Genomic DNA, 72,089 nt, shown 5'->3' with positions numbered 1-72,089 from the left:
TTGTGTACTTCAGTAAGTCACAAACAATGATTGTGTTCTTCAGTAACTCACAAACAATGATTGTGTACTTCATAGTAAGCATTTCTTCCAAACGTTTCATGCTGTTATTTTTAATCTCAATGAATTTGGATGAGAAAATTTTTTAGCCAACATTAAGTCACGCATTGTATTATATTATCACGAACTACTGTTGGCTTCTGACCTTCAGTGTACTCATGGTTAACTTTTAAAAGTCCTTCATCGGAATCAAGATTTCTTAAGAATCTTACTTGTTTCTCAGAGCTGCCATACACCTGAAAAGCGTAAAAGAAGACATAATGATAATATCGGTCAACAATGTTTTACATGCAAAAATAATTTGAAGCACGACAACTACAGAGAAACCGTTAGAAAGGAACCCACGAAGACTTTCGATGCTTTCCATGCGCACGCAGTAGGATACAGCAGTTTATATAAACCACTGGACTGCTCGACAACTTGTATTTTGATGAGTTCGTCTAACTTGTTTATAAGAATGAAACATGTTCCCAACATCAATTTATTAATCGTGAAAATAATGACATTACAGATGAACTAGGTTGATGCTACTCAATGAAATGATTAGTGCTGAGTTCCGATACTATGAATCATAATAGACCTTGCGGGATAAAATCTATTAGAAACATTAAAGAAAGAAACAGAAAGAAGTCTTTGAGTCGATTCTGCTTCAGCTTATGCCCCTTTTATCTGAAAGTCATGCAGAAATTAAAACAAATGATCTTGGCTACAAATTCATGCCACCATATCATCGTACCGCGCTTCCGTCTATGAATGATGTCGCGATGTTGATTTGTTCCCTCGCTGTGACGTGTTGGAACAACGCCGATGTGTCACCAGTGCCGCAAACAGTCGAGGAACGAACGTATGGAAGGCAGGGACGCGATATCCTTAGGTCTCCTTTGGGAATCTAAATGAAAATCATTAGAAACGAATTAATTGAAATGGAATTATTTTTTACCATTTTTGCTAAATGTCTTATCTCAACCACAAAATAAATGAAGATGTACATTCTCTAAGCAATCAGTTCAGAAGCCTCTTGAACAACATCACCAAGCTACAGATAAGTTTGTTTGGCCATGTCATAAAGAAGGAAAAATTAGAACATTCTTTCTTTTTATGGAAAGATCAAAGAAAAACAAATCGTGAAAAGCAGGGCTTCATTTGCCTCAATAACCTCAAAGATCATATTCATGTTTTAACCAGAACAATTTTTAATAGTCAAATATCGAGATTGATGGAAAGAATTATGCGTGAACGTCTAAGCCTGCAACAGGCATGAAACACGAAGAAGAAGGCAAAGTATAGCTTACAAATTAAAGTGACATATTACACAATCAAAGTTGACATTTAGTAAAAAATGATCCTGCAAAATCTACACTATATTTTACAATAATATTCCTTCTGTTATATATCCTTGCACTGGCCTTAATAGGAAAACACTTGAAGACATTGTCACACGAGGTTTTGCAATCAGTGCGCCCTTGAAAGGTTGGGGTAGCGGTGCTCTGAGGGGTGTAGGAAATGTCATGAGCTATATACTGCCCCCATGCGGGTACCATGCTCGTTTGTTCAGAATCATCTGAAACAACAAGTAAGTTGTAACAATTTCAATCACTAATCGAACTTTAAAATTTTTTTTTTGACGTTGTGTTAATGGTAATAGCAACTAAATTTACTTCCATGATGCATTATTACGGCAACAAGTGTGATTATGGCAACAAGTGTGAAGCTTAGGGACTGAAACCATTTTTTGAGAATTACGATTAATATGAATGAGTCGGACTCCAGGCATTGAGCTATTTTCATTATTTTATTGCTTTCATAAGTTTGTTTTAGTATATTTTAACCTGTGACTTTGTTATTCGTTGTTGCTACTAGCACGTTGGAAATGTTTCGTGGATTTGGCAAAGGAGTGGAGGAAAAACCTCCTCCAGTTGAGCCAGATCCCTCTCTTTCATCCCAACCTAGGGGAGTGTTGAACCTATTCTCGTAAACAGCAGGTCGCCATCTTGAAAGTGGCATGTAAGCAGCGCCCCACAGCGGATGATCATCGTTGTTGCAAACTCCGCTTTGAGGCCTATTGAGAACATTGCTGAGTTATTAACAGGCATAACTGAGCAACAACACAACGTTTAACATTATAAAAGTCAAAATCAAGGAACGAACGTTTTCGGCTATGCACAGAGCCATTATCAAGCTTTTAAAAGAAAAATATTGCACAAAAAATACTAGAGAAGCATGGAGTATAATATGAAAAATATGGTTCAATCTAAACATTTAAGAAACTGCGTTGATGAGCAAAGCAAGCAGTTTCTCAAATGCTCAAATAAAAATGTAGGTTGGAGATTTCAGTTAATACAATACTAACGCGGTGCTGAGGCGTAAACTTCAAAAAAAGTGACTAGGTTTCGGTTTACGTTAGCATGACGTCATCAAACACCTGTACATTAGCGCAAGGCACGTGGAAGAACAGATTGGAGGTTTCGCGTTCGTCTCGCACCCAAAGAACCTTTTAAGCTCTTTTACTGTGGTGCTTGATAGACTGTCGGTGGAATTTACTTTTCGTTTCGATCTAAAGAAAATAATAAGAAAGTGAGCTACAATTTTATTTCCAGAGATTTGTAAGATTGTGATAATTTCTATAATTTGCGATGCATTTGAAATACCAAAACAATAACATTTGTTAATAGTAATCCTTTCTTGAGTAGGTCAAACATCGCAATGTGCAAACGGTTGTATTTAAAATCTTTCTTAGAAGTCAAATAACTTTTTTAACTCTGGATTACTTGACGCAATAAAAGTTAGAATATTCCTAAAATGAATTTTATAACATCTGGAAATCTGCAAAGTGATTTCAAAGTAAAAACTTGATCAACATTTACCCAGACAAATATAATTAATTACTCATTTACCGTTACATTTACCGTTTCGTAAAGTTGTTGTGATGTTTGTCACTCCCGACATCGTTGAAGTCGCTTAAAGTGACGTCAGTTGAAGGGAAAGAAATATTTGTTTTCATATTCTCTTCGACCTAGAAAAATGAGGACAATGGGTCAGAGATGGGGGATGGATGGAGACGACAATGGGTCAGAGATGGGGGATGGATGGAGACGACAATAGGTCAGAGATGGGGGATGGATGGAGACGACAATGGGTCAGAGATGGGGGATGGATGGAGACGACAATGGGTCAGAGATGGGGGATGGATGGAGACGACAATGGGTCAGAGATGGGGGATGGATGGAGACGACAATGGGTCAGAGATGGGGGATGGATGGAGACGACAATGGGTCAGAGATGGGGGATGGATGGAGACGACAATGGGTCAGAGATGGGGGATGGATGGAGACGACAATGGGTCAGAGATGGGGGATGGATGGAGACGACAATAGGTCAGAGATGGGGGATGTATGGAGACGACAATGGGTCAGAGATGGGGGATGGATGGAGACGACAATGGGTCAGAGATGGGGGATGGATGGAGACGACAATGGGTCAGAGATGGGGGATGGATGGAGACGACAATGGGTCAGAGATGGGGGATGGATGGAGACGACAATGGGTCAGAGATGGGGGATGGATGGAGACGACAATGGGTCAGAGATGGGGGATGGATGGAGACGACAATGGGTCAGAGATGGGGGATAGATGGAGACGACAATGGGTCAGAGATGGGGGATGGATGGAGACGACAATAGGTCAGAGATGGGGGATGGATGGAGACGACAATAGGTCAGAGATGGGGGATGTATGGAGACGACAATGGGTCAGAGATGGGGGATGGATGGAGACGACAATGGGTCAGAGATGGGGGATGGATGGAGACGACAATGGGTCAGAGATGGGGGATGGATGGAGACGACAATGGGTCAGAGATGGGGGATGGATGGAGACGACAATGGGTCAGGGATGGGGGATGTATGGAGACGACAATGGGTCAGAGATGGGGGATGGATGGAGACGACAATGGGTCAGAGATTGGAGATGGATGGAGACGACAATGGGTCAGAGATTGGAGATGGATGGAGACGACAATGGGTCAGAGATGGGGGATGGATAGAGACGACAATAGGTCAGAGATGATGGATGGATGGAGACGACAATGGGTCAGAGATGGGGGATGGATGGAGACGACAATGGGTCAGAAATGGGGGATGGATGGAGACGACAATGGGTCAGAGATGAGGGTTACAATGGCTATGTGTCAATTTACGATTAGCCTACAATTCGATTATGACGATCTGCATGTCAATTGATTGTTACAACAGAAGTTATGAAACACACCGTATATAGATATTGCAAACGATAGAAACAGTAAAATAAACATAGAAGTTATAAACATATACAGTAGAATAATACAAAGCAGCATTAAAGCTTTAGAATGGTGGCCAAGCCACATATACCACTCAGAAAATAAGTAAAAAAACGTTAATTTGGCAGCACATTGATCAATACATTGCCTGGTATGCTTTGGGTGAAAACCAGATCTCAGGGAAAGTTAGTTACATTGGCTGGAAGAAGGTTCATTGCTCGAAACTATGCAGTAGGCTGCTTGTCGTCAGGCTCTCGTCAGGAGCTTGTGGTGTCATATCAACCCAATTGAACATATTTCACCATAGGTAGAATAACTTATTGTGATGACAAGCTTTTGAACGAAGCCATGCGACAAGCACTGCAGGTTCGAGCAATGAATCACCATTTTCTCGCCATCTTGAATTTGCTGTCGCGAACCAACTTCTCTAAATGAATAGCGATGAAGCATTTTGACATGAAACCATGTAGAGCTTATTAGACTGAATGGGATGTCGCCAGAATCTCTTACTGGCTCGGGGAAAGCCAGGCAAGCAAAATACTCACAAAAATAAGTCCATGCAGTGTAGGCTATAAACTTAATTAAGACAAAATGATTAAAATTATCTAATATCTATAATGTATTGAGGATTGAACACATTGAGGTTTAACTAAGATTAACAGCATTCCAACCGTAATTAGGAGAAAACCTGATGTTTATGTTAAAGTATTGCAATCGTGCCATATTTTAAACTGACTGTCCTGCTTTGGTCTCAAACACGTTATAAACGTCCGCGTTTTGTCGCTTCTATCTGTTTCTAGACCTTTGCTATGTTTGGCATATATTGTTTTTCTTTGTGATGGTCAGAAATAAAAACAAATTGAACCAAACTGAACCGATTATCTGAAGCATTTGGAAGAAACATACATACTATGCCTACACCTGGCAACACTGCACTCTTCAAAAGAAGCAGGTAGTGGAAGCAACATTCTGATTGTGTTGAGCTTACCTTCACATTCCATTCTTTCAATCGAGATTTCAATTCATCTTCAGCTTCTTCTGCAGCTTCCATGTAACTAACGCTTCCTGCAAATTGATGTTAGCTCAATTTCTTATTAGGCTAAGAATGCTTTCAAAAACATGGGATGCTTGTGAGCTCTGGCAACTCATGGAACAGTAAAATAATTATCCGTTTAAAAAACTCAGTTAATAAATAGATGCAGGACTGGAATGGATGTTGGTGTGAAAATGATAATTTCGTTTTGGTATCTTTGACATTGCTGGTTGCTCTTTTCCAAACACTAATTATCGAACGATAGAATATCGTGGAAGAGTAAACGTTTTTGTCAGCCAACTATCGACAGTCGGATTGAATCGATTTTGATGTTTTATTGTAGGCTGGGACAACTGCTTAAAAATTTAGCGGTCTAACGCTTAAATTGAATCGAGACCAACGGTTCAATCAGAATTTGCAATGCCCCGTTGTTTATGATCATGAGCTCTTGGTACAGAACTTTCATAATTTAATTTTGTTCATTTTGTGATGTTTGTTGTCTAAATTATTCTTAGTGTGCATTTTATCCTTATTGTGTGCCCGACAAATTTAATTATTCGGTCCCCGAGACCCCGGTCTCTGAGAGAAATCCCCATAAACATTGGTCGTGAAAAACACGTGAAAAACACGTGAAATTCTGAGGAAACTCGTGTAATACACGTGTATTTCTCGTGTTTTTACGAGCCAATGTTTATGGGGATGTATTTCTTGCAATTTCTATCCGCTTTACATATGCATGATTCGATTAGATTTACATGGTCGCATCCTTCTATCTTCAGTTATTAAATGACTAAAATAAAAACATTTTGCTTGCTATATGTTTTCATTACCAATTACAATTTGAAGTAGGCTACTGCAGTGCGATGATTTAAAGATCATCATTGATTCAATTTTTTTAGCTTGGGTTTTCATATTGAGTTGGTCTATGTAGCCTACCAGCGGAATTGATCTTATCCCACATGTCTTGAAGATCATTATGCGATTCAGCAAACCGAACAGGGTTATGAGCATAGAAAGCCTAAACGGTTTTGTGTTTAATCTGCCAACTTTTGTTCTTCTCACATCATGTGTCTATAAATACAATTATGAAATATTATCTCTCTATAACAGGGGTCACTAAACTACGGCCCGCGGGCCGCAACTGATTTTATCAGGCCCGCCATGTGCTGCGCAAATTACAGCTGCACTTATGTGCTTCCCTTGGCATTAGCAACCGTCTTTGGCTTTGCCTTTTTGTGTAATAGGCCTAGAGACTTCTTTGTTAAAATTGTTCGTTCTTATAGTTCGTTGTTGTATGTTGAATTTGTACATTTTTCCGCCAGGCAGCCTACATGGTGGTCTTCTGTTTTTACCATTAGGCCACCACAAATGGGGACAGCCTAGGCAAAATTTGGAAAGATGTAATGTTTTTTCAAGAGCACGATGCCCTGTAGTGTATCACAGCGGGGGATAACTTTTTCCAGCAACCATTCGATTTTCATCACAACTTTGCTATTCCACCTCTGACTTTGTTATTTATTGTGCTCAATTCAAATCAATGGAGGTTCTAAATAGTGGTATATCTTTTCGCAATTTGCATCTGGCCAGCAGCTGTTAATCTCGCAGCAATCCGGCCCTCAGAGAAAAAAGTTTGGTGACCCCTGCTCTATAGGAATGAAATGAATATTAAAAAAACGAATACAGTTTAATAAAAACTAAGTAGGCTAGACCTAGTGTATTAGAAGCTAGTTTTTCATTAATTTAAGTATTAAAATATCATCAATCGTTGAGTTTGTAGGCTACTTTTTCTATTTCTATCTTGTGATGGGAGGTTGAGATCAGTGTGAGGAATCTTAGAGATCAACAAAATGATAAAACCACAGAAAAGGATCACGTACATCCATATCTTCATTTTGGAGCCACTGAAAAACAGTGAGAAAACATTAAGTGGCTGGAAAGCGGTGCCGATGATAATAATAATTATTGAATTCATTTTGATAAGCTTTTTGTTCAACATTGAGTGAAAAGGAACAGAACATAATGTATTGTTTTTTAGCATCTAGCTAGGCCAGTGGTTCCCAACCCTTTTATTCAAATCTAATTCCCCCCTAGAAGTTTAGTTTGTTAAAAACTCATTTATATGAGTATTTTAATCTAAGTCTTAGAAGAGGAAATAAACTAGCCTCTAATATGTCTCTTCATAATAAATAATTAAAATCGCAATATAAAATAATTTACATCGCAAGTTTGAGCACTATAATATCTTAATGGCAGGAAAAACATTTCCTCTCTTATCATATCACTGTTATTTTCTATTCATTATTTTCAATGCTCTCAACTTTTGATCGGGAGATATGAAGTCGCAAAGGTTTAGTTAGTAGCCTATGTGAACATATTATGTTAATTGAAATATGATTTGAAGAGAACTCTAAAGCTATACTCTAGGCCAATTTTTTATAGGCTTAAAAAGCTTTACAATCCTAAACGAAATTGCCCCTGAAAATTGCAACATGTCCCCATTGCGGGGAATTTCCCCTCAGTTGGGAACCACTGAGCTCGAACTTTGAAATTAGAACAACGATGCTCGGAACATACAAAGGCTACTTCTCACCTTGCACACATAGTGTGGTGCAGACAGCACATGCAATATGTTGATATAAATGTATCTTCCTACATGAATTGAAAGAAAAACAATTGAGATTTGAAACAAATAATAATTTCTTCATTTCATCTGCACAAACATTAAAAACTTTGATTTCAGCACTTTGATGATTCTTCAAACCTTCTCCAATTCCACTTCCACTTATTTCATAATAACGGTTAGAACTAATGTAACTGTTCTAGATTTTGAAGTAACTTTTTAATTAAAATTATTAACTCTTGTTACGATACAAATGAAAGTGTACCTTTTTCTCAAAAATACATTTTAATAAATCCTGTCATTTGTGACGTTCACAATCACAACATTATGACGCATAATTAGTTAAAACAATTGAAAATACTCTTTTACATTTTACATTAAATACTGTATACCCTAATTACTGTTGGTTTGTTGGTTTTGAATGTTTATCCTCGGACTGTCAATGCCTTTGATAGGTTATTCCTGGTAGTTTCGCATGGGCTACATATAGGCTTTTGACGCAGGGCCTGTTACCGAGATTGGTTACCGAGTTGCTCAAGCGCACACCGCAAAACCTAAACCAGCGAGGCTTGATCGAGGCAGGCACGTAATCAGCACTGAGCTAATGTGTTGAATGTTTAAAAACTTTAACAAGCTGTATCATCCTTGTTGGGATCATCAGAAGGTTCAAATAGAAATTGTTATCAATTTTACAATCAATAAATAATGGCAATCAAAAATACAGTTTTTGACTTTGATCACTCGACTTGTGAACTAAAAGTGGAAAAGTGGTTTAAATCAGGGATCGGCAACCTTCACCCAGCCTAGGGCTAAAACTACTCTCAACAAGATCTTGACTCGCCGAACTACTAACTTTCCACAAATTGACCATGAATTCGAAGCTTTTTGTGTTGATATTTGCCGTGTCTTTAGCTGTTATGTTGCAATTGTGTCCAAAATCTCATGGTGATACCCAACAATTTGCCAGGGCAGGTGAGGCTGAGACTTACAGGTTTCAGTTTATATGATAAAATATTAAAAAGGACAAAAATTTAAAAAATCTGGAGTCGGGCAGTTATAAATCGAGGACTCACGGTTGCATATTTTTCCGTCAACTCCACACGGTGATGAACTGTTTTACTTAGATCAACCGCGCACGGGTACAAAATAATTTACACGGCGAGAAGAACACAATAAACATAGGCTAGCCAGGTCAGAGACCTTAAAGAACCGGCGGCGGCGGGGAGCGGCGTGATTATGGGGTGCCGAGGTACCTGAAAGAGAAGTCCACCAGCTTAGGTCGCTGGGGCCAGGCTGGGAGTCTAGGTACCTGTGGAAGAAAAGTGTGGATCGAAAATTTTATACAACCTGCTTGTAAAATTTAGAATGGCGGAGAAGCCAAGAAGATGGGCTTAGCTTTCCACAAATGCAAAAATATCGGCCCACGGCGGACCGGACGGCGAAATTTTTTCCCACGAACTTTTTGTTACTTTGCTGATGTGCACTGGCCAGACGTTGAGGCAGGTTCGCCCAGGTGGGTCGGGGGGACTAGCGATCGAAGCGTAGATATGACTAGGCTACGTTACCAGGAAAAATATAGAATAGTGGGATGAAACTTCGGAGCTTGCATCGAGTTGATCGGGAAATCATGTTTATCGATGAGTTAAAAGCAACGCGAGGTTCATCCAAGCGGGAAAGAGCAGCAAATCGGGAGAAGGTAGTGAGTGATATTTTAAAATATTGAAATACTCAGGAAAAGTGCAACCTAAGCAGGTCTGGTCTACATGAGCAAGGCCCTTGAACCTCAGCGCAAATACAAGATGTAAGAATTTCATATAAAATATAAATACCACAAGTCATTATGTGGTAGGCAAATAGTGAGACTTTATAAATACCACAAGTCATTATGTGGTAGGCAAATAGTGAGACTTTCTCAGTCCGAAGATAAATATTGATGCTTTATGTCCAGTTTTAGGTATGAAGTACAATTTTTTTTTAACACTTGTGGTATGAAAACAACAGCAAAAAGTTGAAGAGGGGAAATGGTAAGTTCTACAAAAGCATCATTTCAAGTTGCCTGTTCTGTGCAGGGATTTACAGAAGTACGGGTTGATTAACTGAGCTGCATCAAACGACAAGTTTTAGGATCAGCCTTTTTGTTCGTACCAGGCCCAGTGGGTCAGATTATCTTCTGAAAAATCAGCAGCCTGCATTGATGATTCAAAAGACAGTAGGCCTAATTAAAATTCAACAATTTTGTGAGTGTTTAACTTTCTGTCGTGATCGCACCATGTAAAGTACCGTGTACAATTTTGAGCGAAATCATGCCATGAGAGAAACAATAAATCAATGTATTTAACAGTTATATTCCAAGGTCAACTGCAAAGTTTAGGCCTATCTTTTTTTCTAAATTTATAAAAAAATTATTGAGGTGTTGATGGCGTATGAGCGATCTTTCCAGGCTAGATTGGAGGGCAGGAAATCTTCAGCCACTCAGCATTCTCGTTGTCCAGGACCCTCAGACCATGCGCAACGTGTGGAGGCCGGTGGGTTAGGCAGTGGTGGATGACATGGTCTTCGGTCTGTTCTGTGGCACCACACTCGCATTCTGATGAGGGATTCAGGCCCCACTTGTGCATGTCTGAACGAAAGCGGCCGACGCCAGTTCGCAGGCGGTTAAGCCTGACCCACGCAAGCCTTGCGAGAGACATCCCTGGTGGGCGGGGATCGGCGTCGGGTAGGCTATGAAGTCACGAAGCGTGGAGGTGTGATTTTGCCACTCCGTGTTCCACATGTGGTTTGTCCAGTGTGCCGCACTTAAACCAAGTTCTTCTGCATTCTTAAAGTAGTTGTTGTACGGCAGGCACAAAGGGGCGTCTTGATTTCAGCCGCTGCTTTATAGATGGTGGTCGCTTAAATGTTGCATGGAGGAGATGGTCGGGATCCAAAGCGCGGCGAGCGAGAGAAATCGTGGCTCCTTTACGGCGTAGCTCAGCGGGTTGGATACCTGCTAGGATGGTATTGCGACCGTGGTATTGAGGTGTTGCGTGGATGGTATTGAGGTGTTGCGACCGTGCCATATTTTATTAAACTGATTGTCCTGCTTTGGTATCATGCACGTTATATCGTCCGCGTTTTGTCGCTTCTACCTTTTCTCGACCTCTGCTATGCTTGTCATAGGCTATATTGTTTTTTTGTTGTGATGGTGATGATGATGGCGTATGAGCGATCTTTCCAGGCTAGATTGGAGGGCAGGAAATCTTCAGCCACTCGGCAGTCTCGTCGTCCAGGATTCTCAGACCATGCGCACCGTGTGGAGGCCGGTGGGTTAGGCAGTGGTGGGTGACATGGTCTGCGGTCTGTTCCGTGGCACCACACTCGCATTCTGATGAAGGAGCCAGGCCCCATTTGTGCATGTCCGAACGAAAGCGGCCGACGCCAGTTCGCAGGCGGTTAAGCCTGACCCACGCAAGCCTTGCGAGGGACATCCCTGGTGGACGGGGATCGGCGTTGGGTATGAAGTCACGAAGCGTGGAGGTGTGATTTTGCCACTCCGTGTTCCACATGTGGTTTGTCCAGTGTGCCGCACTTAAACTAAGTTCTTCTGCGTTCTTAAGGAGTTGTTGTGCGGCAGGCACAAAGGGGCGTCTTGATTTCAAGCGCTGCTTTATAGGTGGTAGGTCTCTTGAGTGTTGCATGGAGGAGATGGTCGGGGTCCAAAGCGCGGCGAGCGAGAGAAATCGTGGCTCCTTTACGGCGTAGCTCAGCGGGTTGGATGCCTGCTAGGATGGGTATGCAGTCCGTTGGAGTGGGACGCAGGCATCCAGTCACAGTACGCAGTGCGTCGTTAATGGCGGTATCAATCTGGTGGGTGTGAGAACTACGACACCAGACCGGCGCGCAGTACTCAGCGGTGGAATGAACAAGGGCTAGGGTAGCTGTACGAAGAGTTTTAGCACCAGCTCCCCAGCCGGAACCCGCCAATCGCCTCAAAAGTGCGACGCGTGTAGATAGTTTTTTGCGCAGTGACTTCAAGTGCCGGCGGTACGTGAGTGACCTGTCCAGGGTTATGCCGAGGTATGTAGGTTCGGCACAGTAGGGCAGGCGTTCCCCATCAATCTTGATGTTTATCTCACGCTGTGCCTCCCGGTTGTTAAGGTGGAAGGCCGCCGACACTGTCTTTGGCTTGCTGAGCTGTAGCTTCCATTTCTGGAGGTATGCTGATAGTGTTTGCATGTCTTGGCTGAGGTTCCTCTCCACTGACTGCCAGTTTCCTGCTGAGTGCAGGAGTGCCAGGTCGTCTGCGTAAGCATACTTCCTGGAGGTGGTGGGGGGCAAGTCGTAGGTGTATATGTTGAACAGGAGAGGAGCCAAGACTGAGCCCTGTGGGACGCCGTTTTTAAGTCGGCGTAGTCTGCTTCGACGACCGCTACCGGTTGTGAGGGTAAAACTGCGGTTTTGCACAAGTTCCATCATCATATGGACCATGTGTCTGTCAGGGAGCAGACGGAGTAACTTGCAGGTAAGGCCGCTATGCCATACGGTGTCATAGGCAGCCGTGAGATCAACAAACACGGCGCCAGCCTTCTTCTTGTGATGGTCAGAAATAAAAACAAACTGAACTGAACAGAGTTCCGACTCCAAACAGCAATTTATTTTATATTTATTTAGGGAAATTCCCTACTTCGAATTATTTTACTCTAGCTCAGTTGCTTTTTTCTCAAACTGTGGTCTGTGAATACTCGGGACATCAGCATTTAGCAAAACGTACGGTTGGGAGAACGCATAATGTGCGCCAGCTTGTTGAGCAGGGTTTTATTTAAAACTGAGTGAGGTTGTGATTTTTTTTATAAATTTGTCATTTCACAGTTGGTTCATTAGAGCTGCTTGTGGCATGCTTTTATTTTAGTTAACTATGGTGCTACAGTAGGCAGTCAATACCAGTTTGCCAATAGTGTGAGAAATAATACTCTTTGTGAGAGCAGCTGACATGATGACTGTAGCTTATATAACATTTTCCTGCTTCAAGCTATCAATTGTACTTTATGATTGCATTTAACCGTATTGTATTGTGATGAAAAATAAAACATTTGGTGCATGGAGCATGGTTATTCTAACTTGACGATGCAACAGGTCGCCGGATATACAACCATTCAGATACAGATTAAGCTACAGCTGCAGTTAATCTTTGGATATGGTTGAGAGAGTTTTGTTAATATATTTTTATGACTGTTTGCAGAATGTACCTGTTAACACAGCAGATCACTTAACTTTTATAGTACGAGAACACAATTATGTTGCAAAAGACAAACAAGCGTAGTAGTATGACCCAGTTTCTATCTAATCTACCAAGTGACAAAGACAACTCTATGCAGAGCAAGTGAGTTGAATTTAATTACATATATACATACTATACTTATGACTTTTGCATGATTTGCTGTGTTTATAATAAAACATAAACGTCCTATGCGCAGTTACAGAGCCTCGAGAAATTAGAAGATAAGGTTTTCACTATACTACTAGCCTACTACTAGTTCTAGTAGGCTACCAAAGACTCAGTATAGTGAAAAAACCTTATCTTCTAATTTCTCGAGGCTCTGTAACTGAGCATACGTTACTTTTTGCCACCTTCTTTTAGATATGCCCATTCAATTTATAACTTGTTTGGTGTTTTCTATGTCCAGTTTAAGTCAAGTGTCAAACCATGATTTTGTTGTTGGAAAACGAGCTTTTGTCCGCTCCGTATCGTAGCCTATATCCTAAAAAAATTGACATAATATTTCTTTGTTAAAATGAAAACCAATTCGTCTTGTTTAAGCTATAAAAAGGTAGTAGCCTACTGCTTTGATAGCTTTTATGCAACTTTGTAGTAAATGATTTTTTTTAACCTCAAGAAGGCCTACCTACATGCATTTATATGTTGGAAATATAAAAGATATACTGTATATATACAATGGTATTATTGGCACTGAAAATAATACAAATGTATTTTCTTGAAAATATCTCACCGTACTTTATGCTCATGAACAGAAAATGCAGAGAAACAAAATCAAAAAATAAATACAAGTTGGAGTTACAAAATGAAGAAGGTACATCAACTAAATCCTGTCTGAAACTGGTGGGTTTATTTCAATGCTTTGATTTTGCAAAAGAAAGGGTGTTTGTCAAGTCTACAAGTAACAACATAAACAGCAAACACAGATATGTTCATTTCATTGCAAGGTAGTTTCTGAGGAAACGTTAAGGTTTAACATTGTCATGGTAAAACTGATCTTTTTTCCTCATAAATTAAATGAAAACTCAGTAGCCTACTAACAGATGTCATAAAGTTTTGTTAATTATTTGCAAACACTCTTAAAAGCCCAACTAATATCTTCTGACGTTGATCGTTGCAACATTTTTTCTCTAATCTAAGTATAAGTGGTTATGTCATTATTTTTTCTCTTAATGCTTTGTTATTAAATTTGCTTTATTTTAACCATAAAATGAACAACCATAAAAGTTTTTTCTAATCAACAATTCATATTCAAGCATAATTTTACAGAAATCATGCAGCCACAATAAAGCAACATTAACAGTTCGTTTCATTGATGCAAAGTCTTAGTCTGCATAGGATAACATTTGCAATACTAACTATTGCACCCAATGGTAACTATTGCACCTTTGTCTGCACCATTGACCATGGTGACTGTTGTCTAGTTCCGTTATGCCGATGGTTGGGATTGGATGTTGATTGTTCTTGGAACCATCAGCGCAATTTTGGATGGGGCTTCATTCCCAGTTGGAACCATCTTCCTAGGAGACCTAACCACACAGTTTGTGGAATACAATCGCTATTCGCAATGCCACTTTGACCACTCTACTTGCTTTGCGATGAACTTCACATCACTGAATGAATCGTAAGTAAACATTTTCACTCGGACTGAAGTGCCACTACAGAGCGTACAAACTTTATAACCATGCGAATTAGAAATGAAACATTTTTTTGTTGATTTTGAAGTGTTATCAAAAATTGATGTAAAGGATAATAGTGATGGACTGCAAAATGCAGATTTACAATTTATATCATATCTCAATTATGCAATGTGATTTACAAAGTTTAATGATTGGGAGTGATATTAACTATTTGAAAACTATAAACAAAAAGCACACTATAAGATTGAGTAGGCTGTGTACTTTTACAATATGTATTGTATACACATATGGCATCCCTGCTTTTGTATTTGCTGTGGTGTAAAAAAAAAACTAACCTGTCAAAGGCATCTTTTGCAAAATATGATTATTGTGCCAATTAAACTTTATGCATGACACAATAGCATTATGTCATCACAGTGATCTTTGAAGTTGAAATGGATTAGTGCAGTTCGTGACATCATAATGACCACTGTTGACCTATATCGCCAGACAGCTATATGTTACTTCCTGCTATTCCGGACAGATTTTACATTTTTTGGCTTCACTTTAAGCTTATCACTATTCCAGTGATCTACTCCAACCGTTGGTTGGTACAAGTTGACAACATTAATCAAAGCTAGAAAATTTGTAATAAGTTTTTACGTTGATTCAACGTCGTCAGACGAATGGTCAATGTAAAAAAACTAATTTTCCTAGCGAAGAAACTTAGGATTGAATATTTCTGGTAGCAGCTTGCAACGTCAAATGGTTTCAATTTTAAGAATATTTGAGTCTATTCACAAAGCAATCCCTTCTCTCTTTGTTATTGAATAATGTATTCGCGTTGTATGAAATGAATAGTCAAAAACGTTTGAAAACCCCAGTTGCATGGTTGATCATTTACTTTTGTTGGTCATTCCACTCTGATCATTCATCTCATATTCAATTCTACTCGCTGACTGATGAAAAGCGTTTAGAAAAAGGTGTTCCTCCGCAGCGCGTATAGCAAGAATCGACAGCGATGGACATTGTCTGTTGCCAATTTCATTATCCTTTTTTACGTTGATTTAACGTTTATCAACATGAAATACACGTAAAACATATTTTTCGTTAAATCAATGTGAAAAATTGTTGTAGGTTGGTTTGTGGATTGAACCGGATGGTTTGTCGCAATTGAGTCTTGTGCAAAAAGCTGAGTGGTCGTTTTATTATTGATATAACGCAAATCCATGTTGAAGCAACGTTTGAAAATGACCACCAGCACTGCGTTCAATTTTTCCCGTCCTTTCCGTCACTTCAGTTAACCTTTCCCGGTCACAAATAAGTTATTTTTTAGATTAATTCAACTCCTGCAGGCGTAAATTGATCTCAAAGCATCAGCTGCGTTGACGCTGGTTGTTAAACGATGACGTCTGCCAGCTGCCCCACCCATGGATCTGTCATTGACTCGCCGTGGTGCTTGAACATTCGAACGACCATGAGCTTGCTTGGGTCCTTGATGAAATATAATCTCTCGGCGTCGACCTTTGAGGCTTCGATTTTGATTTGTTGCGCTTCTACCAGGCGATGGAACTCGACCGTGCTGCCACAATTAGATTCATTCGAACCGTCTGTGACGTTGCTCGTCGAAGTGCTTGCTCTGATCAGCTTTGCACAATTCTTTCTCGCTGGAATTCAGGTTTTCTCTTGGACGCTTCAAGCAGACAGGTAAACCCACAATGCCTTGTTGATGTGTAGATATCCCAGCCAGTAAATCAAATGTCTTTAGACGTTGAAGCAATGTAAAAAAAATACTGGTTTGCTGACTGAGATATTCGTATCTCTGAATTTTGAAACTTCATTCACAGACTGACTGAAAGATGTAGAATACAAATATATATATATACCGAACAATAAGTCATGCTGAAAACTGACTGGTAAAGTGGCGGTCGAATACCCTTGTGGCAAGAATACGGTGCGATACTGAAGAGGCCAGCCTCATGGGCGAAACACGTGTCTATCGCTGTCAATTCTTGCTACAAATCGGCTGCTGAGAAAACATTATAAGTCATGCTATTGTAAAGTTCTGCCCGGTCAATAGAACCTAAAAATAATAATATCAGTTCACAGAACTTCACGTTTGACGGAGCATGCAAATGTGGGAGTGCCGTTATCTTAAGATGCCAAGTGGCGAGTTATTAATGCTATGACTGTGGTGTACAAACCATTCATTGTTATGGTTTGTTCAAATGGTTCAAACTAAGTTATGGACTTCAAAAACTTTTCAAAAATAAGCAAACAAGTAACTTGTCGCTTATTTGTGCTTAAAGTTGTGAAAACATCATATTATGTTAGACTTTCCAGATTTTTACATCGATTCAACGTCTGCAGACGTTAAATTAATGTGGAAATGACGGATTATGCTATCTGCCTTTGTACTGCAAGCAACCAAATTACCTCCAAGAATCGCGATAAAATTTGATGGACATCCATTCATTTATATCTGTCGCATGTGATTCTCTGCGTCATCTCACTTAGGTTTGTGCTTCCAGGCAGATCGTCAAGTTGAAATCATCTTTCTTTAAGTCGATTCTTCGACAGGATATTGCGTATCATGACGTCACATCCGGTGGGGAATTGTGTGCCAGGTTAGAAAGGTAAGTCACGTGATTAGATTGATGGTATGGCAGCCATCGGGGGTCCACCGGGGTCCGGGGGGGGGGGGGGGGGAAGTTTGCAAAGAAAACCGAAGATGAAGCATGAGACACAGAAACAATGACCATCAGCCAGTTGCAAGCGATAATCGGTAAAAATCCGAAAAATATCCCCACTCTCCAAAAGTAAAGATTGTTTTCTGATGGATTTTCACCGATATTCCTTGCCAGCTGTCGCCTTCCAGATGTTGACTTGGTTTGATTAGGATGGTGACAGTTGAAAAATATCTCGGTGATCTACAACACTTAGGGCTGGATTCACCTACACTGGATCATTCAGCTAATTATTTCCTTCCTATTATTTGTTCATGTACAGCGGTTGTTTTCCGCTTGTTAGAATTACTAATCCATAGATGGAGTTTGTGCAAACTCATTTTGACGAGATGCTTATTTGATCATGTAGGTTGTGCTTTACATTTGTGTTCGAAGTACGGAAAAGCTGATGGTTGTTTGATACAAAATTGTGGAAGTGAGTAGGCTACAATTGCGCAGTGGGTCTTTTGATAACGAGGGTTTCGCGGTAATCACCTCCGTTTGTTGACGCGCGGCTGCAGTTGAGTGGCCTTTCATGAAGTGTGCTCTGATTTATTGAAATTCGATGCCCAACGCAACTTGAAAATTGGGAAAGGTCTATGTTTAGATATTTTAACACCAACAAATTTATCAAATGCGAAACGCAGGATTGTCAAATGTACATTTCTCAATCCTGCTTAGAAAACGAAATAACTATATTTACATACTCTTATGTTGATTAATACTACACAGATTTGCTTCATTTATACAACGACAACCACAAATGATGGTTTCTGTAAAAACGCACTTTCCATGGCAGCTTTTGAGTTTATTGTGTTAACAAAAACACCTTCAGTGATGTATTTTTGGATAACCTGTCTTTGTTGCAACACAAACATGTACCGACTGTACCGTGTTAACAAGAAACTTCACGTGTTTCCCCTTCAATGGTATCCAAGTTAGATGTAGGAATATCCAAGAAAATAAAACATCATCAAACAGGGTTGCCAGATCCAAAATAATTCTATAGACAAACGTCAAACAAAAAACAACCAAACTTAATTGACCTTCACTTAATCTTGACATAATTACAAAAATAAAATTAAAATTAGGCCCAAAACCTCTCAATAAAATAAGTTATTGATTTGTGCCGCAAATCTCAGGCTACTACACTGTATCATTGCTGACAAGCTACAACTGATTTAGCGATGGTGCCTGCTCTTCTGGTCTTTCACAAACAAATGCTGAGCAGGACTAAGCTGCGAAACTGACTCTGTCACTGCTGCAGGCCGACCCAAGAACTTGGTATTCTGCTCAATTCTGGCTGATATGGTGAGACAGAAAGTGTTGCCAAAGACTTTTTGCACAGTATTGTACGAGAGAGAGAGAGAAGCTTTTATTTCGTCTGTTTCAAGAATATACAATTACGTACAATTAATTATACGATACAATTATACACAATACGAATAAAATAGCACCATAGCAATCTAGATACCACAACGAAAAGTGACATACGTATGCATGTTGGGAAACATAATTAATTAAGCCAAATTGTTTTTTCAAAATAGCTAAAATAGTGCCAAAATGCCAAACCACAATCAGGTAGCTGAACGTCTTTGAAAATTGCCAGATTTCTGGAATTTGGCGATAAAATTGCCAATATGGCAATCAAACAATCAATCCTCTTACAATCACAATTATCAAACATCCAATCCTCTGGTGTCAAAATACCATCACACAGTGGAAACAACTTGAATGCCTTGCAATCGCTTGCAATGCAAATTGAACTGTTTTCTTCTAAAGTTTATTTCAAGTTTATCAACGTCAGTTTTTGCTGTTTTTTAAAAAAGAAACGTCAGTGAATTTCATTATGACTAATGAAACCATCCTTTGTTCTAACGAAGTGTTTACACACAGTAACAAAACTGCTTATGATTCCATCTGTCATTTTTACATGTACATCGGTTTATTCAACGTCTTTAAGCTTTAAATCGGACTTTGCTTGGCGGTATATAGAACTTCGTGCGATACGACGGGCAGCTAGACGAACGCTGTGAATAATGCCGCTGTGTCAAATGTACTGCGGCTATTTGTATGCTTGTAACACAACATGAGCATTATACCAGAGCTGTAATGTTCATGAGATTAGATTGTCGTGACCAATGGCTCACCAATGCAGAAATACTTGGCTGAAATATTGCGCTTGAATTGATACAATTTTAAACCATGTTCGTGAGGTTTGACCTTCACATAGAGAATCTCCAATAAAAAAGACCCGACCAACATCGTTTGATGTTGAATCAATGTAAACATGACGAGTTTTGCTGTTTGAGGACAGTTTAATCAACCTCAGCGTTTGTGTAACAACGTCGGTTTTACATTGAATCTACGTTAGTGGTTGCCTCATCAACCACCACATCATGCTTAGGTTTACCGGCACGCCAATGGAGGGTGCTTCAAGCAACGTTGTTCCCATTGTTCTGATATCGCGAGCAGAATGTTGCTCATTGCAACTCGAAGCTGCAGGTTTTCGTCTGACTCTTCTGACGTCAGAATAAAATAATCATAAAAGTGGTGAAGTATTTATAGTAGAAGAAACACGAAATGTAAATTTGGCTGATAGAATAATTCAAAATTAACGAAAAAGTTTTAAGGCATAAACGAGTTCTTTTTGGCGGCATAAGATTGGATGGGGGTGCTGCGAAGTGGAACGAGGAACGGCTATTAGCAATGAACACCATACTACCCGCAATTTTCAATTTCTGTACCACCAATCAGCTCTTGTTGATGTAATTAACACCGCGCAACGTTGCATAAATGTTGACTGTGATTCGGCACGCCTTAAACTCACTGTTTTGTTTGTGCAAACAATACTTGCATTCTTTCAAAAGCACGATACAACCTTTCAAGTTGTTGCCTGGGTTTTTTTTTTCGCTGAGACTTTTCGGTCATTTGTCCGAAATGACTTGAAAAAATTCGGTCATTTTTTATTTATTTCGGTCATTTTTTCTAATGAAAATATTTCCTTTGAAGTAGCTGATACAAACGAAAATTTGCACTTCCTGACTAGCTACAACATTAAGTTTCGCTGAGAAACGTTGTCGTGTTTTATCTGAGAAAAGTTAGAACAGACAAACGTTACTTTCAGTCTTCGAAATTAACATATTTTTATTTTTGCAAAAACATTGTCAAGGCCAAACGGCAAAAGTTGAAATTGCCTCGGCAATTGCATGTGAACGTTTATTACGAAAAAAATTGTACCAAAACATGTAAAGCGAAAAGCAAAATATATACTAGAGTAGTCTATCACGACCGCACTGTTTGATTTATTGTGATGTAATAATACCAAAAACTAGCGATAAAGCGAGCAACGCGATACGCACGCTGGTAATAAACGTTATATAACTGACGGGGGAAAGTAAGTTAATTTTGGGTTGATTCAATGTTCGAGGCAACACAAATCGATTTAATTTTCCCGGCGGGTTATATTGCGTAACAACAGTACCCAATAAGAAATTTACGTTTGTTTTACATTAATTCGACATCTAGTGGCGTTGAATTATCATAAAATAACGTTAATTGCTCAACCAGGTACCAGTAACAAATTAATAGCTTCCTGCGAAAAGATTGCCTCGATTTACGTTTACACTAACATAATTTCGGCACAATTGAGATACTGCGAGCAACACAAAGTCGCGAGGCGCGATAAGGAGTAGATGCTTAGACTAATTTGACGTCTACCATCGTTGAATCAATGCAAATAGGATGATATTTTTATGAAAGATTCAATTCTCTCAGCTGGGCACGTGTCTAAGCGCCGGCGAAGTAGGAAGTAACCCAAATAAAACATCCAGCAATAGTAAGAGTCTGGTGTAGTCCAAGAAAATTATTTTTTTTTTGTAATCTTTTGGTCCTTACAAGCGCTCCTGTGGCCTCAGCATTTTTATTGCCAACGCTAATGCGCCATTCACGCATCTGCGTCGGCAATCACCTCTGCAAGTGCCGATTGCCCACGCTAATTTCGAAGGCTGACTTCTGTATTTGTGTTATCACATATAATAAGACATTGGATCAACGTTTAAACACTAAGTCTACGTCTTGTATTTCCGATTGACAAGAAATCGTACAGTGGCGCAAGAAGCTTCTTTGCAATCACTGAAATCGATTTGAGCGCGTACGTATTTTTTCGGACATTTTGACCGAATTGCCAATATTTTTTTCGGACATTTTGCTAAAAAATCGGTCAATGACCGATAAATGACCGAAAAAAAAAACCCAGGTTGTTGCTGATGTTGCTTTTTAAAGTAACTCTCTTTAGCATTATTACCCGTCTGGCTTGGTCCTGTATTTATTTCCGCAATGACTCGGAAAATATCCCACAAACCTCGTTATTCCGTTTGCGCCTCATCAGCAGCATACAGCGACATATGCAACGTCATCAATGACATACCTCGTTTGGTCATCACTGTACGTTAGGTTCAGCTGTCAGAATTCTGAAACACTTAAAAGAAATTACATACAACTTTTTTAATCAAAAGATGCTAAATTGGTCTTTGATTTCAATCAGAAGGAATAAATGCTTGAGATGAATTTTAAATAGAAATATTTTTCTTAACTTGTTGGTCCGGTGGAGAGGCGAAGAAATATTTATTGATTTCAAGGCTCTGCTCCGAACCTCAGTTGCAAAAAGCAAACGCGAGTAATCAACGTCTTAATTTGAACAAAACCTTTAGTTGGCATTTCGCAATCATTACTGTGTTGTTGTTTTTTCTCAGAATCGCAAAGTTCTTACTGATCGTGTGAATAATTATTGCCTGACTCAAATATTGGTTTTCAAATCGGTTTAAAGTTTCATGATTTGTTATGGAATTTATTGCTGAACAAAGCCTGTTTATTTCTCAGCATTGCTGGCACTGCAAGGCACTGGGTTTGTGGTCAGCTCGTCCGTTTGTCCTTCGAGCCAGCGAAATGGAATGTCAGCTTTTTGTGTCTAATCGTATGTTGTTCCAAGTAGACAAAAGTTTTATTATCCGACATGAAATAGACGCAAAATGACCGATTTGTTTGTGGCGATGCCTGAAAGTCTGGTTTTGCCACAAAGGCTTTCTGAGCTTTGCCCTAAAAAAGTTTTTATTGCATTCAAAGATCTATTTCGCCTTTCCATCACTCAATCCCAGCTAAACATATCAGTCGTTTTTACATTGATTCAACGTCTGCAAAATTGTTCGGTTGGACCCAGCGGGCAAAATCCGTCCATTTTACATCAATTTGGCAAAAGTAAACGTCCAGTCAATGTAAAATAGATAACAGGAGGAGATTAGTCACGTTCGTTGCTTCCAACCAAATCTGTATCTTGGCTCAATTTGTCCAGTTACATTGGAATCACTCCAATTTTCCTTTAGAAATTTGAAATGTTGTTGTTGTAGCCATTACCTTCACTGTAACCACAGCTTTGACCTTTGCTTAGGGCTGCCACACCACCGCATTATTGATGATTAAGATCCAAAGATTACAGAGGAATTTTATAACATCTGAAGCGTAAATTCCCGAGTTGAAGCGGTTGACAATATTTGCCGCAATTGACCAGAGAACAAGTTTGTTGGCTTCAGTTTAGGTCTTAGGTCGCGTAAATCGTTCTCTGCCAGTTTTAAAATTAGCACTTAGTGGCGGAGGAGGTAAATATTTCAATTTTAAATGAAAACGCTAAATTTGCAATCTTCGTATCTGTCTCAGAGTTTTTACTTTAGGCTGACTGGACTGAGAACGGACGTGTGTTGAATCGAATTTGTTTTTGAAAAGTCTTCTTTCACATCTGCTATTCAATCGGCCTGCCATTGATGGGGTTCAAATACAAACACGCTGTTATTATAAAACACAAAAGAAGTGGAACCAACTGAATGGGTTGGAACGCACAGTCAATGTAGACTTGAAGGCCCGAGTGAACGAACTCAACCAAAGCCGCTATAAATAACGTTTCAAGATTTTTAGTTCAATTTACTTTCATTGAAATAGTAAACACATGGATTCGTCTTCAACAAAAGGAAAACTTAACAAAACAAAAACATTTGAAACATTTTTAACCAGCAGCCGACAGTTCATTTTCACAGCCACCAAGCCTACTTGTTGACAGCGCACTCCCAGACATCAAAATGCGTTATTTGTACATTGGTTCAACGTCTGATGACGGATTTTGCTATCTGGTAGCGCACTGCTAATGTCGGTTGGCCGATATGTTGATGGCAACCAATTCACAATGAAACATCACTGACAATGGGCGCCCAACATGTCATAAAGTTGGTCGTGCGTTGGTGAATTTTTTTTAACCCATTCATAAAAATTAAGCGCGAAGCACGATTTCATGAATAAAAACGCTTTCACACGGAGCAAAATCAGTCTTTTTTACTTAAATTCAGGGTCTGGTTGACGTTGATTCAATGTTCTGGTTCGTAGTCAGGAGATCCCCTATCCTTAATGGAACTCAATAAATGTTCTGGTAGACGTTGATTCAATGTAGAAATGGCGGCTTTGTTAGTTGGTTGGTCAACTCCGGTCGTTACGCGCGGCGCGGTGGTTGAAGAATCTGTGCGCCTGAGGTTATTGCCTTAATTGTGTTGAGTTGTTATTTATTGACATAACTCCTGCCATGATTTGGCTCAGCCGGTTTTAATTAAACTGCTACATTGCAATAACCAACTTGGCAACATGACTTTGAATAACCTTGTCAAGAGTTGCTTACACTCACAGAGGAGGAGATCGAAACATCTGTGTTATTGTTTACAAAATAGTTGATTCTTAGAAATCTTGTGTTTAGTCTATCGAAACTATGGCTGTGAACTTAGAGTCGGGCGAAAAATATACGACTCCCACTTCTCGATTTATAACTGGCCGACTCCGGCTTTAGTGTTGCCAGATTTGTAAGGTTGACAGACTTTGTTAATTTATTTTTATTTAATTTCACTTTAGTTGTAGTTGTAATCGAAATTGAAATGGCGACTTTCACAAAAACTAACAACAAACTCTTCTATTTTCTGGAAAAGATTTAGGGCGCAATACGGAGATTAAAAAACAATATTTAAAAAAAAGATTGTAAACAAAATTCTTTAATTTTATCGTTTTTTATCCAGCCGGAGTCGGCCTTTTTTAACGACCCCGACTCAGGGCATGTTACAATCCTTATTACTCCACAGCCCTGATCGAAGCATCAACTTCAACATCTGCTGGTATCAACTTATCTTGGTGTGTTTCTCCGCAGTGACGTCATGATTATTCGGGAAGGAATTGGTGAAAAGTTTTCAATCTGGATCCAATATACGAGTCGGTCCATCAGTTGCCTGGTGGTCGCCTTCGTCTTCTCATGGAAGATCGCCTTGATAAGCCTGGCAACAACTCCCCTGGTGGGACTCGCTCATGCACTCATGTACTCAGTAAGTATAAACTACAATTCTGTACAACGTAGCGCTAGACCAGATTGCAAAATCCGTCTGCAGACATTGAATCAATGTAAAAAAGATGGGTATTGTCGTCTGGAAGAGAAGAAGTTACGATCGTTTTAAATAAAGTTGAACTTCAGAGCGATTGTGACCAATGACGCGTTGTTTGGTTTTGGACGGAAGGAGAGAAATTTCTGTACATCTGGAAAGTTTTGGATGAACATTAAACAAGACCCGAAATAACAAAGCCAATGGTTGTGCAATTGATTGAGTTTCGTGTTTAGCAGCATGAATTCAACGCCATTCGTCATAGCACATGGACTAGCGAACTGTGTTCCGATAGTTAGTGCCATTCGCTATTGCCACAGAGAACTCGCAGCATCAGTCCAAAATAGGTCGTTAAAATCTACATTGTGAAGAAAGCCAATGGTGTGCTACATCTTGCTGGTATGGAGATGGCCGCCGTGCCCTTCTATGTCGTCATCACTGCGTTGTCATTGTTTGCAACACGTTTGCAATAAACATTCGTTGGTCGATTGTTCATGTCTATTGACTCGCTTCACTTTGTGGGGCCACGAGTGCTCTTGTGGCAATTTAAGCTCCGACAATGAAACGCCTCGTTCGTCGTAATACGTCATTTATGACGTTGTTAACTTGTAAACGTCACTTTAGCATCTTGTTTCGTTTATTGATTTGATGTGTTGCTTGTGCTTCTTTATAAGTGTTTGTGAGCGGATAGAATCCTTGTCGGGCATAAAACGTCTAAACTTGATGAAATGATTTCCGAGAATTAAATTTGATTTATTTTGCCATTTAACTATCTGTATTCATGCTTTCCATATATTGACCGAGAATTGATCGAAATATAACCGAAACCGAGCATACATGAGCGGGAGTCAGTTTATGTTTATAATCTTTAAGAATTGACATAATTTCGACGTTGGGCGAGAGAGCAGTTCGTGAAGTTATGAGAACATAAATATCAACCCAGTCGGAAAATCAGTCGTTTTTCGCATTTTTACAACGTCTACAGACGCTGAATCATTGTTAAACAACAAATTTGCTGACTGGAAATTTTATCCGCACAGTTAAGTTACAATACATCCTGTTTCCTTTTTTTTTGCAAACGTTGGCTTTGCCATGTCTGGTCAGTAATCTGAGTCTTACAGCGTACGCCGTACAGTAACATTTGCTGGCGGTCATCTTTATTAAACATTTTGAAATTTTCAGTGATACTGTCGTATGTATATTGTATATGACCCTCTCCTTACAAACCACTTCTTTGCTAGTGGCGGCATCATGCAGCCTACGTATATGAACGCCGATGTACTTGCCAGTTTAATGGCCACGTGATAACTGCAGGTCATGTCGCTCTTGCATGGCGAATTTCTAATTACAACAGTAGCTCAAGCTGAGTGCCCTCATTTAACTTCTAGGGTCACTGATATTATTGCTTGATAAAACCTGGTGTGACGTCATAATCAGGTAGCGCCAAGAGAATACTAACATGCGTTCCCTAGTTGTGTTTTTTTTTGCAAGTGTACATTTATGAACTTATATATTTTTTAACGTGGATCAAGACAGACAAACAGTTGAAGGTAGATTTCTGCTTGCTACTGTATATTCATAGATTAATTGTCATGCTAGGTCTATGTGGTGACCACAGCAGATGCTTTGTTTGGGTCTAAATGATTTTAGGTCAAATTAATCAAAAACAACTTTATCCTGTTTCTGAAGTAGGGTCACTTTCTTACTTTGCGTCAAATGTTTAACTTCGCTCTTCAATTGAATCAAGGTATCCGCCACTTACGCCAAGAAAGAACAGATGGCGTACGCGAAAGCTGGCTCGATCGCTGAAGAAGCGATATCGTCCATTCGGACTGTGACGGCTTTCGGATGCCAACGCAAAGAAGTAGACAGGTCGGTGGATTGGAAATAAAACTACTCTCTTACCAATGTATTAACAGCTACTCATTGAAATAATAAGTTTGTTCCAGTTTTAGCGGCTATGAGTTTGCAAATGGAGGTTTTGATAGAACCATTCATGAAACAAAGTCGTCGATAATTTTTTGATTTTTTTCAACTTTTGTTGTAACATTTCTCTTCCCGAGGTGCGCACTTCTATCTTCCTACGAATACTTAGTTAATTGTGATAGCGTTGACTAGCAGTTGTTTTGTCAACAAGACACGCATTGTGACAAAATAACATCATTCTATACCATGGCGTTGTTTTGTTGTTGTAACGAGTGGCACATTCTGAAAAAGAATTGGAAGTCGGTTCCAGTCATCGATAGCGTGTTTCGGGAACTGATTGTTTAGAAATGAATTAGCGGTGCTATAAACACGTGTTTATTGTTGTCAATTGTTGCTACACTCGACCGCCAAGAAATAGTTTGTTTAGTTCATTATTTAGTGTCTATCGATCGCCGGCGCGGTACAATATTGTTATCTCACAACCTGCTAAGACTTTAAGCATTCTTTCATCTTTAAGTTAACTCCCAAACATCTTTGTGGAAGAGGAGAGTACAAATTGAGTTACCCTGATTGTTGCCTGTCGTTGGCAAGGTTTTGTTCCACAACATTAGTTTGCGTTCTGAAAACGCTGCTTGGCCATGTCACGGCAATTGCACGATAGGTTTGCTAATTTTTTTTTCTGATTGGTTTCCTAGCTTTATTAACTTTTGTTTAAAACCAAAAAATCTTGAAAATTTTCAAAACCAAATTTAATCTCGCTTTACAAAGCCAAAGAAGTTAAAACATAACGAGAATTCGTATGAAATTTGGCAAATATTCATAAGCTGATCAATGTTTGCTAGAGGAAGTATTTCGATTCTATTTGAATATGATCAGTTGTTGGCTTGATGTTGTATGGCAGTGGTTCTCAAACTTTTTTTTGTTGCGACGCCTCTGGAAAAGTTTTCTGGACTTGCGACGCACCAGCAAATAAAAGTAAATGAATAAACTTATGATTAAAGTTTTGTTTATTGATACGACAACAAAAGCAATGCATATTATTTAATGTGACGTGTGGGCTTGTTTGTTTTCACAAAGTTCATTGAATCTTGGGAGAATTTTTGAACTTGCCATTCGCATTTCTCTTTCAGTGTTTATTCGTGATCGATATTTGGTTTTTATCACCACCAAGGCAGAAAATTTTGCTTCACATAAATACAACGTAGCGAATGGGATAATAATTCGTAGTGCTTTGTTTCACCAAACCTGGATAGTGGATAATCGTCATTCATTGAATCCAAAAATTTGCCGGATTTCCTACTACGAAAGGATTGCGAATCCATTCGTAGTTTGAAAAATTTTCCTGGAAGTATTTTGCAAATTTCGACTCGAGCTTGGACAAATGTAAATAAATATGCTTCGCAAATTTGAAGGAAAAAACGCACTTGCAACCTCAACTCTTCACTGTTTTCAAAATGAAATTACACTAAGAAAAATGATTCAGAGGTTTTAATTTTTTTTTTGAAGGATAGACATCCAATACTACGTTAGGGTATCAGCAGTGGCAAATATTTAGTTGATTGCGGTGTAATCAGCTAATTGCATGGGACACATCTGTCCTAGCGGTCCTCAAAGGGTTAACCTAATTTTTATAATCTTAAACTGAGTTTAGCCAAGAAACGGAATTATTCTGCGACGCCCTTGGAAAAGTGAAACGACGCACCAGGGCGTCGCGACGCACAGTTTGAGAACTACTGTTGTATGGTATCAATTTGATCATAGAATGATTATGACAACATAGTCATAGAAGGAATTCGATGCCTGGGCGCGATTATTGCACATATTTATTGCAAGTTTGATCTTTGTATATGGTTATTGTGTGTCACAAGTGACTTTAACATCTGAATGAAAGCAATCAAAGTTGTTTGCTTTGCTCAAAGATCACACGTTTCGCTTGAAGTAGTTCATTCTTCCTCAGATATTCAAGTCATCTGAATGCTATAAAACCGACGGAGCTGCGTCGGGGTTTCATGATTGGGTTTGGGGTCGGGATGATGTACATTACGGCCTGGGGGATGATGGGGCTGACCTTCTGGTACGGCGCCGAACTGCGTCTTGTTGGAGAGATCAACAGTGGCGATGTCCTTGTATCGGCCGGGTGTGTTCTGTTCGCTGCCAGCAACTTTGGAAAGGTATGTATGTAAATGTGTCTGTCTGTGTGTGTGTGCGTATCCATATTGGTAAGTAGCTGTTTGTGTGTATATAGTATATGTGTATAACATATAAGTGTGTTTGTGTCGGAAGGAGTAATAACTAACACCAAAGGGTAGCGACAGGAAATTTTTACAGAGTAACGTTGAATGCACAGTGACTGTATTAGAATCAACAAAGGTGTTGATTTTCAGGCTTTCGGCTTGCTCGAGGTGATATGGAAGGCGAAAACAGTTGGAGACAAGCTTCTCCAGGTCATTGACCGGGTACCACCGATTGATATTTATTCTGAAAAGGGAATGGAACCAAATGATCGAAATGTGGAGATTGTTTTCAATAACGTCTATTTCTCTTATCCTGCTCGTCCTGACGCGAAAGTGAGTTTTGTTTCTTTCTTTTAGACTGAATTAACAGAGATTTTCATGCTTGTTGATCTGCCATTGTTTCTTTCAATAATTTTTGTTGCTGTTGCTTTCTACACTAGAACAACCGAAGATTACTTAGAAACACAGCTGGCAACATTCTCTCTTGATTGTTTGAATTAAGTTTTGAGTGGTTTGGTTAGAACAAAGAGTCGATCTGGGTTGCGAACACGAGCTCCCATCATTCCTTCTCGTGAACAGCATCCCGTGTAATTTGTCCTTTGTCGCTTCCACTTGTCTGTTGAGTTGCATCTATAATTCTATAATCGCAGTGTACTGCATGTTGTCACAAAGGGCGCAAAATAAGCAACAATTATTGATCGTTGACTTTCACTTTATGGTGTTGCATTCTACTTCATTGCGCGATATTGTACCGCAGGTGTTGAAAGGTGTCTCTTTTGTTGCTAACCATGGCCACATAGTGGCGCTAGTGGGCGAAAGCGGCGTGGGGAAAAGTACAGTGACTCAGCTGGTGCAGAGGCTTTTCGATTGTGACGTGAGTATTGCGCAATTGTGACTAAATGTGCATGGTAATCTGCGATTTTGAAATCTTTTGTTTTCAACAGCCCGTGTTTCTTGCTTTAATTTGGCTTCGATGACGTATTTGACTTCCAGGAAGGCAGCATCACTGTGGGAGGAGTGGACGTAAGATTGCTGCATCTTCGGAAGTTGCGCGAAATGATTGGAGTTGTTGCACAAGAGCCTGTTCTTTTCGCTACAACGATTTCAGAAAACATCCGCTGGGGGCGTGATGGAGTAACTGACGAAGAAATAGTCGAAGCAGCAAAGCAAGCGAACGCTTATGACTTCATAATGCAATTTCCTAATGTAAGTTACTACATTATTTTAAGTTCAATTAATGTGATATTAACAGTTTGTCTTCACTGTTGTAGAAGCGTTTGCTAATTCATAAGTTGTGTTTGAAATTCAATGAGCACCGGTGGAAGGTTCTTATTAGAGCAACGGCTTCCACTGTGATATGTTGTCCCGTTTTCTGTTGGTCATGATTTTGCTAGGCCAGACTTCCCAAAGCTGGCTGCCCCTTGTGTGGGGGAGTTGTTTTGGTAGGGCAGTACGATTTGCTCCATCCAGTGTTGATCTGTGTTGCTAGAAATTCGAGACAATGGTTGGAGAGCGTGGAGAGAAGTTGAGCGGAGGACAGAAGCAAAGAATCGCCATCGCGAGAGCAATCGCTAGGAATCCAAAGATCTTGCTCCTGGATGAAGCAACATCCGCATTGGACACAGAGAGCGAATCGATTGTACAAGCAGCGTTGGAGAAGGCTTGCATTGGTGCGTCATGTGGTCAAATCATTCGATAATTTCTTAAACAATGAAACTATTCGGTTGTAAGTAACCGCTCGTTCCCATGGCAACCTCGCACCATTAAATAAAATTCAAGTAGATGTGAAATATTGTTTGGAATGCTTCATAGATAGTGCTGTGTGGCGATCTTCCTTCTCTTATCCGCAGGAGAAGGATTGGGTGGTGATTGTTGGTTTTTCATAAATAAATTGACGCAAGTTTAACATAAATTTTTAATGTGAATATCAAAACTTTGACGTAATTTCAATGATTCATCAATGAATATTGTTCCATTACAGGTCGCACCACTGTTGTCATCGCTCATCGGTTATCCACGATCCGGAATGCCGACAAGATAATAGCATTCCAAGATGGAAGAGTCATAGAAGAAGGATCTCATGATGATCTCCTCCGGATTGAAGATGGAGTCTACTCCACCCTCATCAATATGAGGAAGACCTCCACCAACGAGGACGTTGCGTCTGACCGCACGATGGCACACAGGAGTGCACACTTCTTTATTGAAGGTGAGTGACATTATGGTACAGCGTCAGTACCCATGGTCGATACCTTTCGGTCCAAACCACTTTGTTATAATATCAAAAATTGTACATTGGAAACATTTGGTTTAATTCCAATAGTTTTTCACTTGCATCATTACAATTTCAATTACATTTGGAATCGTTTGCTATTGCGTTGTTCAAGAAAGGAAATGCAATAGTTTCAATTTGTTTTACTTTGTGCTTGATGAAGGTTTGTGTTGGATTTCTCTTTCCCGAATGTTTTCTTTCCTAATACAAGAGATCTTATGCTAAATCAGGAGATCAATGCTGTTCTTATCGCGTTTGTTCTGCAGACTGCGAAGACACTACCTCACTCAAGGATGAAACCACAAAAGAAGAAGATTTACCTCCTTTTTCATTGATGAGGATGATGAAGATGAGCTCTCCCGAATGGAAATACATCGCTTGTAAGTTCTTTGATCATTGCCTGGTCCCGTTTGTCGTTGACAGCTAAGACATCACTTTGTCTTATGATGTCATAATACAGAAAGCGTTTTGTCGTTTCCAAGCCTCTCACAGTGGTTCTGCAACTTCTGCCCCGAACCAAAATATCTTGTGGTGACATTAGACTGATCGCTCACATACCGCCACCATTTGGTGTCACTCCGCAAGAAACTATTATCCCGTGCTGCGCTATTCAAGCGCCTGGCAGGCTCCAGCTGGAAAGCAAGGGCTGACACTTTTCGTATAGCAGCCCTTGCCCTTGTCTACTCTTCAGCAGAGTACTGTGCACCTGTTTGGTGCCACATTGCTCACTGCTACAATATTGACACAGCCATAAACAGCGCTTTGCGTACAGTGACCGGATCCCTATTGCCTACGTCCCACACCATTGGACAATCTCCCCATTTTCGCTGGCATCCAACCCGCTGAGCTTCGTCGCGAAGAAGCCATTCTGTCTCTCGGTCGACGGGCACTGGAGCCTAACCTCCTTTTTCACTCAAGATTTTGATCCCCCAAACGAGCACCCTCGTTGACTGAAATGGAGACACCCATTCGTGCCAGCCGCTCAACTTCTGATCAACGAAGCTGATGAACAAGACATTTCTGCTGCTACTTGGGAGGACCATAAATGGAATTCTGAATGGAAGTCAAGTACCACCAGACTCCATTCGTTCATTTCCAATGCCGACACACGCCCAATCGGCCTGACACTACAAAGACAGGCATGAGTGCGCCTCAATCGTTTTCGTACTGGCGTCGGGCTTCTCTGCTCAACCATGCACCAACGGGGAATGACTTTCTCCTCCTGTGAATGTAGTGCCGAGGAACATCTTCAAGTCACCTAACGGAGTTGAAGGTCTGCGCGGTCATGGATGATGAAACCAAAGACTGGCTGCTCTCTAGTAGCCTTCCAGTGTAGTCCGGGAACATCATGAATCTGGGGTCATAATTAAGAATAGACCCTTGGCCCCAGAGGCTCACACGACGAAGCAGAGTGACTGAAGATTTAGATTAAGTGGAGAAGGCATGGAAGACAATCTTTTATGTCCACCTTCAAGTATTTTATTATGTATTTTGCCAACAACCCAACCACGTGCTCAAATGCGGTGTCGAACCGGCGCCCTTTCGTGTGCCTTACCAAGGCTGTCACCAGATTATAAAGTTGACCGAAAAGTGAAGTTTCTGGACACTTTTAAGCCAAAAACTTACTTTCTACTTGTGTGATCTTTGTCACATTGCTTTACTTGGTTTGTTCGTTACAGTCGGATGTGTTTTTGCGATTGTTGCCGGTGCGGCGGATCCCATTAGCGCCATACTCTTCTCACAACTATTCCATATTTTCAACATGACTGATCGAGATGAGCTGGTAGTTGCAGCAACCCGGCTTGGTGTTGGTTTGTTTGGTCTTGGGGTGGCTGCTTTTGTCTCCTGTGTGTTAGAGGTAACGCTTTTGAAAAATAAAACTTTTAGAGTAAAATTAATTTATTAACTTTACTTTTTTGTGACAAACTACTTAAAAAGTTTTTCTGAACTGTTATTTCATATCGTATACTTTTATACGCTGCTATCACTGTGTTGGAGAGGACTCTCCACAGCACTCCAAGTGCAGAGCATGAGGGACACACACACCGCGGTGCAATGAAGGTTGAAGGGATTCTGAACGTTATGGCAGAAGACTGTGAAATACTTCATTTAATTGTGATTCTATTTGATTTTTCGAAAATTAGCTTCAGTTTTAAACAGCTCATTGCGTTTAATAATAAAGCGTTAATTCGTGTTTTATTTCGATTATTTCAGTCGACATTGTTTGCGAAGTCTGGAGTCGAATTGACAATTCGGATGCGACGAAACGCGCTCAGTGCATTGTTACGTCAGAACATTTCCTATTTCGATGATCCTAGACACAGCACTGGAGCTCTTTGTGCTCGGTTGTCGACTGACGCTCTGCGGGTTCAGGGGTGTACAGGGGTGAGGTTGGGGACAATCATGAAGAACCTTGCCACCTTAGGTTGGTTCTGTTCATTGTTCCTCTAACTTGATTTTGAAATAACTTTTTGTTCCATTGGAATCTTTATCAGTTCCCCAGTCTAGCGGTGATCGTAAGGATCCCAGTTCGACTCTCGTAAGAAGCACGATGACTGTTTTGTGGCCAGACGTCACGACATGGTTAGAAAGGGTACAACAATTAGCTTCCTTGTTTTTCCTCCTCTCTTGATTCACTCATCTCTAGCCGACGTAGATTGGACACAACCATGTCACGGATGTAGTCGACGGATGGGCTTTGTGTCATAGTTGTTTTCTGCCGTTTTATCACATTTCAATTAAGGAGAGTAATTAAATTCTCCATCTTTTGCAGGAACTGCTTTGGTTGTCGCTTTCACTGGAGGTTGGCAGCTTGCTCTTCTCGTGATCTCTTTCATCCCATTTATGGTCCTCGGAGTCATGATCATGGTCAAGTTCCTCACAGAGAGGATTGAGTACGAGAGCGCCGGTAAGTGGAAAGTTCCTTGTCACCTGTTCCGAGTTCTTGATGGCAAAACGAGGTGTCCCTACCTGAAGCTGAAGTGTCACGTCTCTTTCGTGCTAGTAGAGGTTTTGAACCACTGACCCAAGCTTGGTTATCGAAGTTCACAGTCTAGACTTCAACCTCTGACTAACCTGTTGTCAGCCTTGTGACAAGTGTCAGCCATGTGACAAGTGTCAACCTTGTGACAAGTGTCAGCCATGTGACAAGTGTCAGCCTTGTGGCAAGTGTCAGCCTTGTGACAAGTGCCAGCCTTGTGACAAGTGTCAACCTTGTGACAAGTGTCAGCCTTGTGACAAGTGTCAACCTTGTGACAAGTCAGCCTTGTTACAAGTGTCAACCTTGTGACAAGTGTCAGCCATGTGACAAGTGTCAGCCTTGTGACCAATGTCAGCCATGTGACAAGTGTCAGCCATGTGACAAGTGTCAACCTTGTAACAAGTGTCAGCCATGTGACAAGTGTCAACCTTGTGACAAGTGTCAGCCATGTGACAAGTGTCAACCTTGTGACAAGTATTAGCCTTGTGACAAGTGTCAGCCTTGTGACAAGTCAGCCTTGTTACAAGTGTCAGCCTTGTGACAAGTGTCAGCCATGTGACAAGTGTCAGCCATGTGACAAGTGTCAACCTTGTGGCAAGTGTCAGCCTTGTGACAAGTGCCAGCCTTGTGACAAGTGTCAACCTTGTGACAAGTGTCAGCCATGTGACAAGTGTCAGCCTTGTGACAAGTCAGCCTTGTTACAAGTGTCAGCCTTGTGACAAGTGTCAGCCATGTGACAAGTGTCAACCTTGTGACAAGTCAGCCTTGTTACAAGTGTCAACCTTGTGACAAGTGTCAGCCGTGTGACAAGTGTCAGCCTTGTGACAAGTGTCAGCCATGTGACAAGTGTCAACCTTGTGACAAGTGTTAGCCTTGTGACAAGTGTCAGCCTTGTGACAAGTCAGCCTTGTTACAAGTGTCAGCCTTGTGACAAGTGTCAGCCATGTGACAAGTGTCAGCCATGTGACAAATGTCAACCTTGTGACAAGTGTCAGCCTTGTGACATGTCAAATCTTTTCGTGTTGCAACGTTTTCCGCCCACTTGGTAGCGCTATTCGTTAAGGGAACGTTCAAATATTACGTAACGCCTTCGAGGGGGAGGGGGGGGGGTTTATGCAAAGCGTTACGTTAGCGTCACATCGGGGGGGAGGGGGTTCAAGCAAAACGTTACGTAACGCTTTCGAGTACGGAATGGTAGTTTTTTGTGCTGAATTCGTAGTGAAAAAGCGTTACATGGGGGAGGGGGGGATTGAAAAAAGCGTTACGTTGGCGTTACATGGGGGAGGGGGGGGTCAAAAATTCGGAAAAAAAGCGTTACGTAATATTTGAACGTTCCCTAAGCGCTCTACCCAGCGACACATTTCTCACATAACATTTTATGGAAGCATATTGCATTGTGGAGCAGTATTTGATGCAACCGATTAAGAGATGTTAATTTGTTTCTTCTTTAAAGGTCAAATATCTTCAGAAGCGATCAAAAACATCCGCACAGTGGCATCACTCACAGCAGAAAAGAAAATGCAAGAATTGCATCGAAAGATGTTAAAAGAAAATAGCAGGTACTCAAATACTCCTCTGAGAACGTTGAATCAATGTAAGAATCAGCTGATTTGCTAACCCATCGATCTCACTGTATTTTGGGGTTTGCGCAGAAGAATCATTCTCCTTTAATAAACAGTTGGTATTTGAAGCAGTGTCTTCTGGCCTCGGAACGATCTTAAATGGATCTAAAGTTCCATCATTAAATTTTGTTGAATTTTGTTTAAACTTTGTTTAAATTTTGTTGAACGTTGAATCAACGTAAGAAAGTACAAAAGAAAAAGTAAGAACTTTGATTATATTCCTGGCTTTGTCATCTTAGCTTTTATTGAGTATTGCTCTAAATAGTCCAAAAGTTTTGCTTTTGAATCGTCGTTTCCTTCTAGAAACATCTTTCGCAAGGCACTGCTGATGGGGCTAGCGTTCGGGTACGAACAATGCGTTGTTTTCTTCTCTTATGCTGCCACCTTTCGACTCGGCATGCACCTTGTCTTGACAGGAGAATCAAACATAGTGCTGATATTCAGGTTTGTAAGATGAATAAAGGACAATTGCACACGACGAACGAGTTGTGCTGCTGTTTTCCACATTTGCTGATGAATTTCAGTTTGAACATGAACCATTCTTTCGTCCACGAAATAGTCCAGTTTGTGTGAATAAGGAGATAGAGTGAACAAACAAAACTGATTGTTCCTGCGAACCTTCTACAATGTTTTCGTGATGACAAATCAATACTTACCTTCATTCTTCGTTCAGGGTAATCACCGCGGTGTATTTTGGCGCGATCGCCATTGGACGGAACAGCTCTCTGGCGCCTGATTACGCCACCGCGACACGATCGGCTCGTCGGTTGTTCGCCCTGTTTGACCGCACACCGACCATTGACGCGTACAGCTCCAAGGGGGTGTCACCGGTAAGTGTCGTGCTTGGACGAGTGGTATACGTCTACACATGTATTCGACACATTAATGCACATGCGTGTTGCACACACACAGTATGTTGAATATAATCTGACGTTATTTGTTTGGAATCTTGCTGCCAACATCGCCTCTTACGAATTTTCCAACATTCCAGGATTCCTGCAAAGGCGAGATATCTTTCCATTCAGTTTTGTTTTCGTATCCCATCCGAAACAACCTTCCAGTCTTGAAAAACTTTAGTTTCAAGGTCAAACGAGGTCAAACTTTGGCTCTGGTTGGCCCATCTGGGGGCGGAAAGTCCACATCTGTTCAACTGATGGAACGGTTTTATGATCCTCAATGTGGACAAGTCGTAAGTCAATCTGTTATGAGGTAGATGCATTGCTGCTGAGTCAAGGACGTCATAGAGCGCACTGTTGTTACATACTTGTACACAATTCTGGAATCAGTGCTTTTTTCATCTACTAACGTTTTGCACAGTATGCTAGTGCGCTTCTTAGAACGTATGGGATTAAATAAACAAAAGTAGTAGGTAAATAATATAACAACAAATGTAAAATTTTTGATTGTTTTCGATTTTTCAACAGGACTTCATTGAACGGTATCCAGGCTATTTTTCACTGCGAGTATATTAGTCTGGCACTAGCGACTTCATAAACTCAGGCAATATTTGAGCCTTGGAATATCGGATTGTTAGAAATATTGTTTCTATCATAAAACTGTTTCACCCTTTCGAATGAAATGAGTAAAGTTGTTTTAACTTTCAGACTTTAGACGGAATCGACATTTCGAAGCTCAACATCGGCTGGCTACGTCAGCAGATGGGGTTGGTGTCACAAGAGCCTGTTCTATTTGATCAAAGCATCGCGGAAAATATTCGGTGGGTTCCCTGCAACGTTGTTTCAATGTTGTTTAATGTAAAGGAGAAGCTGTGATGTAGTTTCAAAACGGTGAAAGCGTTTTCATTAACATTTTAACATTTAACTCGTTCAAGATAATTTATTACACACGAAAATATAATATAATTAAAATAAACTGAACTTTAACGTTTTCGACACGTCTGTGTGTCCTCATCAGGAATTACACATCTGCAATTTACATAAAATGAAAATTATAAGATAAATTTGACCATGCGCTATAACTGTAACGACACTCGAAACTGAAAAGCACAAACTGAACAAGTGATACAAGAATGATTACGAGTAAATTATATGGCGGGAAACAGATCACAAGAGGTGTAAAGTACAGACATGTGACAAACAATTAGAACACACACAAGAGGAACGATGAGCCACAGGCGAATAACTGCCAGTTGGGGACGGGTTTATTTTAATTATGTTGTATTTGTTTGTGTGTAATACATTATGCTGAACCCGTTAAAGTTACTTTGTTTTGTCTGTCTATGGTTCAACAAAGCGAACTCCTTACCAAAGCCCCATCATTTTAACGTTTCGTCAATCAACTTACTTTAGTAAAATCTTACTCTGCACTTGTGTTTTTCTCGACCGTTTTTGGCCGTCTACCTCCGAAACTCTTCTTACTGGGTTACAGCTAAGAGGGACTTGAAAAATTTTTTTGGCGAAAATTCATCTTCTAATAGGTTGAAAATATGCACCATGATAGGATAATTTTAACAAATTTAAATTTATGCGTCTGGACTAAACTATTTGCCAGCGCTAAAAGTATGATTTTTGGTGTTTATGTATGCGTCTCCATATTTTGAAAGGGTTAGGGCAAAACTTTTGGGTTAAGTTCCCCCTTATTACATCATTCTTTTGTAATCTTGATTCAGCTTCGGAGATCCCACCAAAGAAGTGAGTGATCATGAAGTTGAAGCGGCTGCGAGGCTGGCCAACATACACCACTTTATAGAAGGGTTGCCAGAGGTGTGTAGCCACTGTGTGCTGAATTGACACAAAATGTGTGTAATCGAATGATTGGATGTCAGCAACATAACTGAAATTTAGCTTGTATGGACTTTAGTTTTGCTAATCACTCTGTTTTGTTGCTCAGATCTAGAAAATGCATGTAATTCATAGAATAGATCGGATTAACGCATATTTGCTGATGATGACATTAAATAAAGTAAGAAAATATTGCAAAGCCAGATATCAAAATGGTGACAATGACTCATGATTCCCTTTCCACTGCTTATTTCTTACCAAGGAGTGTTGTAGTTGGAGGAATCATTAATGTTCGATAGATCCACATTTTAATATGGTTAGATACTTGCATCTTACAATGACTGTGAGCTGGATGTAAAATTGTGTCTTCACAATATTTGTTTTTTTGAATCTTAATTTTAATCTTACATTGTCCGTTTGCATCCCTGGTAGGGGTACCACACTAACGTGGGGATTGGAGGAGGTCAATTGTCAGGAGGACAGAAGCAGAGAGTCGCCATTGCGCGAGCTCTTATAAGAAATCCAAAAATTCTCCTCCTTGACGAAGCAACATCCGCTCTTGATCTGGAAAATGAAAAGGTGAATTCACTTTCTCACCCAATCAGCTCTCGGTTGTCTGCGGTCTTTCTATTGTCAAATTTTTCGTTTGACATTATTTCATTTCATTGAGAAAAGCTTTAGAATTTTCCGTTTTTTTAGAAGAGAACCGCAGCACTCTTTGTATTTATCCTCCTTGAACTTCTGTTTTGCTCCAGATTGTACAAGACGCTCTGGATGCTGCCAGAGAAGGAAGAACAAGCATCATCATCGCCCACCGGCTTTCCACAGTGAGGAACGCCGATCAGATAGCTGTGATCGACAATGGAGTGGTGGTTGAGGTTGGAACGCATGATGACCTCATCGCTTTGAAAGGAGCATATTTCAGGTTTGCCAATTATTATTTCTTGTGCTTTTCACCTCAATTACATCAATTTGCATTATCTGCAGTGACTGCGATATCTCAGTAAATATTTACTCGTCTCTGCAAACGATGAAATATAATAAACAATCGACGGTGGTTCAACTCTGGGAGTGTGCGCTGAACATTAGTTTCTCTCATTGCCTCCAACTTGAACTGCGAGCACTTTAACTGGGTCTACAGAACCACCAACTCTGCCTGCTCGTTCCTATCTACCTGAATATCCAACAACAATAACAACATAAATAACAATAACCAATAACAATAACCCCATTTGAAATCCATGAAGACTCAGCTGGTTTTACTGCTATTTTATCAGTTGATATTCCCACCACCACTATCGTCTGTAGAGACGTCATCGTGGTGCACACGTCATAGTCTTTATCATTGTGATTCATTGTTACAGATTGGTGAGCACACAAGCATTCGTCAGCTCAAACAAAACACAAAGTTAACCTGCTTCCTTATCGGGTAGATCAAGGTGGATCAGTCGATGTCATTATGCTTTATTTGTGTTGTGTATGAAAGTATTTTCTATACTTATTACTGATACGTGTGTGTGTCTGCGTGTCGTATTCTCAGTTTGATGCTGTAAGTTACTACTCAGCTGAGTCCTCTGTTTGGCAGATTACTCCATTCCTGATGACACGTGGCCATCTCACCTTTGCGCTGGTGACTTTTTGTTAAAACATTCACTCGCACGTCCACAACTCTACATACGACGTGTATTCAAGTATTCACACTAAATATTCTAATGAAGTAAAAATACTAAATATCCACGACCTCGTACGTGGACGAACGTGTATGTACACACTTGGTTAGGTATTCATATATTTTTCACTGCTTGTTTTGTTGTTTTATACGCAGTATTAATGTGTTTAAACTTTTCTCTGTTTTTGTAAGTTGATTTTATAATGCTGTTGCAATATTTATTTCTTCAAATATGTTTTTGTTTAACTCGTTTTTTAAACAACCAGAGGTGGGCATCCGATACTTTAAAAGTAGCGCACTTTCGCTACCTCTACATTATGCCAAATAACGACGCAACCGCTACTCGCTATCAGTTGATGAAAAGTAACGCTCTACCGCTACTCATAACAAAAGTAGCGCGCGTTGCCGCTACTTCTTTGCTCTACTTTTGTCTTAACCTGACACTGACAAGCTATATTCAAATAGGCCTTGTGAAGTCAGAATGGCCTTGACAACGAATGATAAACCGAATCACCTTCCAGCACCACATTCGTTTGCACTGCCATTCCAACGTCGTTCTGTGGAAAACAAGTTCTAGGTAAAATTTTATTCTCATGCTCTAGTGTTTCCGTCAAAAATCTCTTAATACTATTAAAGTAACGGGTAGAGGAAGCAAGACTACAGCAGATACGTCGCCTCTCCGCTACACTGGGAAAAAAGTAGTGTCGCTACTGTAGTTGCTGCTGTAAGAAAAACGTATTGCACTACTGCCCACCTCTGGGAACAACCGATAGTGACGTTGTCCATTGCTGCAGAGTGAGGCGTTCTCTGTCATGACGTCACAATCATAGCTTCTGCATATTTTCATCATGAAGCGTGACGTCACGTGAGTTTGTTACATCGAACAAAACAGACCTTGGAATGCAACTTGTTTAGGAAGTGCTTTCATTTTTGCGTTGAATATCGAAATCACGTCTTGTCACCGCATGCATTTGTCTATTACTCTATAGTCTATAGCAGGGGTGGGGAACCTTTTTAGTATTGCGGGCCACATAAAATGAGAAATAACACACGCGGGCCACTAAAAATTTCGAAATTTTGTCCGCACTTTCTGGAACATTCTGCCTTCATCACCAATCTTTCTTTTCTTTCCAGAAGCCATTATACAACGTAAAATTTTGAAATTTGAGCAGAAGGCTACTCTGCAAAACACTTTTCACGAATGGCATAACTGATCGATTAACAATAACTGGTCACATTGTTGTTACAAATGGCCTTCTATGATGGATTAACTAGTCATAGAAGGCCATTCGCAATATACCGAGAATGCAGACTGCAGAGCCTACTCTTTTTTGAGGTTGAGTTGTTGTTTCAATATATTTTGGGTAAAGAAATTTTGACGCGGGCCACATGGAACAGTTACGCGGGCCGCATTCGGCCCGCGGGCCGCAGGTTCCCCACCCCTGGTCTATAGCTTTCCCCTTATTGCTTCTATATTGTTTTCTGTTGCCTTCTTTTGTCCATCATTGCTATGTATTTAATATGAACTGCGATTTCATTGTGATATTTGGACTCGTACTCGTTTGGATTGGATGATGGAATGACAACAACTAATCTGGTGTGAATTTTTAATGTTTATATTTTCTATTCGCTTTGAAACAATTTTTTTTTTTATTTCTACGTGATTAGCTTCAGTTTCAACCGCCATCTTTGCTAGTGTGAGCTTTCCCATCGCAAATTCGATTCCAGGCAGTCATGATACTTCCATGGTGAGCAAGTACACCAGACCATTACGACGTTACAGAATGCACATACCGTACTTAAAGAACTTTTACATTGTTAGGACCGCGCGATATGTTTGCATCTCCATAAACACCACAAGGATCAAAGGTGATGAACTGTTCTATTTTGATCAACAGCGCCCGAGTACAAAATAATTAATTAAAGCACAAGCACAAGACTTTAATTAAAGAACCGGCCTGCCACGCCCCGCGGCGATAGGGAACGGCGTGATTATGGGGTGGCGATGCACCCGGAAGGAAAGTCCACCAGCTTAGATCGCAGGAGCCAGGCTGGAAAGTCTAGGTACCTGTGGAAGGAAAGTGTGGTCGAAAACTTTATACAACTCGCTCGTAAAATTTAGAATGGCGAAACGAACCAGAGAGACAGGTTTAGCTTTCTGTAAATGCAAACAGGTCGGCCCACGACGAGCCGGGCGGCCCATCGTGTGAGGCGACTGGTACCGACAGTAGATTTATAGCCGGACAGCGCCCCGTGTCTTCATCACGTGACCGTAACTCTGGTACGTTTGACTCCTATACCCGGTCTGCCCGTAGACAAAGCGAATTAACTTTGGGGTCTTCCACGAGGAAGAGAAGCTTAGCTACAAGGAAAATTTAAATTCTCGTAGGAGACGAAAATTATCGAAATCTGGAGAGAAGGCTCATTAATAGGTGTAAAAAGAAAGGTAGCCTAGGTGGTAATTATTGTCTGCTTTACCTACTTCTTCTCTCGTGTTGTCGCTATATGTCAGGGCATCCGTTGGTTAGCTACTGCCTGGTGTCGTCATCGATGGAAATTAGGCCTTCCATACCATGGGGTGGTCTGTAGTTTACCTACTGGAGAAGTGTTAACGTTGAACCAACGAGCACGGATGTGCACTGGCTAGACTTTAGGGTAGATTCGCCCAAATGGTTGAGAGGGCTAGCACTCGAAGTGATAATGATTCTTCATTGAGCTGCAACTTGCTAATGAAACGACAATTGTTTATAGATAAATTGATAGTGGAACAATGGATTTAACATACTATGACTTCACACAATTACTGGCAGGTTGTGAAGTTTTCTGTCTTGCGCGCTCGGACACTTAGGGAGCGTTCAAATATTACGTAACGCTGTTTTTTCGAATTTTTGACCCCCTTCCCCCATGTGACGCCAACGTAACGTTTTTGTCAACCCCCCTTCCCCCACGTGACGCTTTTCCATTACAAAGCCCGTTTTGCCAGTTTATATCAAAATTATGACGTGGAAACACGTGCTGATAAAATATCTTGGTTTGTATGCACCTAAAGCTTACGTTTGAGACATGAAATTTTAGCTATATTTATTTTTTGGAATTAAAACGTTATGTAGCCTACATACTGAAAGCGTTTAGTAGCTCACCCGGTTCAACTCAATTGAACCACCCTGTCCACAGCTAACACATTCTCTATGTCTCTACTTAGTAATTAAAACGGATATAGTTCAGGCTTTAAGTCATTGGTTTTAAACCAGGGTTCCGCCAGTAAGTCTAGGGCAGGGGTTCCCAACCTGTGGTACGCGTTCCACTAGTGGTACGCGAAGGTTTTTCAGGTGGTACGTGGCTAGCTTCCGTTTTTTACCACAAAAACGTGGATTCACAACTTTTTGTTTATCTGGTTTTGTTTACTTTTTTTTTTCCTGAAGCCTGTTCTTATTTTTCCGTAACTATTCCTGTTGTTTCGTATCATTTACGATCTTCAAAATGCAGGTCATGTCAATTGTCAAGTGATTGCTTTTGATAGATATCATCTACTGTTTTAAAAATAAGCTACAAATAGCGTCGAATAATGCTAGTTGTAAGCTAAAATAGATAGAAATAAAATGTTCAATAACAGTTCCAAGGAATGTTTTCCAATAAACTTTTGGCTCAGTATGGCCTCTTCATATTCAACGCTAGCTTTCCATGCTGTTCCACAGCTACTGATTTTCCCTTCCACGTGGGAATGCGAGCAGGGATTTTCAGTCAAGATGAACATCACGTAAAAAACTCGAAACGGACTAGGTGCGCCCGGAAATGGCTTTCGATGCGCTGTTAGCAAATTTACACCGCGCATCGATCAATTGGAGAACAGTAAACAAAAAATTTTCTTAAATTTAGTTCTGGTGCTTTAGTGTTATTTTAGTACGCCAATATTATTTTTCTGAATAAAATATGATTCGATCAAATTAGTTGTTCTGCAAGAAGTGGTACAGCGTCCAAGTGGTACGAGATCGTAAAAAGGTTGGGAACCCCTGGTCTAGGGGTTCCGCAAGTTTACATTCAAATCCGAGAGTCTATTATATCATTATATGCATATTGTTTAAATATAATAAAGTATTGATTAGGTTTGCCACTATTAATAAATTTTCTACACTTTAACACGTTCGCTGCGATCCCGAACTTTAGTTGTTTTCTTGTGGTGCGATAACCTTTAACTTTCTGCTTTCCCGCCAAATTTTGTCGACATGTTTTCTTCGCTTCAAGGAGTTCTTTCAGACAGTTCGTTTGTACACCGGTGGGTCAAAAAAGGTGGGTCAAATTAAAAAAGACCAGATTTTTGAAATTTGGCCTAAAAAAAGGCTATCTGGCAACCCTAATGTTGTTCACTCACATCAAAGCAAGCTTTGTGATGTAAGAATGCTGCCTTGCAATTTCGCAATGCGAGGTTTTGAGCACTTAGAACCTGTATGGAATTACGGGAATTACAGTACCGTATAGTAATAGCCGTAGGAGATGGGGGGGCAGGGGGGCGGTCGCTCCCCCGTTGAAAAAAAAAATGTCGCAAATTTGGGCAAAAATGTAAAGTTATTTGGGCAAATCAATCTTACCATGATGTTTCGAAGTCTCACCAGTCTATAGACTTTATATAATTATTATAATTTATGAGATGCATTGATATTTTTCAATGAATGTAAAATGCATTATCATCGATTTTGGAAACAATTGCAATCTGGGCATTTAAATGATAAGTTTCGATTCTAAAACTGCAAAAAGTAACTGTAACAGAGCACAGTTGGCAATCAAATGTAAGTTTATCACTGATTTTCACTAAAATACAGGCTGCATTAGATACCTATATAAGATTTAAAGGCTTGCTGGGTACTGGTAACTTTTTGAGAGTTTTTTCCTTAATATCCTACTACTGTGATGTAGTTGTTTGTAAAAATCATTTGTGCAAAAATATCTAGTTAATTGAATCAATTAATTCATGGCTGTGGTTATATTTACACAATAATAGTGTAAATATACGCGTAATAGCGTTGCCAGATAAGGAATTCTGCCCTAATTTGAGAGAAGTTAACCTAACTCTGGCAACACCTTTCACAAGCAAGCATGGCAACAAGTGTGTAAAAATAGCCACTTTGTTAATTCTTACCATGAGTTTTCAACATTTTACCAGTTTAGTAAATTTATAGTGTTGCATTTTGTATGAAATACATTAACACTTTTCTTTGAATGTAAATGTCGCATCGACAATTTTGAAAACTTTTGTATGTGGTATAGAAATTTGGGCAGAATGTAACTTTCGATTCACTATCTAAAGAAAGCAAATGTAAAATAATGCATTTGGCGAGCTGAGGTAAGCTTATTACAGATATTCATTAGGATATATACAGTATCATATTATACACACTAGCTTACATTTCTTCATTGGTAGAATTTTGAAACCCTACTGGATTCTTGTACTAATGTAGTTGTATGAGCAAAATTATCTAGTTATTGGATAAATTAATCTTATCAGGAGTTATGTTCACAAAATGCCTTGTTGGTATTCTATTCCGTTTTTTGTTTTTTTTTAATATTGCTACGTAAGTTATGAAGGTGAAAAAGCACTGCTGTGCTTGCAACACCATTATTATTATTATTAAAACTTAACTAAAATACTACAAAGATAGCTTATCATTTTTAAATATGGCCAAACAAGTTAAGCATTTGTTATAAACTCTAAAAATCAACAGTTGTGAGGCCACATATTCAGTATCAGTATACACCACTTTTGTGGGCATTTGATCTCGGCAACTAACTACCGCATAAGCCTGCACAAAGTGAAAAAGTATATTAAATGAAAATAATTTGTAAATTTTCCAGCATTTAGTTTCATGTAATTTGTGGGCTATGGTTTATATAACTGTTTTCTATTATGTAAAAAGTTTTTTGTTTAAACTGCTGTTTGTCTTTGCTAGTCCTGGGCTTGATATGCTCAGCTATTTAGCCTACTATCTATGATCAGTATTAGAGCAACAACAATCAAATATAAAAACACATGTTATGTTGTTCATGTTTTGTCATCCAATTCATGCAGTTGATGCATCAGGCAATGTAAATAGTGCTGTTGGTAATGAGGTCTGTAATATTTTGTGGCAAGGATTAAGTTTGAAGTTACCACCTGGGAGTAGCTTTTCTTCAGTGCTTGTAATTTGAGTAGCTGCTTCATTATGAAGTAAGAATATCATTCTAATGATGTTCTGTAAGAACATTGAGTATGATTTCATTGTAATATATCAATATTTGTGATATTAAAAGTAGTTTTGTTCAAAGGTGCAAGTTTTTTAGGCTATAGTGTTTGAAGTAGCATGGATTAAATAATGTTACTGGTTTGATAAGTAAATAGGTTGTCATTCTAGATTTTTTTCAATGCAAATTTACAAATACTGAGTCTTTGGACTATCTTTATATTGAAAAGATTGAGCTACTTTTTGTCTGGCCTTTTAGTGAATTTAGGCTGGAGATTTTCAAATAATCTGACGACAAGGATATTCATCAATTGTTACCCGGTTATTGCTGTAAGTCAGTTTAAATTGTTGTAGAATCCAGCTAGGCTTAATATATATTTTTGTGCCACATAAGAGTGCTTCAATTTGATCGTTTATTTAATTGGGACACAGACAGGTCTATGAATGCACGTTAAAGTTAAGTTAGCTTTAGTTTTGTTTTGCTGTTGTAGCCTATGTTAGCGTTAGTTTTGCTGTTGTAGCCTATGTTATGTTGCCTGTGTTTTTGTACACGGCCAAGTTGATGCCTGTAGAGTTATTAAATGCACTACCTCAGAGATTGTGAGTAATTTTGTGCTTTTGAAACATATACGCAAAGATAAAATTTGGGCAAACTTTGAAAAATTTGGGCAAATTTTGTTCGCCCCCCCAAAATGTTTTACTCTCCTACGGCTATGCGTATAGTTGATACTTGATAGAGATTTTGTTGGTGCTGAATAGGTGCTGTTGGATATGATTTTAGCTATATTTAGTATCCACACGACGATACCAGCCAGCACAAATAAACTACCGTACTCGTAAGCGTTACGTAACGTTTTGCTTGAACCCCCTCCCTCCCCCGATGTGACGCTAACGTAACGCTTTTCATAACCCCCCTCGATAGCGTTACGTAATATTTGAACGGTCCCTTACTGCAAAGCTTCTGCTGGTGGGGAACTGAGCTTCTGATCGCTGGAGTCGTCTTTTCTATGCCGCAGCCCTCCACGAGTGAGCCCAGCATTCCAGACACGGAGGTAACCTTCGATTGAGGCCACTTTTCTAGCCACCTCTGCTACCCCACGAGCAGGAACACCCAAGGCCGTCGGAGCCCGAGAGCTCAACGAAGCATAGCTCCCGAGGGAGCTTACGACGAACGGAAGTCCCTGCAAGGGCGCTTCTTGTCTTCCATTATGTTTACAAATAACTTTTTCGAAGATAATCCGCGCCATAGTCCAATGACAAAATATGAAGGGTAAGAAAGTAGCCTACAGTACAAGGTCTGTCCCATATGTTCATATATAGCAAAATAGACATGAAAAAGCATCGTGCCAAGACGTACCTTAGGTGTTAAACTGTTTTATTCGCATCAACAGCGCACGGGTACAAATAATTGACACGGCGAGAGAGCACAAACCAACATAGCCAGGTCGAAGACTTTCAGAAACCGGCCTGCCACACCCCGCAGCGGCGGGGAGCGGCGGGATTTAGGGGTGACGATGCACCCGGAGGAGTGTCCACCAGCTTAGGTCGCGGGGGCCAGGCTGGGGAGTCGAGGTACCTGTGGAGGGAGAGTGTGGATCGAAACACTATATGGCCCGTCCGCAAATTTAGAATGGCGGAGCGGGCCAGGGAGACAGGCTCTTTCTGCATTGCCCAGAAAGATGGCCTGCGACGGGCCGGGCGACCCGTCGCGTGTGGACGCTGGAACCGGCAGTAATTGACCGCCGGACGGCGCCCACGTCTCCCTCACGCGACCTCGCGCAGGTACTTGACTCTTATACCCGGTCTGCCAGTAGGCAGAGCGGATAAAATTGGGGAGAGAGTCCACGAGGAAGAGAGTCAACTATTTAAGGATAATTTGGCTCTCGTGGCAGACGAAATTCAAATAAAAATGTGGAGCAGAGGCTCGATTAATCAATAGAAACAAAAAATATAGGTGGGAATGTAATACATACTCACTGGAGAAGAGTAAGCTTTGATTCGGCGAGCACGGATGTGCACTGGCCAGACGTTGAGGCAGGTTCGCCCAGCTGGGTCGGGGAGGCTAGCGATCGAAACCAGAGGCACTAATAGGCTACATTACCACGAAAAAGTAGAAAATTGGCGTGGAAATTTTGAGACTGCATCGAGTTGATCAGGGGATCGTGTTGATCAATGCGTTGAAAGCAGAGCGAGGTTGATCCGAGCGGGCAAGAACAGCGTTACAAGGCGAAGGCAGCGTAAGATAATTCGAAACAATTGATTGATTAATACATAGAGAAATAGTGATGATTGAAGTTACTTAATTGCTGTTAAACCAGTCTCGATTCACAATGTACATTAGACATTTTATTCCTTTCCTTTGTTCATTTTTGAATGCTTGGGTTTGATGAGACTGGAGCATTATAAAAAAGATGACACTGGTTTATAGACATAAGTTGATGATATAAGGTGATGAATTTTAAGACAATTGATATAAGGTTATGACGTCTAAACGGATTACTGTCTTGCGCGCTCGGATACTTACTGCAACGTTTCTGTTTTTGAGGAATAAGTTTCTGATCGCTGAAGTCGTCTTTTCTATGACCTAGCCCCTCCACAAGTGAGCCCGGCGTTTCAAGCTTTCCAGACGCGGAAGGATCCTTCGATTGAGAGGGAAGCCACTTTTCTAGCCACCTCTGCTACCCCACGAGCAGGAACGCCCAAGGCCGTCAGAGCTCGAGAGCTCAACGGAGCATAGCTCCCGAGGGAGCCTACGACGAACGGAAGTGACAGGACGTCCCTGCAAGGGCGCTTCCTGTCTTCCTTTATGTTGACACATAACTCGCCGTACTTGTCGTGTTTCCTGTCGGCGGCTTTTCGAAGAGAATCCGCGCCGTTGTCGAACGGACATGTGACGTCACATACGACCGTGACACCGTCAGGGCGTTGCAAGACGATGTCAGGACGCAGATCGGCACCGCCCGCTTCCACGTGCTGTGGAACCGTACTATCTATGGAAAGCCCGGGTTGCCATTCGGCAGGCACGTGCCCCACGATCTCCCTCAATACTGAATTGTGTCGTTCCGTGACGACAGACATCACGGTAGGGCAGTGATTCAATATGTGGGGGAGAGTCTCTTCCGCTTTCCCACACGCACGACACATGGCAGGTAGGTAACGGCGGCCATGGCTTGGTTTTGATTTAAGTGGCATTAGATTCAATCTAGCTTTGTACGCAAATACTCGGTCCGCGTGATCCAGGAGCTCCGGGCGCCGGGTCGCATATTTACAAAAGGTTCCCTATTTTGTGCCTATCTCGAAAACTGACCAATCAGAAGCCGTATCGCTTTCTTACGTCATTGCGTCATTTACGTTTTCTTTCTTTGGTCTTCTGCTAGTTGTCTTAATGTCTATTGTCTGGTACAGGAGCAGGCTGGTAGGTTAAAGTTCGCAAGTTAGTCAGTTAATTGAAATGAATGAAAGCGCGCATAAAATAATTAATTATCAATGGAAAATGAGTTAGTGTAATTTTCTTGGCACTCGATGTAGCAGTTATAGCAAGTTAGTCAGTTAACTTTAGCTTAGGTAGCCTACTGTATGCGAAGTGTTTGATTTTTTTAATTGAATTTAAATTTTGTTGCTTTATGTCAGTGGAAAAGTGACAAAAATTGTCATAAATTGTTATTTTGGGCTCAAACTTTGTAATGATACGTCGTCTGGATTTGATTTTTGTTAAATTTCGTCTGAAGAAAACATTATTGACCTATTGTGTTATTCGGTTACACTCAATTATTTCTCATTTACATTCTATTCGTCAATTTATTACAAGTCAAATTATATGGTCACATTGCGCTAGTTTCATGCAGCCTAACAGGTACCACTGAGAGTCACTCAGCCATTTCTTTTATGACAGAACAATAGGCCTAGGCTATACCTTTTTTTTTAAATTTTGATTATTTTTGTATTGTAATACTGTTACTGAAAATGTTTTTACTCGTAGCCTTGAACTATTTATTGGCTTGAACTTTTCTTGGTTGCACTGAAGTTTAAACGCCCTTGCTACAAGAGTTTATTGATTTCAAAAGTTTTTCCTATTTTTAATCACCCGGAATAAAGTTTATATTTGAATAAAACCAGAGGACTTCACTTAAGGATCGCAGCAGCACATGATTTTTTTTTTCTTTCATTAATATTACTGAACATCAGCCTATCTTGTTTCAACGTAATTTGCCGATGCTTGACATTTGTCACATTAAGAACTGGGAAGCAGCTGACTCGATGACTGATATAGTCTTTCGCTGCTTCCTGTCTGTTGTGGTATTTAGATAGCTATGGTACTATTTTATTCGTATTGTTTATAATTGTACCGTACTGTACTATTGTCGCAACAGACGAAATAAAAGGTTTCTCTCTCTCTCTCTCTCTACTGGTGCAAGTGAAATTGAGCCTGACAAATTGGCAATGTTAATTTTTTTTTTTTTGGTAGCCTAACCTAGGCAATTGCTGGCATCATGGCTTCTCAGGTAGCCTACCACCTGTGCAATTGGTAAAGCGGTTAGAACGTTGCAAACTTGAGAAAGCCTGTGCAATTAATATCTTTCTCCAAGCTGGCTAATAAAACCACAGATAGCCTAGGCTGGTTGCCAGGGTCAGCAAAGTTGCCAAAATTTAAAAATGAACAGCTGTTTCAAATATTGAAATTAAGAGAACGAGGAGGTTCTGCTATTAACATTTTCTATTTCTACGCATAAATTCGTTGTCCTTGAAAGATTTCTGATTTCATCAGAATTGTAAGGCATGCAGTGCATGTATGGAGAATACGCCACTGAATTAAGCAATGTTTTATTAAAATTGCACACATTTTGCCCCCTAAAGTGGTTCTGTACGGTTATAGCTGTAGGCCTAGGCTATAATAGGAAGTAAATCAATATTGGCTAGCTAAAAGGCTAGCTTGTTAGTAGTCCAGATAGTTATTTATAAACAAAAGTATATACATACATATTAGGGTGGTCCCGAAATGTATGGGAAAATTTTTTTTTATTCGAAACATTCCGACCACCCTACAATTTTTTTACATAGGCTAAAAGAAGGTAACAAGCTAAATTTCAGAAAAATTGGTTAATATTTAGAGGTGCCACACGAGGTTGCAAATCGGGTTAAGGGTGCTTATTTCAGCATTTCGATTTAATACGATTCCCTAATGATTCGAAATATTTTTTTTGGTACTGCCGATTCGAAATTAAAATTCCCCAATGCAGAATTTTTCTCTTCAAGCAAATTCTTTTTACACCCAAATCAATGAGTATTGCGTAATTTCTTCGATGGCTAGAATTTGAAAGCGAAGCCAAGAACTTGCAAGATAGCAAGCATAGCGAACAAGTTGCAGTTCTAAATTGAATATGCTACTTCTATGAAAAAGAAGAGGCAGGAGGAGTTTATAGACTGACAGAAGGTTAACTTTCATGCACTAAGGGGTCCTTAAACGATGAGCGCTGATCGTAGTGTACTTTGTGAACGTTTTTCTTTCTATGTTTTTCAGATGGCTAGCAACAGTAATAATAGTAGTAGGCCTATCGGTGGTGCAAAGCCCAAAACCAGAAAGGACAATTATGTTTGGTTGATTGGTCCCACTTCCAAGGAACTGTCTGGGAGAAAGCTTCCTTCTGCTAGGGAAGTCCTTAGCGTGTTCTTCCATCTCCACAAGATTGAGTTGCAAAGAAGTTATCAAATTGTGTATTCCATTCTGGGAGAGAGCCAGGATTATAACATGCATAGAAATACATGCAAGAGAAAGACTGGAAAAGTTATTTCTGCAATGGAAAGGACTCCAGAAGGCGGCTTTAAGGAGAACAGATACACAGATGAAGAAAGAAGAAAAGTTCAGTGCCGATCTTGACAAACTGTTCGACATAGCACACGCGAAAGCACTGGATCTGACAACTATTGAAGAAGACCGTGCTTTTCTGATGGCACAAAGAGATGGACGAAGAGGTTTCCTAGATTCAGTTGATCACGAACTTGCTGCGAAAGAAGCACGAACTGTCAAGCGGAAACAAGAGGAGCAAGCTCGAGCTGAAAAGGCAAAAGTATCATCTTCTGCAGTGCAAGCATGTTATCAAGAAGATATCTCAACATCGTCATCAGAGTCTGAAAATACTGAACAGTGTGAACAGTCCAGTTCTTCAGAAGTGCAGACACCAAAAAAACGGAAATGTACAATTACAGCTAGAGCGAAGAATGTGATCTCTCCAGGACTAGCACAAGCTCTGGACCGAACCAAAGTCAGTGACAGAGCAGCTGTTCATATCATTGCTGCAACAGCTCAAGGTTTAGGCCACGATGTGGATGAATTGGCCATTAATCGAAAAACTATCCGTCAGTCAAGAAGGTCACTAAGACAAGAAGCTGCTATTTCCAGTAAGGACAATTTCAGTCTTGACATTCTTGACCCGGGAGTTAAGGTTGTTGTGCATTGGGATGGAAAGCTAATCCCAGACACAGCATGGTGTCTGGACAAATACGATAGGTTACCAGTGATTGTATCGTATGATGGTACAGAAAAGTTGCTTGCTGTACCAAAGTTGACAAGTGGATCTGGACAATCGATGGCTTTGGCAGTCAAAGAAGTCCTGAATGATTGGGTACTAGAAGACAATGTTGTAGCAATGAGTTTTGATACAACTAGCAGCAACACAGGAAAAAGGAATGGAGCATGTCATCTTCTTGAGGTCCAGCTAGAGAAGGAACTTCTATGGTTGCCGTGTCGGCACCATATATTTGAACTAGTGATAGGTGCAGTATTCAACAATGCAATGGGACCGTCATCACTCATCAGGGCCTGACATCGAGATTTTCAAGCAGTTTCAAGCGCGCTGGCCACATCTCAAGCAAGATGATTATGAAACCGCAGCAAGTGAACCTTCAGTGGAGATTTATATCGCACTAGAACGTGATTCCTTGTTGATGTCTGCAAAGAAATATCTATGCAAACAACAACCAAGAGAAGATTACAGAGAATTTCTGAAACTGATCATCCTCTTCCTTGGTGAATTGCCAGATCAGGGTGTTTTGGTTATCAGAAAGCCCGGAGCTTTCCACACAGCACGGTGGATGAGTAAGGTCCTTTATTCTCTCAAGATTTGGATGTTCCGGGCACAAGTAAAGCTGACAGCAAAGCAAAAGAAAGGTTGAAAAGAAGTTGTTCTGTTCGCAGTGTTGGTGTATTTCAGAGCCTGGTTTGATGCACCGGTAGCAGTTTCAGCACCAGCCAATGACCTGGCCTTCTTGAAGAATTTGAAAGCTTATGCCTCCATCAACAGCAGTGTCTCCAAAGTGACATGCAGAAAATTCCTCAACCATCTTTGGTACCTGAGTGAAGAAGTTGTGGCATTTGCATTCTTTGATGATGGTGTTGCTGAAGAGAGGAAGCAAAGAATGGTTAAGAACCTTAAAAAGCCTGGAAAGAGTAGTCGTGCCGTGAAAGCCAGCTTGAAGATGGAAGAAATTGAAGCAAGTGAGATAGAAGACTTTGTTTCAGTAAAATCTATGCAGTTCTTCAAAGCTTTGAATTTGTCGACAGATTTCCTGTCAAATGATGGTTGGCTGTCAAATGATGGTTACATTGCAGGAAAAAAGAAAGCAGCACAGTTTCGAGTGCTTAACGACACAGCTGAGAGAGGAGTGGCTCTAATTCAGGAGTATATCCATGTTCTGACAAAGGATGAGAAACAAAGACAATGCCTCCTTCAAGTGATGGCTGATCACCGCAAGAACTTTCCAGATGCAACAAAAAGAACTGTTGTTGCTGGGCTAAAAAACTTGGTTAAAGCTGGCCCAATGCCCATGGATTATTCCATGGGCATTGGGCATATTACATTTGTTAAGGTCGTGATGACATTACAGTATAACATAGTACAGAAGGGTTTAGAAACAGTTAATAAGCCACACTATTTTATATTGTGTCTCGAGAGAAAAATTAAATGGCTTTGTGGCACCTCTAAACATTGTTCAATTTTAACCAAATTTTGCACGTTAACTTCTTTTAGGCAATGTAAAAAAAAGGTAAGGTGGTTGTAACAAAATTCTAAAAAAAAATTTTCGGGACCACCCTAATACATATGTTAAATTTTAGTAGCAATCCAAGGTTTTAATCGGATCTTTCATTTAGGTTTTATTGTGATTAATTCAGTGCTTTAATAATCTATAATTGTGAAATGCGGTTTGTGTGTTGTGTAACAAGCTGTAAAATTTGGTACAAGACTGCAGTGAAAGTACCAATGTTTTAATTTCCGAAAGATGAAGAAATGAAAAAAAGATGCTGCCTGTTTCATAAATTAAATTGCAAATGTGTGGAAAATCATGTCTGTTACAACACCTACAAAAGGTAAGAATAAGATCAAAAGAATGGCTTTAGTTTGATTGTTAAATTTAATTAATTAGATTGAAATTGTGTAGAGGGACAACAGTACTTATTACGGCCCAGCAAATAAGTTTTGCTCATTTATTCACCGTCTTCTGACTTTAATTCGAGGCAAAAAAGGTTCGTTTTGGCAAGGATAGTAGGTCTAAATTGTATGTTGTGTACCAATGGGTGTACACTACTCAGAAATTGCTAATGTACACTGTATTTTTTCAGCTTTTCGAAAAAGAGATGAGATGTGTTCTCCAATTGAAGCTGATGGAATCAAACAACAACCGAGTTTGACCTTCTTGGGAAAAGCTAGAAATCTATTTATACTTTGGAAAAAAGAAACCTTTCTGGGCTCACTTCACAGACATTTACTGCATGCATTCAGACCATGGGTGCGGTTCCGGAGTTCATTGATTCGGCAACATTGATATCCAACCATCATTTCACCTATGTTATTTGTTATACCTCACAGCCAATAGAGTTGCTACTCTCATATACACCTTAACCCTTAGAAGGTTGGGCTCTCTGGAGTCTTGCTCAGTTTGGGGGGGGGGGCTGTCGATTCTTCTTATGCTTTAGGAGTGATATCTCTGTTATTTTTTAAAGCACGGTTTCAAAACTTGAGATTCACTTTGTAAAATTATTCACGCTGACCATATCCTAAAATTAAAACTATGTGAGTTTTAGAACTGCTCATATACGTTGAAATGTTGAGGTGACTTATGACGTTTGGGTTATTTGGTATTTTTTGGTAGAGTAATGAAAAACATGCATTGCAATGTTGTGATTAAATTTTTTTTCATAATCTCAATTTAAATCATTTGATTAACAAATCATTTGATTAACGAGGCCAAATTAATTACTTTCATCCAGCTGGTGGGAAAATTTTGATCAATAGAATATGAAATATTTCAGAGGATGTACTGAGAAATACCTTATATCTCTCACTTCGTAACCTTTATTCGCTCAAACTTTCAGCTCAATATAGGTGAATAAAAGTTAGGAAAAGTCAAGAAGTCTCATAGTCGCAGCCTCAGTGGTTTTAGAGATACAAATGTTGATACAAAAAAGTTGAATTGACAGCCCCCCCCCAACCTTCAAAGGGTTAACAGTTTTTTCAAGCGTGCTTGGTATTACTGTAATGTTTATTGTATGCTTACTTCACATTTATTTACAACCAATCGTATGAAGTGAGTATTGGTGAAGTTGCTGTTGTATTCTTATTGAATAAGATCAAATTTTCATTGATTAGCAATACCTTATTGTGGCAGGGTAGATTGGTTGGCTATCAGCTCTATCGATTCTTTCTATAGAAAGAGATTACGTTCAAAAACTTGATTTTGAAGATATTATCGCTGATTTTGCTTCGGCGAAAGCTCGAAAAATTCATTTTTGAGGCGGCTATTGATCTATTATTTGCCTAATAGTAATACATTTGTTGTCCATTTTTTGTCTTTTATTTTGTCGTTGAGTCTTCCACATTTTTCTTTTATTTCATTAGAAAAACAAAGATATCCTTACTTAACGCCAACGGTTTGATTTCTAATATGCTTTGTATTTTGCATTTGGGTTGCAAACGCAGAAAGTTATTAGTCAAAATTTGTAAATTATAAAGTCAAAATTTCAAGATTTCAACTTCAGTGAAATGTTTGCAACATATATAGGAATGAGATGTAGGGGTGAAATGCTTTCTTTTTGTCCGATAGCCCAAATCTAAAATTGCAGATAAAATGTATTGTAAGAATTGGATAATCATCACGGTTCATTACTGCACATTGTATATTCAGTGATTATTTGATATATACAAAAATATTACGAGATATAGCCTGCCACAGTAGCCTACTAGCCTAGCGATTAGCCTGCCAGACAGCAGAGCAGACACGAACAGCGAGCAAACTAAGGTTGCCAGATGTTTTTTAAATTTATAGCCCAACTGCTACTGAAAAGTAGCCCAGTCGTCGAAAGTGATGAAACAAATCCAGAATATAGTCAAAGCTTTTTTTGTGAATATAAAACAAAACAAGAAAAAACGCCACTGCTAACATTTTTCCGCGACTTTGAAATAAAACTAGCCTAACTCCAGGGGAAAACCGCAGAACTGGCAATCCTGGAGAAAACCTACGAACTCGACGCAATCACACAAAGAAACTTTGCAAATGAGTTGACCTAAGAAAGCGATACGGCTTCTGATTGGTCAGTTTTCGAGATAGGCACAAAATAGGGAACCTTTTGTAAATATGCCGCCGGGTCCATGAATTTAAAAATCCGGACAGACAGTGGGCACTGACCGTCTTGCCTTGGTCAGGTTTGGATTCCCACTGTCTCCTCCACCACAAGTCATTGTGTTGACGGAGGGTCGGCACCACTTTTTTCTATATAGGAGGAGTGATTGTGGAGCTCCCCGCGGCCAACTCAAGGCCGCCATCCGGGCGGGCGGACCAACGTACGTTCAGGCGACGGGTGGCCGCCGGGACACGGCCCCACAGGCTCTCGCCTGTAGGGCACGGTCTAGAACGGGCGCCGTCAGGAGGGGAGTCACTATTCAGATAACTGGCCAGGTGGTCAGTCGTGGGATCTGGGGTGCCGAACCTCAGACAGGCATGACGCCTAAGCTGCCCGAGAGCGACGGCAGAGACAATGCTGTCAGGTGACGTCAGCATCTTGAAAGCATGAGCTACCGAAAGCGTGTCACTTTCTCGACACAAGTTCGTGATGCTCAAACCTCCCAATGCAGGCTTACAGTAAAAGAATGCGCTGCAGGCCCACCTGGGAAGACGCCACGCCACCTTCAAACACTGCAAAACCAGTCCATCAAGCTTCAGAAGCTCATACTGTCTAAAGCGCCGCACTCGCAGATGGTATGACGCGGACGGGAGAATTATAGAAGTGAGTGCCAGAAGTTTCTGGCTTGGGGTGAGAAAAGATTGCATCAAAGAAGAAATGTGTTTCTCCAGAGTGGAGATGAAGGGTTGGGTTAGGAATGCGTCCGAGGCGTAACCGGTTCGAGCGCCGAGGTATTTATAGGCCTACGTCTCGCCTTTGGGGATGACACGAATTTCCTCCCCGGCAAGGGAGAAAGGTTCCGGGTCGACCCGCAGACGGGACGCCAACACTTTCCCATAGGACAGGGTGCCACACTTGCGTGGGTTGAACCGTAGCCCGGACCAGGAAGAGAAGGGTTCAGTAGCAGATAGGAGAGAGATCATCTGCTGGCGATCGGAAGAAACGAGACAGATGTCGTCCGCATAAGCCATACAACGTACTTTAATATCTTCTTTGGCAGGAAGGTTGTAGCCGCAATCCGTTTTGTCACGGACGCCCCTGAGGAGCACCTCGATGACCAAATTGAATAGCAGCCCAGACAACGGGCAGCCCTGACGGACTCCCCGCCCCACAGGGATACGGTCGGTTTCACCATTGCCGCAGCGGACGGTGCAGGTGTTGTCGACGTATATGTCGGAGATGCACTCAATAAGGTCTGTGGGGGCGTCGAAATGACGCAGGACCTCGGCTATGCATTCGTGCGGACACTGCCAAAGGCGTTTCGAATGTCCAGAAACGCAAGAAACACTTTCCTGCGTAATGATGATGAACTGTTTTATTTTGATCAACGATGCACGAGTACAAAATAATTGACACGGCGAGAAGAACACAATAAACATAGCCAGGTCAGAGACTTCAAAGAACCGGCTTGCCACGCCCCGTGGAGGCGGGGAGCGGCGTGATTATGGGATAGCAATGCACCCGGAAGGGAAGTCCACCAGCTTAGGTCGCGGGGGCCAGGCTGGGGAGTACCAGGGGCGCCGGAACGATTTTTCACTGGGGGGGCAAGATTACGAAAAAAGGGCACTTTTGTTTACTAAAAGGCCAATTTTTTTTCAAGTTTTAAGATAAAATATAGCGATAATGATAATTCGGTGTACAAAGAAGGGCGCCATGCTATGTTATAATGATGTAACCTACTGCCAAGCCTTAAAGCAGCCTGCGGCCATGGCCGCTAAGTAGTGCTTGAATAAACCGCCGGTGCTACCTCCTCAATCGGCCAAGCTTGGCAGCCGGTCTCTTCTAGCCAATTATTTAATTTCACAATAGAATGATCGTGGATTAACTGAAGAGTGATGCAAAATTAGGTCAGCGCGTCATTATCGCCACTGTTGCATTGTGCGGGGAATAGCCTACTTGTTATTGATGGAATATATCCAGCTGCGATCGCCAGCGCTGTAAGTCTTGTTTGTAATTTCCGACATTTATTTTAAGAAAGTCTTAATCCGAAGTGCTAATTTACATCGGCTGGCAATAGTGTCGTTTTTATGTCGATTCGATGTTGTCGGACATTGAACCGTTGTTAAAAAGGAGAACTAAGTTAGTTGACATCAATGGGGAAAACATTTTTTGATCATATTTTGCAAAAATTATGCTTCTTTTAGTAATGTCTTTTAGTAATGTACATCATTGAAATAGCTAAAACCTCAATTGCTAAGGCAACAGGGATCAGATGTCAGTAGATGTAACATAAAAAATATTTCGCACTTGCTAGTGCATCGTCAGTTCTGATAAAGGGCAGTTTAAGCACAGTTTAAGCCTACAAGTAATGTTTTAATCATTGAAATACTTATTTTATTACCTTGCAGTTATCGTCAACACAATCATGTCGAACGTTGTTTTTCGTTGCTAAAAAGAATTCTAGGGGAGTGGCGAACTTCTATAAAATCAGCCACATTGGAGACACTCGTGCGAGTGTCGTTTGAATAGTATTGGATTACAATCCCGATAAAGCAGTTATTGCGTGGTGCAACGATTCTATTGTAGGACGTCGCCCAGGCCCAGACTTCAACAACGCTAAGTGATCATTTTAGCATTGTTGCAAGTTTAATTCTATTTACTTGTGCTATCGTTATTTTGACCTCCAAGCACGCAGGTTTGGCCGCCGAGAAGGAGCTCCCGGTAGGCCACGATGGCTGCCGAAAAAAAAACGAGTTTTAAGGCCTGTAGGCTACTGTGTTGCAAAATTTTGTGCCGTAAATATTATTTTGAGGCAAAAATGAAAGATTTTCATTAACCTAAAAGCGAATAACAAAAATTGTTATATTGCAAAATGTGCAGTAGCTTACATAACTTTAAAAGGGCACCATTGCCCCCCCTGCCCCTCCATCTGCAGAAAATTTGAGGCCAGGGGGAGCATTCGCCCCCCTGCCCCCCCGCTTCCGGCGCCCCTGCTAGGTACCTGTGGAAGGAAAGTGTGGATCGAGAATTTTGTGCGACTCGTCCGCAAAAGTTAGAATGGCGGAACGGGCCAGGGAGACGGGCTTTGCTTTCTGCAAACGCAAAAATGTCAGCTCACGACGGGCCGGGCGACAGAAGTTTTATAAAGCCAGGCAGCGCCCACGTCTCCATCACGTGACCGTAACACAGGTACGTTTAACTCCTATACCCGGTCTGCCCGTAGGCAGAGCGGATAAACTTTGGGGTCTCCCAAGAGGAAGAGAAGCTTAGCTACAAGGACGATTTGAATACTCGTGGGAGACGAAAATTATATAAAATCTGGAGCAAAGGCTCAATTAATTGGTGTAAAAAAAAGATGGTAAGTGGGAATATATTGTATGCTTTACCTACCGAAAAAGTGTTGACGTTGAACCAACGAGCACGGATGTGCACTGGCCAGACGTTGAGGCAGGTTCGCCCAGATGGGTCGTGGGGAGTAGCGATCGAAGCGTAGATATGACTAGGCTACGTTACCAGGAAAAATATAGAATAGTGGGATGACACTTTGGAGGTTGCATCGAGTTGATCAGGAAATCATGTTTATCGATGAGTTAAAAGCAACGCGAGGTTGATCCGAGCGGGAAAGAGCAGCATATCGGGAGAAGGTAGTGTGTGATAATCTAAAATATTGAAATATGAAAATACAGATCCAGTGTTGTTAATGATATTACGTCATTGATAGATGATATGAGTCCATTCACGATATGCAATATATACTTACCTAATTCATATACTGCTATTTTATTTTATTGATGATGATTGTATTCTTCATTGAGCTGCAGCAATGCTGATGAAACAACAATTGTTTACAGGTAAATTGATAATGAAACAATGGATTTAACATACTATGACGTCACACAATTACTGGCGGGTTTTGAGGTTTGCTGTCTTGCCCGCTCGGATGCTTACTGCAGAGCTTCTGTTGTTGGGGAATTGAGCTTCTGATCGCTGGAATCGTCTTTTCTATGACGTAGCCCCTCCACGAGTGAGCCCGGCGTTCCAAGCTTTCCAGACACGTAGGGAACCTTCGATTGAGAGGGAGGCCACTTTTCTAGCCACCTCTGCTACCCCACGAGCAGGAACACCCAAGGCCGCCAAAGCCCGAGAGCTCAACGGAGCATAGCTCCCGAGGGAGCCTACGACGAACGGAAGTGACAGGACGTCCCTGCAAGGGCGCTTCCTGTTTTCCAATATGTTTACACATAACTCGCCGTACTTGTCGCGTTTCCTGTCGGCGGCTTTTCGAAGGGAATCCGCGCCGTAATCGAACGGGCAAGTGACGTCACATACAACCGTGACACCGTCAGGGCGTTGTAGGACAATGTCAGGGCGCAGATCAGCACCGCCCGCTTCCACGTGTTGTGGAACCGTACTATCTATGGTAAGCAAGGGTTGCCATTCGGCAGGTACATGCTTCACGATCTCCCACAATACTGAATTGTGTCGTTCCGTGACAACAGGCATCACGGTAGGGCAGTGGTTCAATATATGAGGGAGAGTCTCTTCCGCTTTCCCACACGCGCGACATATGGCAGGTTTATATGGGTGGCCATGGCTTGGTTTTGATTTCAAGGGAAGTAGGTTTAGGCGGGCTTTATAAGCAAATGCACGGTTCGCGTGATCCAGGAGCTCCGGTCGCCGAGTCCAAGAGTTCGAAAATCCGGACAGACAGTGGGCACTGACCGTCTTGCCTTGGTCAGGTTTGGATTCCCACTGTCTCCTCCACCACAAGTCATTGTGTTAGTGGAGGGTCGGAACCACTTTTTTTCTTAGGGGAGGGGTGATTTTGGAGCTCCCCGCGGTCAACTCGAGACGGCCATCCGGGCGTGCGGACCAACGTACATTTAGACGACGGGTGGCCGCCGGGACGCGGCCCCACAAGCTTTCGCCTGTTGGGCACGGTCGAGAACGGGCACCTTCAGGGGGGGATCCTTATTCAAGTAACTGGCTAGCTGGCACGGGGTAGGATCTGGAGTGCCGAACCTCAGACTGGCACAACGCCTAAGCTGCCCGAAAGCGATGGCAGAGACACGGTCGTCAGGAGACGTCAGCATCTTGAAGGCCTGGGCTATCGAAAGCGTGTCGCTTTCGCGACACAGATTCAACACACCAAAGCCCCCCAATGCAGGCTTACAGTAAAAGAAAGCGCTGCATGCCCACCTGGGAAGACGCCACGCCACTTTTAAAAACTGCAATACCAGTCGATCGAGCTTCAGAAGCTCATACTGTCTGAAGCGCCGCACTCGCAGATGGTATGACGCGGACGGAAGAATGATAGAATTAAGTGCCAGAAGTTTCTGGCTTGAAGTAAGGAAAGATTTCATTAAAGAAGAAATGTGTTTCTCCAGGGTGGAGATGAAAGGTTGGGTAAGGGACGCATCCGAGGCGTAACCGGTTCGAGCACCAAGATATTTGTACGTTTCGCCTTTGGGGATGACTCGGATTTCCTCCCCAGCTAGGGAGAAAGGTTCCGGGTCGACCCGCAGACGGGACGCCGACGCTTTCCTATAGGATAAGGTGCCACACTTGTGTGGGTTGAACCGTAGCCCGGACCAGGAAGAGAAGGGATCAGTAGTAGATAAGAGGGAGATCATTTGCTCGCGATCGGAAGAAACGAGACAGATGTCGTCCGCATATGCCATACAACGCACTTTGATGTCTTCTTTAGCAGGAAGGTTGTAGCCGCAATCCGTTTTGTCACGGACGCCCCTGAGGAGCACCTCGATGACCAAATTGAATAGCAGCCCAGACAACGGGCAGCCCTGACGGACTCCCCGCCCCACAGGGATACGGTCGGTTTCACCATTGCCACAGCGGACGGTGCAGGTGTTAGCGACGTATATGTCGGAGATGCACTCAATAAGGTCTGTGGGGGCGTCGAAATGACGCAGGACCTCGGCTATGCATTCGTGCCGGACACTGCCAAAGGCGTTTCGAATGTCCAGAAACGCAACCGACACAGGCCTTTTGCGTGACTGTGCATCCGAGAGGATGGTGTCGAGCATGAACACATGCTCGTAGACGCCCTCCGTGGGCATGAATCCCTTTTGCTCTCGGCTGATAACATTCCCCTCCACCGCCCATCGCTGCAGGCGTCGGGCCAATACGGCGGCGTAAATCTTATATATGTTTTCGGCAAATGGAGATGGGCCGCCAGTTGCTGACGTCGTGCAGATCACCCTCAGGGTCTTTGCATATGAGTGTGATCCTGCTGGTTCTCCACTGGTCCGGTACACGACGGTTGATCCGGCAGAGCTCGAAAAGGCTGGCCAAGAGTCCCCCTCTTGGGTCCAGGGTCTTACAGAAACCGTAGGTCAATCCGTCAGAACCAGGGGCGGAACCGACATCAAGCGACTGGAGGACCGCCTCCACCTCCCGGGCCGTAATGGGACCTTCACCGTCATCGATGAGGGAGAGGTTTACATTGCCATACTCGTCACGGTGGGCGTTCATCCACTCAGGCATCCGCGAGCAACTCCCAGCTTTAGGAGCGTTCATGTCACGTCGAAATCTTTTCTCAATTTCTTGAGGGGGAATTTCGCAGTGAAGGTCGCAGTTTTTTCCTTCAACAATCCGACGGACCGTTCCCTTCGCGTCCCGCGAGAAGGCGGCTCGCAACTCCACTCCCCTACGATATCGGGCTTCGTTCCCGCGCGAACCCCCGCCGTCCGACCGAGGAGAACCCCCGTTCGAACGACGGCGAGCCGCGCGAGCCCGGGCGCCACGATTGAAGCGTGGTTTGCGAGGACGTGTCCTCTTGGGCGGCGAAGTGCCAGCGGTCCACTCTTCCAATTCAATGCAGAACTGGTCGAAATTTATGCCACCCGCTAAAGTAAGGTTCTGAATACTGAAAAGTTTGGGTGTTCATTAGGACAATTATCGTTTCTAGCACTAGTTGCTACGTTCATCTGATGAAATTGAAAGTAAAATTAACAACAAACAAGATTATCAACACAAATTATCTATTCCCAAAACACTTTACAACCGCGCCAACAACTTGGTCACCTCTGCAAAGAACAAGAAAAACGAAAACAAACAAATTTATAACACTTTAAAACTTAATGGATTTCCCAAGAAAATGGCAGAACGGCACACTCATTTCTCGACCAAACGTCAGGTCAAACAAAGCAACAGCAAAACTTATAACAGTTTCACCACCATTCCATACATACAGGGAGTTTCTGAGTCGATAAGACGAGCATTGAATCGCGCCGGAGTTAAAGTCGCGATGAAACCATTTCGAACCATCGGCAATATTTTATCACTACCGAAAGACCCCACCCCTTTTGACAATAAATGTGGTGTTGTTTATGAAATTCCTTGTAATGATTGTGACGCAGTTTATATTGGCCAAACTGAACGTAGTATAAATTCCCGGGTCAAAGAACATCGCAGAGCGGTCAAAAATATGGAACATGAAAAGTCAGCCCTTTGTTCACATATGTTAGAAGAGGATCACAAAATTAACTGGTCAGAAACAAAAATTTTGAAAAATGAAAGTAATTATTATCAACGCACCACCGCAGAAAGTTGCTTCATCAACATCACATCCAAACATTGCAATGTACTCAACCGGAACGACGGAAACCTTTTACCAAAACCTTATAAATCATTATTGTCTCGACATGCAGGCTTCAAGCCTACTTAAACACAGTTAGAAAAGTCATTGCAATCTAATTTTGTCTCAAATTTCTAGTGGTCTTCAGTGCTTCGAATTTATGTTTATTGTTGGAAGTTTTTACGTAATTTAACGTCGAAAGTAACCGCACATCATTAGCCAATCTTTAAAAACATTGTGTTCTATTTCTCTTGCCTTCAATCGCACTTTTTCTGTTGGTCGTCACCGCTTCGAATTTTTATGTCTATTGTTGGAAGTTTTTACGTAATTTAACGAGGAAAGTAACCGCTCACACATTATTGGCCAATTTTTTTAAATATTGCGTGTTTTATTTTATTTTTTCTTGCCTTCAATCGCACTGCAGTATATAACCTGGTGAAATTTTATTTTGTATGTTATTCGCTCTGAGGATGCGCATTGTCATGGTACGCGAAACGTCAGTGAAGCAAGAAACCATCTTGTTTGTTGTTAATTTTACTTTCAATTTCATCAGATGAACGTAGCAACTAGTGCTAGAAACGAAAGTAAGGTTCACTAAACTGCAAAGAGCCCGCCTGGAGCTCTTCGTCTTACTTTCCCTGACCGGTTCAACAGGGTCTTGGATGGATCGTTGAGTGTTGGGTGTGATGGACATCCCTGGGGTAGTCTGTGGGAGTCCGGGGTCATGCGTGGCTTGGTTGCATGCCATGGTGTCGCTTCGGGGTCGAGTCAAGGTTTGGGAAGAGATAGTTGAATGGAATTCATTGTGGGTGGTTTGGGTAGGTGGGGTAAAGGGTCGGGCTTCGGCAGACAGCGTCGAGGTACAAGGTTGTATAGGACAGATGGAAACAGGATTAAAAGATAAGGAGGAGTGAGATGGGTAGTGTTGGAGAGACTTGGAAGAAGAGGTCTGCATGGGCGGCTTGGAAGAGCTGATTGAGTCCCCAGCTTCAGCTCCGGTGGAAGCCGTCCGAGGCAGGGAAGATGGGCGCGAAGCCGGCTTGGATAAACCGAGCGAGTCCACTGCCACGGCTCCGGTGGAGGTCGGCTTGCGCAGAGGTGCATATAGAAAAGGATTCGCACTGACAGTAGGGCCGTAACCGTCCGTGGTTGGGCTATCAGGCGAGGAAGTGGAGGAAGAGGAAAGAGATTTGCTGTTCGACGAGTCGGAAGAGTCCCCACTTTCCGACCCAGGTCCGGCCGAAGACAGGCGAGGAAGAAACAGCACATCTAGATCAGGCAAGCTGTCAGCATCAGCTGGGCTGAGCGAAGTCTTGCCTGAATGGGATAGAACAGTACGGAAAAGTTCTGGTATAAAGTCAGGTGGGGGGGGGGCAAAGTGGAAGTGCTATCCAGGCCTTGGCGCCAGAAGACTTGAGAGCGGATGACAGAGGAAGAGGAAGGAAGGGATGACCCCTCGACCGATGCGCCTGCAGTCGAGGGCAGGCGCCTTCCATGCCTAACAACAGAGACGTAGGAAGGCCCAGGCTTGGTCATCATAGGGGGCCTGGTTTGGCTCTCCGACGGCGTTGGGTCATTGCTCGGCCAGGGAAGGCAGGTTGGCAATTGAAGTCCTTGGGGCAGGATCGCCAGTGCTCTAAGGCCCCATACAGCTTGTAAGCTCGAGGGAGAACATGGCAGCACCTGCTACAGGTGATCAGGAACTCGGCACGCGAACCATGGAATGCTCGCATATGGTCCTGATACGCCTGCACATCTCGGTAAGGTCGAGATGCCCTCCTGCAAGTGGAGAAAGGACAGAGAAGGGGGAATAGATTGGGGAGGGTGAGGCGAATAGGGCAGACGGACTGCAGTCTATTCGACCTCAGATATAGTGGAGCTGACTCGTGGCATGCGACAGGTAAGCCACTGTGTGGTGTGGGATCACGGATCGGACACTCGTCGCCACGACGAAGCAACGAGTTCGTGAAAGCAATAGAGTCTACCGGTGAGGCTTCACCATCTGGGTTGAGTGGGACTGAGTGCCCACTCACAGGAACCTGCTTCCTCGTCGGCCAGCCTAAACTAGTGGACTCAGCAGACGGGGAGGTAAAATCAACACCGGCCAGGTTATCTTGAAAAGTCTTTGAACCTGTGCGACTTAAAGGGCGTGACATAATCAGTAGAAAATGTATAAATATAATATATAAAAAGTTGGTTAAGTTTAAGATGTTTCGGAGTTTACAGCGACAGCTCAATGTTTAGAAATTGAAAGTAACGGATTACAAAAACAAAGAACTACTGACGGATTACAAGAGGGTTGAATCAGAGGTTACTACTTAAAATTTGATAATTATTTTTTTTACATATACTCAACGTTACTAAATGCAATTAGGCTTTGAATATCAGTTAATTACGGTACTGCAAATAAGTTTGATGAGCTAGGAGGTTAAAAAAATGCTTTGAGAACAATTGACTAAAAAGTCAATTGTGACGTCACTACTGAAAACTTAAACCAACAAATAGGGTGACCCTTTGATTTGAAGTACGATTAGTTAGAATCGATATAAACAATTGTTCAAAAGACTTTAAAGATAAAGAGAGGATTATTGTTCAAATTATACGGTATAGAATTTTAACAAGATAAGGTTATGATTCAAGTGAACACTTCAAGGAGAAAGGAAGTTATGGAAGATGCGTGTTTCAGATGCAAGAAAAGGAAGATTTGGCAGACAACTGGCAACACTAGATTACCAATGCAGGAGTTTGAATGCCGAGATTTGGAAAATTAACTGAACAAGGGTGTTTAATTTGGGTAAAAAAAGGATTTTCGGATGGATTTGTTATTGCAATAGAGGCACAAGTCTACGAATTAATTAATTTAAGTAGCAAGATACTAACTGATTAGAATTAAGGTTAAAAAATGAAACAACAAAGTGAAATAGAAAAATAGGCTAGGAATTAATTTAAAACTCGATAAAGCTAAATTTAGGTTAAACAATGAACATATAGCAATTACTGTAGTACACAATTAACACGACATAAATAATTACAGTTTTTTATGATTCCTTTCTTGTGAAATGTTTTTCCTTTTCTTCTTAAACCTTGTTCTTCGGGGGAAAAGATAGGGATACCAAGCTCGGGCTGGAATTGCAGATCCCAGGGTTTGATTGGGGTGGAAATAGTTAACTAGGATGGGGGTGGGGATAAAAAAAAGGGGGGGTTTTCAGAACAACTCACTTTTTCTTTAAATTCTTTCTTTTCTTGACTGAGATTTGGAACTAAGCATCCAGTTATTCGCAGTCGCACGACAGAAGGGTGATCTGAATCTAACTTTAAGCTTTCTTTGTAGCCTTTTCTTTATTTATTTCAGCACTTTCGCAATAACAACTAAATCATCTGGCTCACTTACTAATCTCTTTTCAACTGTTTTATTCGCATCAGTAACTCACGGTACAAAAGATTGACACGGCGAGAGAGTACAAACAAACATAGCCAGGTCGAAGACTTTAAGAAACCCGCCTGCCACAGATTTCTTTGCGTTGGCCTACTCAGTGTACAGACTGGTGCATTTATATGAATCCATGTAAATGTAAACCACACTTGGTGGCATCAAATAGCATCAAGTAGCCTTCGGAAATTCGGAAGAAGATTCGATTGCTCATTCTAAAATTTGATAATAAAATAAAAGAAAAGTTCTAACGTTTGTGGTAGTGAAAAAAACATTTTTTGAAAAGAGAATTGTGGAGATATTCAATAGTTGTTACTTCACAGCAACTTGAAACTGACGCTAATTCTTAAAAGTTATTGTTGATGAAATCACCGATTTGAGGTCATACTGTAACGTTTTGCAAACACGGAGAAAATTGAAAGCCATCAACCGCTAGCCTATAGACCTTTCCCGCAGCTGTGTGCAATGAAGCGTGACGTTGAAAACAATCACGCTGGCTGCTTCATTGGCAAGCACCAAATTGCTTGCGAATACTTGATAATTTGTTGAGTTGTTAGTAGAATCCCGGGGTAGAATCTTGGTAAAAACATGGAATCAACCTTAAAAAACAAGGATTTGTCAGTTAAATTTTATTGAAGTTACTTTTATATGAAAAACAAGCCAAGTGATGCAATGATAAGCCGCTTATTTAACCCTTTGACCGCCAACAAAAATTTACCCTACCGTCACGCATGAATAATCACGAGTTTGTTGGCCTTAAATGAATCCCCCTTCAATAACCTTCACATGAATGTCGAAGAGCAATTCTTTCTCATTTCAAAAATGTAAAAAAGATTATTTTATACAGTTATATTAATTAATTTTTGACCTCGCAAATTTATCTGTATTTTTTTTTCATACTTTTCTCACTTCAACCCCAAATAAGAGCTAAATTTTCAGCTCTTTTGGTGTTGAAATTTAATAAAATGTTTGAAATATTATCGGCAACACTGATAAAAACAGTTTCTAGCGCGACGTGACGCTCTCTCGTTTGAAGCGAGCGCGGAAAATCCAAGCAAAAATTTTTGTCCAAGTTTGGCAGTAAAAATCTCAAAAAGTCTAAATACAAACCCTACTTTTTTGATATATATTTTACTTCTCCATTGCTTTATCTTTGATTTAAAAGGTCAACGATGCCACCGTTTGCAAGATGTTGTGGTTTTTAGACTTGCACTCAAATATGAGTGCTGGTGGTCAAAGGGGGCTCTAGTGACTGCGCATAAGCTATGGCGCTTGAAGGAACTGCTGGTAGTGTGTCAATGTTTAAGCAAAACGCTGATGGTCTGCAATTCTGATAGATTTAAAAAAATTTTCTGCTTTAGCTACTATGTCTTTATAAGTTAACAATAAGTGAAAATTACTGTCTTATTACTGTCCTCCATAGGCGTAGCCAGGGGGGGGCGAAAGGGGCCATGGCCCCCCCAAATTTTCAAAGTTTGGGTTCTTTTGTTGAAAATATAATATAATTTGTATAAATTTATATCGTTTTCCAAGACATCTGGCTATTAACACCACCCAGGACTTGTTTTAGACACACAGAAAGACACAAATAATTTTTGCAAATTGTAAATCGCGCAAAGTTTACGCGATTTACGCTTCTTTTAACTAATCTGTGGAAGCAATTTCAGAATCGCTTACTATGTTGGGCTTTTGTGTAGCTGAGTTTTTTGTGTTCTCTAATTTTAGCCGCAGATTTTTCCCGTTCGTGTGTAACAGCTACCTTTAATAAGTTAACAGCTGTTTATCTGCCTATAAATTTCATAAAAATATTACCCTGAAAGTGTTTCCAGAAAGCGCTATAATCCATTATTTTAGTGTAATTTTGCAAAAATTTTCCGGGGGAGCATGCCCCCGGACCCCCCTAGAATACGCGTGCCTTCGGCACGCTCTAACACCCGCCAGCTTTATTGCTTTCCTTGCTTAACCCACCAGGATACGCCATTTCACATCAGGTGGCGATGTCTTAAATCAAACACTTTGTCGTTCTCTTCAATTTATCAAATATTTGGCCCCCCCCAAAAATTTTATCTGGCTACGCCACTGCTGTCCTCCATGGTGTAGTTTCCATATCAAAAAAGCGATTGTTATATCTACTGATGTGTACATTGAAAATGAATGTGGAGCTATACCGAAATAAACTTGATTGATTGATTGATTTACTACAATATGTAGGCTAAGTGGGTTTCAGTTTGTAGCCTTATTTTGCTTCTTTACTTGTGAAAGCAATGCAGCCTATTGTAGCGATCCATTATTTCATCGTATAAGTTTTCCTGCCTTTTACTAAAGTTTCTGTAATTTTCCATGCAACTGCTCCCAAAGAAAATAGAAAAAAGGGCGCACACAATAAAATGGTTTGTTCGTCCTTTGACGAGAGCTCTATCAAATCGAACTAGCTCATATCAAACCAGCTTAATTAGACAAAGAGCTCATATCAAACCAGCTCAATTAGACAAAGAGCTCACATCAAACCAGTCCAGTTAGACCAGTTCAGCTCTCAGAAAAACATTAAATTGATTGTTTAATTAAAATGTAATAACTCGTGATAATGTTTCACTATCCTGTAATTTCATTATTCTGTAAGCTACTGTTTAAATTCAAATTGTGTTATAGACCTACAACATTATACGAACACCTTCTGATAACTTAAAATTATAATTCGAATAACAATTGTGTGGAAATTAGATAATGGAGTCAGATAGCTAAATTAGATAGATAGAACTTTCATCAGGTAGTCAGACAGCCGTAAAATTCAACTCAACTTATAAACAAACTATTCTCATACTTAAATAACCTAAATAAAATGTTACCACACTATCAGCTATCACTTATAGCCTACTTGCACTGAATATGAATCAACTGAAGTAGGTTAATAAGCTGGACTGCCATTCAATCAAGCAGTGCCGGTCTTAGGGTATTTCGGGCCCTGTGCGGAATGTGCTTTGCGGGCCCCAATGACAATGATCCATTTCAGTAGCGTAGCTAGGTATTTTGAAATGGGACGGGGTTGATTTGATGGTCGGCGGGCGAAGCTGACGGCGTGTTTGCCGAAAGCGACACCCAGCGGCGGGAGATCTGGGGGGGCTCCCCCAGAAAATTTTCAAAAAATTACTTTGAATTTGGTGCATTTTGAGAGCATGTTCAACAAAAATTTGGGCATGATTATTACTGTAAAATCAAAATGGTGCTGTCCGGTGGCATAGCAACACGATAAGATCATGTTTTCTTTAGCATTTTTCGGAAATATATCTATGTCGCTATGTTGAGTCTGGATGCAACCTATTCCAGTCAGATAAGTTAAATCTGGTGTGTCCACCGTGAGACTTAATTTGTCCGCCGAGATAGCTGCTCAGACTGGACAGGTTTGTCCGCTGTAAACAAAATCGAATTTCGACCTATTTCGTCCCCTGAAAAGATCGAGAAAAATTTTGAAATGTTTGCGGCAACTCCGATCAGCGACTTCGGCTCTGTTGTTTTTTCTCGATCCTTTCAGGGTACGAAATGTTTAGGGGACGAAAAGGGTTGCACCCGTTGAGTCTCTATGTTTTCTTGTTGTTAATTCCTTTGTTGAATTCACTTGTTGAATTTTTCCATGGGAAATGACAAAAATTACTGCATTTTCTGAATAAATTCCGGGCCCCCTAATTTGCGGGCCCTGTGCGATCGCACGGTTTGCACACCCCAAAGACCGGCACTGA

General features: G+C 41.1%; 2 protein-coding genes across 2 annotated transcripts in view; one reads left to right on the top strand and one right to left on the bottom strand.

Annotated features, from left to right (window-relative positions):
* Positions 1-8,240, bottom strand: part of LOC145770636 (thyroid peroxidase-like) — an 18,313-nt gene extending 10,073 nt beyond the window's left edge. The window contains exons 1-9 of the mRNA XM_082582330.1: positions 7,975-8,240; positions 7,167-7,285; positions 5,340-5,416; positions 2,964-3,070; positions 2,480-2,611; positions 1,887-2,116; positions 1,464-1,618; positions 794-946; positions 203-293 (exon numbers count right to left, since the gene is read on the bottom strand). Of these exons, the coding sequence (XP_082438456.1) occupies positions 203-293; positions 794-946; positions 1,464-1,618; positions 1,887-2,116; positions 2,480-2,611; positions 2,964-3,070; positions 5,340-5,416; positions 7,167-7,285; positions 7,975-8,006 (1,096 nt within the window). The 5' untranslated portion in view covers positions 8,007-8,240. The remainder of the gene's footprint in view (positions 1-202; positions 294-793; positions 947-1,463; positions 1,619-1,886; positions 2,117-2,479; positions 2,612-2,963; positions 3,071-5,339; positions 5,417-7,166; positions 7,286-7,974) is intronic.
* An 8,231-nt stretch (positions 8,241-16,471) lies between these two features.
* On the top strand, positions 16,472-41,945 carry LOC145770439 (phosphatidylcholine translocator ABCB4-like). Its single transcript, XM_082582088.1, has 23 exons — positions 16,472-16,584; positions 17,409-17,513; positions 24,835-25,006; positions 26,808-26,932; positions 28,944-29,157; positions 29,371-29,553; positions 29,978-30,094; positions 30,214-30,426; positions 30,710-30,890; positions 31,202-31,429; positions 31,759-31,872; positions 33,172-33,350; positions 33,707-33,917; positions 34,266-34,400; positions 35,926-36,031; positions 36,398-36,538; positions 36,768-36,924; positions 37,086-37,283; positions 37,699-37,811; positions 38,724-38,817; positions 39,268-39,414; positions 39,591-39,760; positions 40,200-41,945. The coding sequence occupies exons 3-23, from the start codon at positions 24,842-24,844 to the stop codon at positions 40,246-40,248; spliced, it is 3,240 nt and encodes a 1,079-aa protein (XP_082438214.1). The 5' UTR covers positions 16,472-16,584; positions 17,409-17,513; positions 24,835-24,841; the 3' UTR covers positions 40,249-41,945.
* The last annotated feature ends 30,144 nt before the right edge of the window (positions 41,946-72,089 follow it).

Source organism: Aplidium turbinatum, chromosome 5, assembly GCF_918807975.1.
Source record: "Aplidium turbinatum chromosome 5, kaAplTurb1.1, whole genome shotgun sequence".
NCBI classification, from domain to species: Eukaryota; Metazoa; Chordata; class Ascidiacea; order Aplousobranchia; family Polyclinidae; genus Aplidium; species Aplidium turbinatum.
The sequence above is the reverse complement of the archived record's forward strand: the minus strand, read 5'-3'. Positions and strand labels throughout refer to the sequence as shown.

Bases quoted from the DNA above. Each gene is read 5' to 3' on its own strand.
- LOC145770439 (XM_082582088.1), top strand. From the start codon at position 24,842: ATGATTATTCGGGAAGGAATTGGTGAAAAGTTTTCAATCTGGATCCAA. The intron at 30,427-30,709 runs GTAAGTTACTAC...CTGTGTTGCTAG, and splicing joins TCATAATGCAATTTCCTAAT to AAATTCGAGACAATGGTTGG. The intron at 37,284-37,698 runs GTAAGTCAATCT...TTTAACTTTCAG, and splicing joins ATCCTCAATGTGGACAAGTC to ACTTTAGACGGAATCGACAT.